Raw genomic sequence first — 70833 nt, 5'->3', positions numbered from 1 at the left:
GTATGATAAAACAGTGATTATTCTAAAAATATTATTAGACCAGGAAAATACAAAATATACCAAAGGCTGTATTTGGTATATCAATAGTAGTAAAGCCATAGCCGATTGCTTAACTGCGAGATATCTTCAATTAATATTCCACAAAATATACTAAAATATACCGAAATATTGCCCTTAACATTTTGAATAAATGCAAAACAGTGCGGTATTATTCTTAAAATATACCAAATTAATATACTGCAATAATATTAAAATAAATCAAAGGCTATATTTGGTATATTAATATACTAATACATGCGAAATATGCCATTTAGTACAAAATATAACATAACATAAGAAGTTAAGAGCCATAGTAAATATGCGCCCATACAAAAATATTTCCTAAATAACTTCTGCAATTTTTATCGGATCGCACCATAAAGACTACAAATATTGTCTGAAAAAAACATTAAATACTAGATTAAGGCTACAATATTTTCGTATCTATCGAAGTTCGCCTAAGGTTTTCACCTAGCTTTCATAGCTCAGTTTGTGGAGCTGTCGCGAAGCATTCTTCATAATAGTCTGTGAGTTGTGGTCTTGGGTTCAGATCTTATTCTTAAAATCAAAATCCGCTTTCCAATGTCAAGTTGTTCATCTTCTTGACACACTCTTTAGAATATCATTTTTAGTACTTAATACTAATCTTGCCCTTAGAACATTTTGCTTGCAGTATACTAGACCTGAGAGCAGGAGGAATGTTACACAAACTATAATTCCATTATTATGTGCGATTCCATTGCGCAGTTAAGTGTATATGCTAGTAAATCTTTCGATTGCACACTGAGGCGAATGCGAAGTATGCTCTGACTGTACTCGAATTTAATTAGCTGTGCTTATCTGAAGCTTCATTTCGGCACTTTGGTGCACTTGTGTGTGCGTGTGTGTGTGTGGGCAAGACCCGAACTAACTGCTCTTTTCACAAGTGTTTAAGTTTAATACGAGACTACGAGAGTTAACAAGTGGAGTAGAGAGCGAAGAGAAGCGTTTCAGCAAATGAAGTCAAATGAAAATGTTCCGCAAGATGCAAACTTTAGCATTGGCAAACATTAAGCAGCCTTTTGCCAATCAGTGGCAAGTTTTGGTTTCACCATGTGTGCATAAGTACCAAGAGTGTGTGTGTGTGGGTGTGGGTGTGTGTGTGGTGCACTATTTTATGTTCAAATACGAGAGGAAGAGGGAGAGAGAGAGAGAGAGAGAGAGTAATGTAAGCCTACATGTGCTCATATTAAGTACACAGACACGTAATTTTAATTATGCGTTGCGAATTGGAACAAAGACAAATACCAATACGACGAAGAGAGAGGGAGAAGGGATGAGAAAGAGAGAGGAGAAGAGCGAGAGCGAGTGTGAGGTCATGCCAAGTGGGCTTTAGTCGATTTTGCAATCGATGCACTTTGTAAAGTCCTTCCACACACACACATTTCAGCCACGCAGCGTCCTCTTCTTCTTTGTGCAAGTGGACAAAAGTGGGGTAGTGTGTGTTTGTGGGGGGTGTGTTGGGGGCGTGTGTGTGTGTTTGTGTAAGTGAGTGTAATCATGTGTGCAACCATTCATATGTATATTGACAGATTGAAGGATTATCAAATGCCTTTCAGAGCATCATCCATCCATCCAGCTCGCTCTGTTGTGAACTTTAAGCTCATCTGTTATTTGGCTGCCCTGAAAGTCAGCCGCACACACTCACACACACCGTACACCACACTCTAAGCACACTAACACACACACACACGATTGTAGACAATGGGGCATTGTGAAAAGGCGCGTTAGCGAATTAGAAATGATGAGTGCAGCTTGAATTGGCCAATGCCTCCTCTGTGCAAATATATTTGCAGTTTATTTTGTGGATTTCCGGTTGCAGACAAATCAAAATTTCTGCTCAAATACACAAAATGCCAGCCAGCAAATGAATGGAAATGGAAATGAGAATAACAACAGCAGCATCAACAACAGCAGCAGCAGCAGCAGCAAGCAACAATAAATGACATGCATTGCGGTCGTAACCTCTCCGCCCTGCAGCTTATTCAGAATTCGTATAAACCCCCTGTCGAAGCCCCTCGGACTATGTGACAATGTGACAAAACCGAAGCCACAAAGGACAACACAGCATGTTAAATTAGTTCTGCGAGTGCCTCTGATGATAATCCACACACACAAGCACACACACACACACGCATGTGGGTACAATGAAATTCTATTTGGAAAAGCATTGTCCACTGAGCTTAAATATCCTTTATTCAACGTCAATCCAAAATCGATACATCAACTTAAGCTTGAGTCATTTTGCAAACGATTAAGAGACAAAGTCATCGAAATTATCGAAAAATAATCCTTTAGTATTTTAATTTCATAATTTGGCTATTTTCACAGTGTAGCTAGGCTTTCAGCATTAAAAGCGAAATACTAAATATGTATGGTATATACTTTTTAATTCTATCTCTAGCATGTCTGACACAGTTTGCACATTAAAACTCCAACTCCACTCGAACATGGCGAGCATAAAATGCTATTCGGTAATGAAAGAAGAAGGAAAATAAAAATAAGCAACAAAGCTATCGTTGAGTGTGTTATCGGGTATGAGATACCCGCATTTTCGATAAATACATATTATAAAAATATACTGAAAAATACTAAAATATACTGAAGGTTATATTTGGTATATCGATATCGTACTACATTCAAATTATACCAAGAGTGCCCGCATTTTCAATAATACCAATTCTAAAAATATACCGGATTAATATACCGAAAAATACTAAATATATTGATGGTTAAACTAAATATACCAATTTATCAGCCAAAACAATACTGAAATATACCAAAGCTTATGTTTAGTATATTGATATTGTTCTAGATTCAAAATGCACAATGGAGTACAAAATATGCCAGATTGTCAGCCAAAAAATACTAAAACTTACCACAGGTAATATTTAGAATATCGATATAGGATTCAAAACATACCATACAGTACAAAATATACTAAATTGTCAGTCAACTGCACATGAAGAATAAATATACTATATAAAATCGGAGATACCTTGCTTCTACCTTTCGAGAAGCGGGTATAAAAGCAGACCATTGACAGCTCAACTAAACGTGGCCTTAATATCAGTTGCTGGCACTCTCGTACCTCTGCTTGGCATGTAACAATTTGAAATATTAATGCTTCGAGTTGGCCAAAAACAAACTTTTCTCTTTTTTTTTTGGCAATTTGTGCATTAAAGCGAACAAACAACTGAGAAACTGTAAAACTCTACAACTTATAAACTGGTAAATTGATACACAGAACTGAACCGAATAGAGCAGAGCTGGCAATATTTGCTACATATTTGGGCACTTTAAGCCAACTCAGTTCCTCCCTCTCTCGCTCTACCTCCTTCCCTTCAGCCAAGTTGACTGCTGGCAAGTTTATTAGCTACGCTCGATACAACATTGATGATTGGCTGCTTTGCTGCTTTGGTGCTTTGATAAGCACAGGGGCATTAAGCTGACAAAAACTGTAGCTAACGAAAATGAGCAAAATGCTAAGCAAAACGAAGAAACGAAACGAGGAGAAGAAAAAAACCAGCAGAAGTGAGATAGCAGAGAGAATGCGCAAATCCTTTAACACGAAATTAAGACACATAATCCTTGACAAGCAGTAATGGCAATCAAATATGCTAACGCTTGCATTTTCGCTAACTAAGACCGAATGTTCGATATGAGCGTGGGCGAGGGAGTGGGCGTGGCACCTCCTGACTTCTAGATGGGAGACTTCTTCATATTGCTAAGCCTTTGGGTATTTGTTTTATCTCAGAAGCTCGAAAGCTGGCAAAGCATGCTTGAAAAATGGCCTTCAAACTGGCATTAAACAAATGAAATCGCATCAAAATCCCATCGCTTAGGTAAATCTATCACTTTAATTAGAAATGGGGGGAGCGCAAACACACAATGGGACCCAATGGCTGTCTGCAGCCGTTAAATAATTACGAGAGCATAACCTGGCCATTGTGCATGGCCGCAAAAGGTTGGATTCGAATGGAAAATGAAATGGCAATGGCAGCATCAGCCACAGCAGCAGCAACAGCAGCAATGGAAATGGAAATGGAAAATTGTAATTACATTTTCAGCACATTGCAGATTGCTGTTTTCTATAAATTAAATTTCATTTCCCGTTAGCTGCTGTTAGACTCTCGCTCTTTCTGTGTATATATGTATGATTGTGTGACTGAGAGCTGGCGGCTTTTGCATGCGCAGTAGCGCCATTAAACAGCAGTTTCCGGTTTACGCGCTTTGAGTTTCCGCTTCAAACACCAACAGCAGCAGCAAAAGCAGCAACAAAGCAACGCGTCTGATTGTTACTGGTCGAGTGGTGCTTGCCGTTGCAGCAGCTGTTGCCGTGGTTATTGTGTGTGTGTTTTTTTGTGTGTGTGTGTGTGTGCCCCTTTGTTAGAATTCCCGTTATTATTTTGGCACACAACAATGCCGCCATTGCGGTCGCCATCGTTTCGTCTTGCAACATCTTTAATATAAGATTCAATTCCACATCTAGCCTCGAAAATGTTTGCCTTTGTATGTGCGGCACAGTGACGCAAAGACTTGGAAATCAGCGCAGCGCAACAAAGCACAATCTAGGCCAACAACAAGACCAAGAAGAAGGACGACAACAAGAACAGCAATTACACCAAAAGAACCAAAGAGAGAGAAAGCAGAACGCAAAAGCAATAACCAAGTAACATTTCTATTGCATGCCAGAGCATCGCCAGAGCCACGAAACTCACACATTTATATATATTTTTAATTAAACGCAAATCCCTTTGGCACAACCAACACGCAACACACCACACAACACACCACACACCACACACACACACATTCGCACAACATTCGCAACTGGGGCAAATCGCGACGACAGCTTCAAGGTTAAGGCGTCCTCTTCTTCTTCTTGGCATGCTGCTGAGGACTTCTTCTTCTCGCTGCTCTCAGTAGAGCAGCCTCAAAATACTTATGAAAGTCGCACAATTGTTGCATTACGTCATGCAAGTTTAGGATTTGCCTTCGAGTTTTCAATTAAATGCAAATAAACTTGAACTGCGCGACAAAGACAACCACTTGCATGTGTTCAAATGTGTTTCCCCAAGTCAAGACAACACACAAATCGTTGCGCATATAGTTGACATCCAGTTGATAAAATATATATTTTATACTCGTTACCAATAGGGTAGAAGGGTGTCATAACTTTGTGCCGACAAGAAATGTATGTAACAAGCTGAAGAAAGCATCCCTTTTAATGTCGTACTAAATCGATATACTAAATATTGCATTTAGTATATTGATTTGGTATATTTTTTAAATTAATACCGCACTGTTGTAACATCGAACAACAAACGTTTTATAGATAGAGTCGTAATCTGATAATCTGGTATATATTTAATATACTACTATAACAATATACCAAATGTTGACTATATTTTTAGTATTTTTGTGGTGTATTTTAAATTAAATACCGCACTGCTTTGAAATCGAATAACAATTCGGTATATTTTTAATACAGTTCTATATCAATATACCAAATATATAGTATATTTTTAGTATTTTTGTGATATATTTTAAAATTAATACCTCACTGCTTTGAAATCAAATAGCAATCCGGTAAATTTTGAATACAGTACCATGTCAATATACTAAATACATAGTAAATTTTTTGTATTTTTGTGGTATATTTTAAATTGTGTTCAGGTTTAAAGTGGATAGTGGGTATCTCACAGTCGAGCACACTGGACTGTAGCTTTCTTACATCTTATATGTATATTTATAGCATTCCCCTTTCGAAAAAAAACACAATTCGAAGAAAATATGCAAAGCCTTTCAAAATGAAATTGAGTACTCACAAATCCACTCAATTTTTCATATCCGAATTGTTGTTCCGTACTAACTCCATTCATCAAATATGTAACTCAAAATTGGACAATCTTTCAAATCTTTGCTCGGAAGTGGTTAAAGCACAATTCCAAGCAAAAGACAATCGAATTTTTCTTCACCATAGCTGCTGTCAAATGCATTCGCAATAGCAATGGAAGTCTGATTATCTGCGATGGCTCGTGTTATGGCCGTAAGAGAGCGTGTCATTTAATGATGCCCGATGCTAGTTGTTGGGAGAACACGCTTCCGTTTACATTGGGCAGATTATAAGGCACGTCTGGCAGTGCACATAGCGGGCGCTATGAAAGGCCAATTAATATTTCATAAAGGAGCACGTATCCGTCGCCCATACATACGTTCAGTATATATAGTATGGTATACGTATTCGCATAGAGCGCACAAAAATCCCTCAATCACTGCCAATTAATGTCAGACACAGGCACTCATATCTGCCAGCCAGCCAGCCAGCAAGGCAGTCAGGCAGCCAGCTAGCCAACCATTCAGCCAGTGAGGCAGCTAGCGAAGGAAGCTCGGAAACGTCATACATAAAAACAATAAATGATTTATATATGAAAACAAAAAGCGTACGAGTAAAAGCCACAAAAATAAAAATCACACATACTGTCGTATGTAAGCAGACAGCTGGAAAGAGACAGACACTGCGGGAGTGAAAGAGAGAGGGAGACAGACCACAGCAGGATATGGCGAAACGTGAATTTTGTGAATTTTACTGACATATTTCTAGTACAATTGTATATTTTATTATTCGCCCGAAATCAAAGCAAAAGAAATGAAAAAAGAATCAGAGCATAGAGCAGACAAAAATGTCTGTCTGTCCGTCCGTCTGTTTGGCTGTCGAAATGTCTAGCTGTCTGGTTGTCTCGCTTTCTGACTGTCTGCACAATAAAAAGCGGCATAAAAGCAAAATATATGCGGACGAGTTTATTGGAGAAATCAGGCAATCGAGCGTATACAAGAGACTCCGGATCTAAGCCATTGATAGAGCAATCGCAATCGCAGAGGAGACAAATGAAGTCTTTTTTCCTCTCATGTGTTATGCATTTGCTCTCTCTCTCTCTCTCTGTCTCTCTCTCACTCTGCCTGTGGCCTATATTTTGGGGCAACTAATTGGCAGTTTAAATTACGTTCGTTGTGTGACTCGAGGCCATATTGTATTTAAAGACAGGCTCGTATATTTAAATGTGTATTCAAACTAATTGCTGGTTTTATCTATGCTAACGTGTTTTTTTTCTGTTATTGTGTTTTATCGTCAGCCAACAACAAATTAATTTGCATTTCTATTATTTTCATAAATAACAGAGGCAGCGTAAAAGTCGCTGTTTGAGTTTCTCTCTCTCTCTCTCTCTCTCTCTCTCTGGCCACCTAAAATCAGTGCAACTGTAAAAACAATGACGTTTTTGGTCAGCTCCAAAAAATAAACAATTTAAGTCAATTTAAATTTCTGATGATTTGCAACTGTCAGTTGGCCAAAAGGGAGGAGGACTGGCAACCACGAGGCACGAAAAAAGAATCAACTAACTCACCACACTATCAGTCACACTTACTGCACGTTGCACAGTTTCCATTTTGATGAGCACAGCTTGTTGCCAGTTGGAAATAACTAAAGCAAAGTCCAAAAAAAAAGCTGAGAGAAAGAGCTGCAAAAAAATTGTGGCTGGCGCCAAAAGAAAATTCGACAGCGAACAAAAAATTAAACATATACATACGTATATATATTATTTGTATATTGTACGTATTGTATGTGTGATGGAGGAAGGGGAGTAGGAGGCAGGGGAGAGTTTGTGCCCGAAAAAATTGCCAGAGCAGAGAGAGAGGGAAAAAAACAAATGCTTCGAGTGCAAACATTTGCACGCACGCACAAATCAAAACATCAACAGAAACAAAACGAGAACCAAAAGCAAAAAAAAAAGCGACACGAAAATTGTTTGGCAAAAAACCAACGGCACGTAGATTCCCCCACTCCCACACCCCCACTCCTCCCACTCAACGACAACATGGAAAAAGTCTCGGCAACATTGTATTACGTATTTGACATTTTAAACGGGGCCAGTCGCCACTTGTCAATCTTTGTTCAAGTTCGCATTTCACATATTTCCTCTTTTCTCTAGCCTTTGTTTTGATTTGTAACTGTGTGCGAGTGTGTGTGTGTGGAATGTATGTGTATGTGTGTGGTATAAAACTCTTGTTTTTTACATTTTTGCTTCATTCACTTATGTCTCTTTTTTTTCGGCGTCATTTTCATGGCATTTTTGCTGGCAAATGGCTTTCCAAACGCGAATGGACGAAAGTCAGCCTAAAAGTATGCAAATAAAATACGCGCTCTTATCTGTTTGGCATTGGCTTTTGTTGGACTGCGACTCTGGACACAGCTGCCCAGCACTCTGGCTCCGGCTCTGGCTATGGCTCTGTGGCTTCGACGCGAACAAAAAAAGCGTCGCCAAAACAATGTTTTAAAATGCATTTGGGCATACTTTGCACTCTGGCATATGCTATAAGCCGGATCGTAGCCATCGTTGTAACCATTTACACGCCCATTCTCCGCAGATATTCGCAGCATCAGTATCAGCCACAACTTCAAGCCCCCATCTCTCTCTCTCTCCTCGCAGTTGCAATCAACAAAATTGAAATCGTTTGTTGTTGTCGCTGTTTGCTGCAGTTTGCTGCTCATCCCTGACATTCTGTGACTCATGTGTGCTTCTGCCCAAGTTAAGCAAAAAGCAAACAGCAGCAGACGGACAGACAGACAGACAGAATGTCTGCCGTTTAGCCATAATTCAACATAGAGAGTCCTTCGACTAAAGTCCATTCTGTCCAAAAACGAGGCTAAAGAGCTTCCTTGAAACATTTTCATATTAGAAGTAATTTGAAAGGAAAATCATGTGCATTTTTCAGGCTCAGCCTTTAAACTGAACTTATGCTTATGTACATTTTAGTTAAGGGTATTACTCGAGTCGAGTTACACAACATTTTGTGCATTTCTGTATTTGAAACTTTGTTGTCTTTGTTCTGTTTCTGTGTTGCTGCTGTCATGTGCACTTATTTCTAAATAATTGAAAAGTTATAGCAAAACAAAAGGAACCGCACACACAGCACAATCTCAGCTCCATCAAGTACAAGAATAAGAAGAAGCTTAAGAAGAAGCTGAAGCAGAAACAGAAGAAGAATACAGTCGAAAAATCTGACAAAATTTATATAGATTTTTACGCAACTGCTGCTGCAAGTAGAACTCTCGCTCATATGTTAGCTTTATGATGCCATTTTGTTAATTTATTTCACTTGCTTGACAGTTTGTTTTCGCATTTTTTGTCATATTTTTTGTTAGTTTATTTTTTAGTTTTTTGTTTTCCGGATTGTTGCTGGTTCAGGGTTTGGCCATTGTCTTCTTCTATGCCGAATGGAGAATGGCGAGTGGCAAATGGCGAATTGCGAGTGGCAAGTTCACGCGCTAAAGGAAAAAATAGATGTGTGTGTGTGTGTGTGTGTATTTTGCAGCACTCGCTCTCTTCACTGAGTGCAGCGTCTGTGTGCGTTATTGCCTCTGTGGTTTTGACATAAAGTGCGCTTATAAAAAACCACCAAGTTAGAAGCGCGCTGCAAAAATTTTTTGATGAATGTAACGTTAGCAACGAGCCATCCAACCAACCAGCCAACCAACCAACGAACCATCCAAGCAGCGAGGCAAAAAAAATACTCGTAGCGTAAAAATAGCTGATAAATTTGTGCGCCAAAAACAAATGGTTAAAGTTTGAAATTGAAATTGGGCCAAAAGGCAACGCCACTCGAAAAGTATAGCGTCATCAGCGTCGTCGTCGTTGCGAGGATGCTAACAACAACAGCGACGAGAGAAAAACAAACATCAAAAAGAAAAAACTAAAAATATACATAATAAATACATATCTCAATCAAAAACGACAATGGTGAGAAAAACCAGGAGTGAGAGAGATAGGGAGTGAGAGGGAAATAAGTTAGAGTGCTACAGTCGAGTGTGCTAAATTGTGAGATACCCGGTACACATTTTGAAGAAAGGCAAAACAGCATTAACTTTAAAATATTCCCAATTAATATTCTACGAAAATACTAAAATGATACCAAAAGCTATATTTGGTAAATTGGTATAACACAACTACCAAATATACTATATTGTGAAAAATATACCAAACTAATTATTTTAAGCTACAGTCAAATGGTCTCAAATGTGAGAATAAACGCATTTAATTTTAATATATACTAAATTGATATACTTCAAAAATACTGAAAATATAAAAATAGGCATATATATATATAAAATATATATATAGTGCCACACTCAAAACATACCATAGACTACACAATACTAAAATATACCGAAAGTATACCGATATACTTATGCATTCAAAATATACCATAGACAACAAAATATACCATATTGCAGTATATACCGTCTCAGCTATTGACACTGACCAAGAATATTATATACCTTATAAGATCGGAGATGCCTCTTCTGCCTATCACAATGTTGTAATACCCTTCTTCCCTTTGCGTAACGGGTATAAAAAGCGTAAAAAGCAAAGACACCAAGCTGCAGGCAAATATGACAGCGACAAATAGACAAATAAGAAACCCAAATGAATATGAAGCGTTGTTTTCTATTTTCCATTTCCCCATTTGTTATTGTTCTACGTTGTTCGTTGTTCCGTCATTGATAAAACAAAGAAACAAAGAAAGGCAAGCAAAAAAAAACACGTTGCTCAGATTAAAAATCTAAACCAAAAACTGAACAAATATAAATATATAAATGGCAACATTTGAGTATTTGTTGAGAGTACGCTTTTGCTTAGGTACAACGCAGTGCGAGTGAGTAAATATAAGCTGCTTTTCATTTTGTAGAGCATCAAAGATTTTCTAGATGTTGAGATAAAGCAAGCAACTAAATAAAAAACCCAACACACACATAGAGAATAGAGAATGGAGAATGGTTGTGGCACACGTACAAGTGCAGCTCCATTTATCTTCTGTCACTGTACGAGTGTTTCCGTTTTTGTAATGAATGTCCAGCTGTGTGAACCGCCTCAGTCTCAGCCCCCGCGGGGATCGAGCAAGAAGCGTGAGAACGAGAGGAACCGGCCATAGCCCGAAATAAACTAAACCAAACCAAACCAGACGAAAGCAATCCCAAAACCCACTTGGTACAATTGTCGTTGGACAGTCGCTGAAAGGCGTCTTTTATGTCACTTGATAAGATAAGCCATGCTTAAAATATACGTCTCTCTCACTCTATATACATATATACATATATAGTATACTTTATATAGACATAGGATACAGTGCACATAAAGTGCCAAGCAAGCAAAAGACAAAGACAAGAGAGTGCAACTTGTATGCGCCGCATTCTTAATCCAGAGTTTTGTCATTACGCTTTCTCTTTGCCATAGATTTTCTCTATTTAAACGTCTCCTTCGTCGTTTATTCTCTATCCGCTTAAATTAGGCAGATTCCGTTGTATGCATCTGCCAAGTGCAATTCAAAGAGAATTCTAAGGACTCGACAGCGCAACAATAAGCTGCTTGCTACAACAAAACCCTCCGGAGAGGAATGCACATGCTTGCTCAAGTGTTTAGCACTTAATGCTCAAACAATCGAGCTGCATTTGCCCACTTGAACTTATTAACGAGACAATAAACGCATTAAGATATGACTAAGTAATGCCACTACAGTTGGATGTCTAATAAATTGGACTAACTCGCTTTAAAGTGACTGTTAAAGTTCAAACTTCAATTCGTTACATCAACACACTCTGAAAGTTTTAGGGGTTCAGTGAAGCGCATGAAACGCATTCCATCAACATGAATTCACAACAGTATTAAATTCGAAAAATGTATTCCATTTATTTAGCCCACTTTGTGATACTCAAAACATTTGAAAACGCGCAAAAGCACAACACAACACAAAATAATGTTTAGTTGCGTTAAAGCGTAAAACATATTTACGCACTTTCATATTTTCGAGAATGTGAGTGCGAACTCTCGGATATTCCTACAGGGCCACATTAATTTCATTACATCGCCCCACACTCTCTGTGTAGCTGTCTCTTTCTGGCACAGATTCATCCATTAGAGGAGCAGAAAACAATTCCCTGAACTACGCAAATTGATCAATTTCAATTCAGTGCAAATATCATGGGCGTGATTGTGTTGGCTCGCAATCGTCGTAATGTTGGTAATATAAACTTTTTATTTTATCTGCTTTATCTGCTTACACGTACAACTTCTTTTTTTCTTCTTCTACGTTTTTTTTTCTTTCTGTTGTTGTGCTGAACGACACCTCGACAAGTCACATTGTGTGCACACAACAAAAATTTGTCAAAGTTGCCAACTGAATTCGAATATAAAAAGCCAAGTTGGCAGTTAAGACTCGAGCTACAACTTTTACTCGTACTTTATTTTCTCTTTATAGTAATCTCATACAATACGAGTCCTTAGTACTGACTGAGTTCTGAGTCCTGAGTCGGAGACACGTTGTTGATGACATGAACTTTGAATTCCTGTGCAGTCTGTGACACCTTTCTCCCCTCCTTCTTTTGAATGTTCTTCGTATTTGCATGTGCAGGTGATTCAATTGATTCTTCTTGATCTTCTCTGTTGTGCTGGAATTTGTCTAGCCTTCAGTTATCACATTTTTCTATTCTTTATGCTTATTTCTTATTTTGCACACCTGGAAGTGCTTTTGCAGCTACAAATTATCTAGTGAGCAGTGCAATAAAGGCAGCCGAACCGCAACCTCATGAAATTTAATGCTCTTTTGGCGCACTTTTGGTTTTTTCGGATTGTGGCCAGTTGCAGATATCGCATTGCATTGCATTGCAGCGCGTTTTTGCTTTTAGCGTGCGCAATTACACTTGAAGAAATCCTGGGGATTTCAGGCGAAAATCCATTTGTCACAATGCTGAGTACGTGAGCAGCGCTGACTGCTGCAGTCACCCGGCCAACAGTGCGTATGAATGTGTCCCTTGGGTCCTTTGCTGCTGCTGCATTGCTGCACAACTGCATTGCCGCGGCTCTATCACAATGACACTTCATTTCTGTTAGCCTCAACGGCGAAGGACACGACGCTATGCCAAAATATACACACACACCTATACTGAGTACTTATATAGTATAACTGGTATGTATAAGTATGTTATCTATGCTCATTGTCAGGGTCTGTTTATATGGGAAAAGACAGCGGCTTATTTGAGTCAACCAAATCCGTTTATATAATGCCACAATAATTTCAAACTACACACATTTAAGCAATTCACTCTGATAACTACTAAATTCTACTTTCAGAAATATACTCAGATTACTTCGTCAACTATAACTGCTAATATTATATAATACTTATTTCAATATACTAAATTGGTATCAAAATATAATAATTTAAATAATCATCTTTATTATAAATGTAAAATTTATTTAATTAATCATTTTTATTATCAATATATTCAAACAGAAATAAATGTGCTGAATTGCACGCATAAACCCACTCAGGGTTAAAACACACACAAATTCACTCACATGTGGGTTAAAGCTGAGCTAATAAAGCAACGAAGAATGTGTGACGTCACAAAAGACTAAATTGTGACCAGCCAAGCTAATAATCAAAGCATAGCAAATGCGTACACAAAAAAATACCAAACAAATTATACGCAAAAAGAGACATTCATCATTATCTTCATGCTGTGTACGCAACGCAACGCAAATTAGCAATGCGGCTAATGATCATTAACGCGCACACAGCAGCACAACGAAGCAAAGAACACAGAAAACTATTCCACAAAATATTTCTATGCACAGTGCACCTAATAGTAGGCAACGAATTAAAGCAACTACAATGGGAAACGAATTTAATATTGTGTGCACTTACCCACTGTCCTTTCAGCGACATTAGCGCCTGCATTGTGTATACAGCATTAGCAATTTATTTAGCACTAACGCATTTTATTTGCGTTTATTTTCACTGTCACTCACAATCAAAAAAATACAAAAAAAAATACTAGCACAAACACTATGACGCGCTGGCCACTTTTATCTCCATTTTTCTGTAGCTGCAAAAGCGAAGGAGAAGACAGAGAAAATGAAGAACGCAAGCACTCGCAACACCGACGCGCACTTTTTTCACCTTAACCTCACTTTATGCATTTTTTCACAGCGAAAATTTACTAAACTTTAACTTTGCACTATTAAATTGCATAATAATATGCGCTTATATGCAAGAAACAATAAAAAACACAATTAGAAGCAGATAAATAACTTTTTTAATGCATAAATTAGCATTGCATTTTGGACCAACATGTGAGACACCTGTGGCCAAATTTGTTGCACTTATAACAAAAAAACAAAAAATAAGAAACGAACACATTTACGTGTTATCCCGATCGTCGCGCTACACTTTCCGCGTTAAAACTCAAACAGTTTTAATTAATAGAGCTAATTTCTCGATTTTAAGCGCAGGTTCAATGCCCCGACGACCGCACTGTTCAATTGTCCTGCGCAAACTACTTAGTTTAAGATTGGACAACTGCATTCAAGCAGTGTCACCATCTTATTTGCATAGACAGGTTCAGTCATTTTTTCACAGCGAAAATTTGCTAATCTTTAACTTTGCACAATTAAATTTCATAATGATATGCACTTATTTACAAGAAACACTAAAAACATAATAAGAAGCAGCCAAATAACTTGTATAAGTCATAATTTGACTTCGCATCTTGGACCAATATGTGAGACACCTGTGGCCAAAATTGCTGCACTTGACACTGCACTCATAAAAAAACAAAAAATAAGAAACGAACACATTTACGTGATTTGCCGATCGCCGCGCTATACTTTCCGCTTTATTATTGCAACAATTTTAATTAATTAAGCTAATTTCGCGATTAAAAGCACAGATTCAACGCCCGACGTCCGCTCTGTGCAATTATCCTGCGCAAACTGCTAAGCCTAAGATTTGACTACTGCACTCAAGCAGTGCTATCTTAATTACATACATAGATCTAAAGTGCCAGACGAATAAAGCAGTGCAAGCAGTGTACACGTCGAACTTATGTGCGCAGATCAAAAGTGGGAACAGTTCCGCTGTCAAAAGAATCAAGCAGTGCAAGTATCTCACTCATTTGCATAGATCTAAGGTGAGAACAGTGTTGCTGCGAGTGTTTCCTCTGCAGAGATATCAAGTAGTATAAGCAGTGTTCCCATCTCACTCATGCTTGGATTAAAAGTGGAAACAGTTACAAGAGCCCCCGCTCAGAAGAGTCAAGTGCAAAATATTGTTTGCTATTTTGTACATTTTTTCCTCTTACATATTTGCACAACTATTTAATCGGAGTTACATAATAGAATTACATGCATATTGAGCGCATTAACTTTAATTGAAAACTATTTTTAATTAATAAAATGTCAACACTTGACCCCACATAATTACAAGTAGGCATTAAATTGTTTTAATTTTTTTTTTTTATAGGCTTACATCAACAGCAAACGATGGCCGTGGGCACGGCTGGAACAATTACATTATAAAATGCAGAACAAACAAATAAAGCGCAAGTCGACAACGCACACACACACACAAACAGTCGGCGCAACAAGAGCCAAGGGAATTTAAAAATACATGTTCATACAATGAAATATCAAACCGCAAAAAAGGGTTAATTGACCAACAAATAACTTAATTAAATCAAATGAAAATTAAATAATTCAATTTTTAATGAGCTTCCAACAGCAATGTTGACCTTGTTTAAATTATGAGCAATGAGATTGTCACTCGAACATGGGACAAAGTTGGTGACAGTTTAAACGGTATCGATATCGATAACTATTACAAGCAAGCAGTGGAATAGCACTTGGAATGGGACGAAGTAGTACAAACGATAACTTCAACACACAAGCAGTGCCACAGCAAGCAGTTGGTTTGCCTGCAGTCGTTAAAAAAAAAATGCGATGCAAACTTAAATTATGTTTATTTAATATGCTTAACAAATTTAACTGAAAATATATAACTTTTACACGCAAGCAGTTCACCTGAACTTGACATGGTGTTTACATGGTGATCGATAAGCAGTTGATATCAATAGAACTTTTACAAACAAGCAGTGCCATACCAAGCAGTTGAATTGCCCGCAGTTAGTTGAACAAAAAAGTGATGCAAATTTAAGTTATGTTTATTTAATATGCTGAATAAAACACAGAAAAAATTGGAATGCGTTGAATTAAATATTTAATATATGAATTCCTGGTATCATTTGCATTATTATAAACAAAAATCAACCGCTGTTCAATATGGATAAAAGCTTGAAAAGTATGCACTCGAAAATAATAGAAACAATAAGCGACAGCAACAACTAACTGCCAAGTGCAATTGAAAATTGTGAAAATGGTGAAGTGGAAAAGTAGAAAAGTGGAAAAGTGGAAAATGTAATGCCATCGCAAACTGTAGCTACCTGTCGAATTGTTCTGGCTATTGTATTAATTGATTAAAAAACAAATCAAAAAATCAATGCAAGAAGAGTATGGAAAATAATAATACATAATACAACAAAAACAAAAAAAATCAGACGCAGAGAAGAATAAATAAATAATTGAAACAACTACTTAAAACAACAACAAGCAAATGGAAACCATTAACAGCTTAAAAATATTTAATTACCCGCCTCTGGCCGCGCCCCCTTCAAACAAAAAAATCCCGATTGCTTCGTTGGAATGGCACAAAGTGGGTCGGACATGAGGGTCAGTGGACAGCAGGGGAAGGAGGAGTGTGGAGAGGGGGTTGGGGGGAAGAGGGTCGCGGACCTGCCACCAAATTGCAATTAATCTTCTTTTAACAGCAAACTTTTGATCCGCTTTATTTGCATTTCACTGTGGCGCAAACACAAACAGAAAAATGGAAACGGCAAAACAACAACAACAACAAAAAAGAAAAGAACAGCAACAACAAAGGGGAAAATAACGAAAATGCTTGTCATAAAAATTTATCAAGGGTTAAAAATTATGTTACGCGTTTCATTTTGGTGGCTGTGAAATGATTTATGCAAAATCTGTGCCCTAACCAACAACCAAAAAAAAAGAGAAAAAAATGAATATAAATTGTGCAATTTCATGTTTTTGCGTTTTTTTTTGCGTTTTCTTCAACTTTTTATGTCCGGCAAATTAATTTAAAACTGTCTTATAATAACAACAACACATTATTTATAATCTCACATTGAACTTGGGAACTGAAGCTGAAGAACTTTTTTCAGCCAATGATAATTTGCTTATAAGGATAATATCCTGCGCCGTAGTAAGGTGAACCGTAGTAGCCACCATATGAAGGATAACCCCAGCCATAGCCAGCACCATATCCTCCATAGCCATAGCCATAGCCAGGTGCAAGTCCCAGTCCAAGTCCTGGTCCAATTCCCACTCCCAATCCCAGCAAGAAACGAGCTCGTCGAGCGCCTTGTGTCGCCGCTGGATTGCCGCCAATTTCCTGCTCCAATGACAGCAGATCCGTTTTAACAACGCCACCAGCTGGTGCCACATCCTTGTCAACAGCTGCTGCAGCGACGTCGACGTCGTTGACAGCCGCCGCTTCAGTCGCTTCAGTCAAGTGCGTGCCCAGCATCGAGAGCAACAACAACAACAACATCGTTGCCAGCGGCATGTTCAAGCACATTCCACGCATATTTAAATAATACTCAGAGATATGTTTTTTCAATTCTTTTACAGCAATTGTAACAAACCACGACGATGATAACTCAGCCAACTCGCTGCTTAACGCACGCTCGACTGTCAGCCCAAAGGCCGCAAATATTTCATATTTATATGGAGCGAAAACTCAACTCAACTCGGCTCGGATTCTCTTTTGATGATGCTCTGCTAATTTGAATCAGCGCAAATTGCTTTAATCAGAAATAAAAACAACACCGAGGCAACAACAATTGTCTGTGCTAACTGATATTAACAGCCACACCAAAAAGAACCTTTAACACAACCGAGTTGTGAACTCATTAAAGCGAAAACCAGATGCTCTAACTAGAAAAGGTGATAAAATAAATTATTGAAAGCGAAACTGTGATGTTCCCTTTGATAAAGTGCAGAGTAAATTAGACAAAGAAAATCCAGAGAAAACGTAAAGTAAATTATAGAAAGAAAATCAAGAAAAAACGTAAAGTTAAGTATAGAAAGCAAAACCAGAAACAATATAAAGTAAAGTTGACAAAGCAAAACAACAAAAAACTAAAAGTAAATTATAGAAAGCAAAACCAGAAAAATTAACTTATATAGTTAGGTATAAAAAGCGAAACGGGAAAATTTGTAAAGCGAACTATGAAAAGCAGACCATGATAAGCTATTAAAGAAATAAAAATGCAAAAATTATTGCTACAATTTTATTATAATTCGACAAGAAATCAGTTAACTTTATAAACTATCTAATTTTGCGTGTAAAACTTCCACAAATTTATAAATAAATAAAACCAATAGAACATGACTAAATCACTAAAACGAAATAAATAAATGCATTTGAATATAATAATTTTAGAAATTCTATAAGCAAGTTCTGTGAATGAAATTCTAGTGAAATTCTACTCCTATAAGATATAATAAAATTAAGTTTACCAAAATATAATATGAAATAAATAAAATGACTCTGAAATAAGCAAGTTAAGTGAAAAAGCTACAACCGATTTTGGGAGACTGTGAGATACCCACTTCTTAAATATACCAAACAATATACCACAAATATACTAAAATATACCAAGGACCATATTTGGTATATCGATGAAGTACTATATCTGGTATATTTTGCACTGCATGGTATATTTTGAATTCATATCAATATACTAAAGGTATTCGGTATATTTTTAGTATTTTTCTGGTAAATTAATTCGGTATATTTTAAAATGTTTACCGTACTGTTTTGTATATACATATTTATAATGGGTACCGGGTATCTCACAGTCGAGCACACTCAACTTTAGCTTTCCTACTTGTTATAAATAAAATAACATTTATTTAAAAACATTATTAACGCCTTAATTTTGTGAAATGTAAAACTATATTTTATGTAATTATACAAAAAGTAAACAATATTCCCTGCAAAAATAAACTAAATTCAAAGTTTTTGTAGTGCATCATAAATCAATCAATAAGATTTGCACATTAAAAGAGCTCAAATAAAATTTATAAACTACGCAATTGAATAACCAATAAACTCATTGGATTATGTTTACTTTTTCAAAAATAATTTCTTAACTATAATATCGCTTAAATGGTTTGCAGATTATATCAACAACAATCTAAAAAAAAATTCAATGTTTTTTTTCTAACAATTTTTTGTGGCATTCAATTTTGTATTTTTTTGTTTTTTTTGGGAACAGTTAAAGCTCGTTTGCTTAATGTAAATATAGATAATGTAGAAAAAGTGTGTTGCGGGTGGAAAAAAATTACTAAGCCATGGCCAAACATGTATCTGCTGTGCACACACGAATGAACAGAATGAAACATTTTACACATTACACATTACGCATACGCAGCGTTGAACGACTCGATGTCGTTGTCGTTGTCGCTGTCGTTTGCTCGTCGGTTGCCAATTGACACATTTGATGTTCAAATATGCGTAAATAACAATTATTGTAATTTTTTCTCTCTGTTCTCATTTGTTGTTGCTGATGAGCAAGAGACAAAGCGCCGACTTGGCAATTGCCAATTGACAAAAAAAGGGAAAGGGAAAATGGCAAAGGCCAAAAGGGGAGAAGGGACGGGTGTGAACCTTGAACTTGAATGACAGTGTCAAGTGGCAGCTGCGACACATGAGGACACGAGACGACGATGTGTCAACGGCTTTGATTGCGTTGCATGATTTGCAAGAAAAGTGAAGACAATAGTTGGGCTGCTTTTTTTTCGTTTCCCTTTCTTTTTATACCCGATTCACAAAAAGGGTAGAAGGGTATTATAAGTTTGCATGTTAATGAATGTAAAAGGTAGAAGGTAGAAGAAGTATATATATTGTTCATCAGCGTCAATAGTCGAGACGATTGCTTCTAACTTTGGCTTACAAAATAGTATATATAATATTTTATTCGATGGTATATTTGGAATGTAGAAGTGGATGGATATACCAAATGTAACACTCGGTAAGTTTTAGTGTTTTGTACACTATGGTATATTTTGAACGGATAAGTACATCGATATACCATATATACCATTCGGTATATTTTAGTATTTTTATGGTATACTTTAAATGTTTAAATATATCGATATACATAAGAAAACCATTTTAAACTAATTTGTATATCGATATACCAAATACAGCACTCGGTATATTTCACACTATGGTATATAATATTTGGAAAGTAGAAGTATATTAATATACCAAGTAAACCCTTCGGTATATTTTAAATATTTTGTATTTTAGTATATTTTTAACGCAAAAATATCGATATACCAAACACAACCTTCGGTATATTTTAGTATTTTGCACACTATGAAATATATATGAATGTATAATTCTATTGATATACAAATATAACCTTCGGTCCAGTTTAATATTTTTTCGTGTATTACTTTGCTATATTTTCAGAATATGCTCTCATTGAAAATGGGTAGCGGGTATCTCACAGTCGAGCACTTCGACTTTATTACTTGTTTTTTTTTACACTTGCCACTCGACGCGCTGTCAATGTTGCAAGCAACAGTGGCAGGCAGCAGGGTCAACAACAACAAGAACAACAAGAACAATTTGCGCTGTCAGCGCGTCACGCGATTTACTGGTTTGAACAAGCATGAAATGAATATATTTGTCATACAAAGTTATGACGACGACTCTTTTGTGCCTTTTCCCCATTAGCAAGTCGCTGCTGTTGAGGGAAAGAAAAAATCCCCCAACCTTCATTTGCGTTTTAATTCTATTTGCGAATTCGAATGCGACTTTGACTTCGTTTCTCTTTCTTTTTTTTTGCCAGCCGATAACAACAATCAACTGCGTCGCATTCTGGTAAAACTTTCGCGACTTCAAGACTCTGTGTGTTTGTGTGTGTGTCAACAAATGGCTCGAATGAAATTTATAAGCAAAGTTAAGCAAAAGTGCAGTGGCGCAAGTTGATAAGGGTTGCGAGTGGGCAACTCTCTCTCTCTCTCTTTCTCTCTCTGATGGCCAAACAAAGATATAACGAACCCATCTTGCCATAGTTGTGGTCTCGCCACTTGCCAAAAAACCAAAGGAACGAAGGAAAAAAAGAAGCTTGGTAAAGGGAAAGGCCAATAAGCCAAAGTAAACAAGACAAATGTATTCATTTCGGCCAAGTTTGAGAGTTAACTTCGGAGTCGGAGTCGAAGACTCGCCTCGACTTGAGTTCAGTTAATTAAATGTTGCCAACTCAAACATAAACTATACGCTCTCAACTTGTGGCTGGACACACAGATCAGGTTATCACAATACATAACAAAAATGACCGAAATTTGCTTAACAGATTGTTTATCAAATGTCGAAAATACTTTCATAATAGTTGCCATAGTTTATTGAGTGGTTAAATCTCTGGCATTTCATCAAACAATTGTCGCATACTTTTTTATGATTGTGCAATTATTTCATAATTTGAATGAATGCTTATTTACCTATTAAGCGTATCGCATAATCACACAATGTCGCGCTTTATTAAAAACGCATTTATTTTGCCGATGACAGCAAATAAAAATATTAATAAAATAAGTAACAAAGCTTCAGTCGAGTGTGCTCGACTGTAAGATACCCGCAAGCCATTTTCATTAAAATCGTATACGGAAAAAATACTAAATTTACTAAATGGTATATATGGTACTGTTGAATACCCGCTACTCGTTGTCAATAAAAGCATTTTATAAAAATATACCGAAGTAATGTACCCAAAAATACTAAACTCTGCCGAAGGTAACATACCTAATATACTTCTATATTCAAAATATACCATAAAGTACAAAATACTGAAATATACCATATGTTATATTTGTTAGAGTGCAAAATACATGACATATACCGAAGGCTATATTTGGTATATCAACATACTTCTACATTCCAAATATATCATAGAGTCAAAATATACCATATTGTCAGACAATATTCAATAAAAGTATATTCTTAAAATATACCAAAGTAATATTGTGAAGACTAAGATATACCAAAGGTTATATTTGGTACATCGATATATTTCTAAATTCAAGATATACCAAATTCAACAAATTCCAACATATACCATATACCAAAATACTAAAATATACCCAAGGTTATATTTTTATGTCAATATATATTTACATTCAAAATATACCATAGATTACAAATTACAAATTATATCAGATTGTCTGCCAACGCAAGTCTCATTGACGCTGATCAAGAATATATACACTTCAAGGTGTCGTAGATGCTTCCACCGGACACAAAGTTATAATACCCTTCTAGCCTATGGGTAGCGGGTATAATAATACCAGGCAAAACAAATGACGACCAAAGTTTTCAACTTGTATTTTTATTGGATGCCGCATAATTGTTATTTATGCAGAAGTTGACAAAGTCGCCACGTCTCTTTCTCTCTCTCTCTCTCTCTCTCTCTCTCCCTCTCTATATCTCTTTCTCACTCTTACTCTAGCCCGCTCTTTCTCACTCTCTCTTTAGCTCTTACTCTCTCTCCCCCTGCCCTCTTCCCACCGTCCATGCAGCGTGACAGCAAATTTTTATTTAATTAACGTTAATTTGTGTTCGCAGCGCAGCTAAGTGCGAAGGCATTTTATATGTATATGAATATGAATGTATGATATTTGTGATTGTGTATATACGAAATTATTATCTACAATCTATAACGCTTTATGGCAAGTCATCGTTAGCGTGTAAACAATCCCCAAAAACAACAACAGTCAATGCTGGAGAAAAAGTTACTTTTTCAATTTGATATCGCTTAATTATTATTACAGTTGTTGTTGTCGTTTTTGTTGTTGTTATGACAGGGCACTTTACGTTGTCATTGTCACTGTCTCACAGTCTCTCAGTCTCTCAGTCTCTCACTGTCATGGCCAAGGACTTTGGCGGCTAATGCGTCAACAGTCACAAGTTTGTGGAGTGGTCGGGACTTCCCCAATAATGATACGTTTTTATGATTTCTTTATGGCAATAAAGCAAACAATTTCTTAGCCTCTCGCCAAGCATTGATTTTTGCTCAGGTCTTAGCCTCCATGTGACGTGACACCGAAAACAAATGCCAAAGTAATCAGCTTGCTGCAAAAAGTCACAAGAAAAAAAACAAAAACAAAAAAGACAGCGCCAACATCGTGTGTGTGCTACAAAGCTTTAAATTTCTACCGAATGTGAGTACCACATACTTCTATGTAGGTACACTCAGAGAAAAGCTGTGTAATTTGTTCTACAAAAGAAACAAAAAAAACTACAACTCTGCTCTCTTCTTATATTCCTAAAAGTAAATTATCAGTTATCAACTTTATCATGAGAGCAAACTTCTTCAATAAAGAATTATCTATTTATAAAGAATTATCTATTAAAACTTTTTTTTAGATTAATTATGATAAACTTAATAACAATGGATTCTTAGATTAAGTGAAATTACTTTACAACCAAAAGAAATAACAAAGATAAAATGATTTTCTACAAATTTGTTAATCTAGACAGAGCGAATGCTCTAGAAATTCTCTTTCTATAAATGTTAGATGAAAAATCTGAAATATCTTTGTAAGTATTATTAAAAACAAGTGGGGAACGTTGCGGTTGATTATGCCCGTTAACAATTTTCAATAAAAGCATAACAGTGCTGTGTTATTTCGAAAATGTAACGAATTAATATACCAAATTTGGTATATTCGTATACTATTACGTTCAAAATAAACCATAGCGTTCAAAGTATACCAGGTTGTCCAATTATTACACCGATAATAAATAATTAATAGAATGATAAAAATATTAATATATACAGAAGACTATATGCGGTATATCCATAAGAAAATACCAGACAATACAGAATATATACATACAAAATATACGAGATAGTATCTTTTCCACATAAAATAGAATTTTAAGAACTTTTAAGCGTAGAATTTTGTACTTGAATCAATAAGTTTTAATCTTTCAATACATATAAACCTCAATCTCTATTGTGTGTACACCCTGAGAGAAAAGTAAGTAATTTTCATTTTAAATCAGGAATTATGACTCTTGCAAGTACTCTCGATCTTCAATGAAGCATTTTCAATGTTTCCATTCTTGATTCAAGGACTAAAGTATTGGGATTTTCTCTCAGTGCATAGATGGAGCATAGAGAACGAGGTTGCTGTGCAGCACAGAGAAAACCCGCACACTTGGCGCAACTTAACTCTTGAACACATGCCGCCAGCAGGCACATGGCGTCGAAACTTTTGTGACGACTACAATGAAGACGACGACAGAAACTTGCACTACACACACACACACACATAGAACACACACACACACACATACTTAGAGAACTGGCAGCAAAGTCCAGACAAATTTAAAACAATGGGTGCCAAAACGAAAGCCATTAGCTTGAAAGAGCTATAACGATCTGAGAATTAGGCTAACAAAATGCGACATAAATTCAAATTTCATATTCACATATATAACACTTTGTTTCTCTCTCACTCTCTGAGAGAGTCCATCTTCATTTCCATTTCCAATGCACAGAAATAATGCATAAATGCATTCGGTATTTATTTGCCATATATTTTAACGTGTTAGTTGACAAATAAATCGTTTAAATTTCGCAAACATTTGGCTAGCTTAAATAGGCATAAATTTGTTTATGAAGTCAGTCCATAAAATGTGCAACCATTCAAATATTTTGTGAGTAGTTTTAAGCTGCTTTTGTCCCACTGTGCCCCACACTGTTGACCGCTCACGATGCTGTGTAATTAGCCGTATTGAATGTTTTTTGGCCAATGCCAAGAAAGAAAATGCCAAACAAGTTTGTTTGCTGCGCTTAACTCGGGCTGTCAGAGAATTTCCCAAGTTGTCAAATTTCACATTGCAACACATCTTCCCCATTCCCCCCGCTTCCCCTCCCCTATGCTTACACCACAAGCTGCCACAGTTTGTTGGGGTTTTGTTTTGGGGTCAAACAGGCAACTGGTCAACAGTTTAATGCCACATTTGCAGCCCCACTCGATACATTTGTGCTACGTGACTGGTCACACTGTTTTCTGAAATGAAGTAGGTGGAGAGACGGGACGGTTGGGGGGATGTTATTCCTCTAGGGTTATGCGTGATGTGGCACAATAACAAAACTAAATCGAAATCCCATCAAAATGTGCCCCAAAAATTGATTTCGCTTAATTTGTGCAAATTTTAAACAGTTTTCGAGGGTGTGTGAGGGTGTGTGGGAGTGTGTTGAAGTGTGTGTATGGGTGTGTATGGATGTGTGTGGGTGTGTGTGTTAACACACAAATAGTTTTGGCGGCTGGCTGAGCATCCCTGGGGCGCATTTATCGTATAGCCCTAAAATGGCATTTAAAATATTTACACAGCACACTCAAAAAGTATGCGCACACGGCCCCCCTTCGAATATTGCTCATTATGAATGTTAAATACACCGAGAAGAGGAGGGAAGGGGAGGGGACTGTGTAAATATATGCATACTCGTAAGTTTACTGAACGTATTAATGATGCCTCGCAAATGCGCAAAAACTAATAGAAAACTTCTTTAATATGGCAACATCAAAACTACTTAAAAAGTTTGACATGCTGAGGTAAGAACGCTCTAAGCAAATAGTAGCTAAATGAGAATTGGCAAGGGAAAGGGAAGAGAAACTAAAGCAAATAACCAACGACAACAACAACAACAACAAGTAAATCCCTTGATGAGTTATTAAATCATTTTAAGCCACTTACAACTAAAAACAAATTGAAATATCACGCAATACCTTTGAGAGAGCAACCACAGCAGCAGCAACAGCAGCAACAGCAACGTTTGCTCCACGCGATGTCGATGTTTCGCTGTTTCGCTGTTGCTTTCGACTTTGCTTTTCAGTTTCAGCTATTGGTAGTTGGTTCTGCTCTTGTAACAGGCCAAAAACGTAACAACTTAATAACGTACTAAGCCTCAGCACACAAATATGAATAGCAGAAGGCAACTCCGGTCCGGGAATTCCTCGTCTCACCTCAGCGACCAACACAGACAGAGAGTGGGAGAGAGAGAGTTGGGAGACAGAGAGGGGAAATACCACGCTAATAACTTTTAAGCTGCGCCCAAAAACTTTTTTTGCCTGCCTCTCCCCCCTTTTTGCTGCATGCCACATCTCTTTCTCTCTACCTTTCTCTACCTCTGCGGCTCCTTCGTGCCTGACGACGCAACTTCCGCTTTGGCCCATTTGCCATTCATTATACCCTCTGCAACGGGGTATTATAGTTTTGTCACGAAATGTGTTATGCCATTACCATTGCAGGGGGCGTGCCACACTCCCTCCCGCTCACAAGGTCAACAGCTGAGTCCTTTCAGACGTCTTCCACTGTCTGTCCACCTGCTTCTTTTCTTCGAAATTCTTTAGCAATTGAAATTTAACAGAGCTGCTTCTGCTTTTTATAGCACAGCTCTGAGTGAAATCAGATTGCTTTAAAAGTTGCCGAATGCGTGGGAAATTCTTAAGTTTCTTGCTTGAAAATACAACTTATAAAGCAACACATTCCACTCAAGTTTTTTTATTCACGAATAAAGTTCATATTAAATGTATAATTTTGAAATGAAACACTTGAAAAGACCTAGAAATAATTCTATGAAAATTCACTTAAAAACAGCTTTAAAAATAACACAATTTTGTCACTTTTTATTGTTTAAGTAAAACTTTTTATATAGTGTATTTTCTTATCAACATCATATCTAAAAACAAAAGTATATAAAACCGACAGATTTCAATTTCACAACAAACTTGGAAACATTATTTCAGATTTCACAACTTTGTCTTTTCATGAACATCAAATTTGTATTTAAATTAATAAAAAATGTATTAAAAAGTATTATTTAACAATTATTGTATCTCAGGTGCTTATTATAACACACTAAGTTGGATTGGAAACTCGACATTATATAATTAAAATTTAGCATTAAACATTACTTGTCTTAATTCGTAAATTAATCTCTAAATAACAATGTTCTTTTTGGTGTAACGTTGTATATATTTAACATTAAACTTTAGTCAATTTTAGCATGTTAAATATTCTTCAAAGTTAACAAACTTGCTGAAGTCTATTGTTTGAAAATACGAGTATTCCTTGTGGTAACTCAGCAAAACTTTAGTTGTACAAAACTTGTTATTTACATATTTTACAACTAACTAAATGCTGATATGAGCAACTTAGTATTACAAAAAAAAAAAAATTCAGCATACATACATAACTGCTCACCTTAGTTTGAAATTTTTGAGTTTCGCTAAGACTACAATTTAAATTTTGAATTCAAATAAAATATATTTGTTATACAAAATAGTTGAAGAATGTATTTACTCATTAGTCGACTTTAGCAAAGAGTTTGAGTGTAAAATCATTCTTCAAAGTTATTGAAGCTCTATATAAGCAAAACTCTTATAAAACATGTTCTACAATTTTCATTATCTATTCGTTAGCTTAAGCAAATAATCAGTATTTAAAAAAAATACTCTTTAAAATTATATATACTAAACTAAGTGCAATTTAGTTCAATTATATAATAGTTGCGTTTTTTAGTTTTAATAAAATATTTTCTTTAACTAAATTAAATTTTTGTAAGTTAAATAGTCAGTATGTAAAAATCATTCTTTAAAGTTAGAAAAGTTTTTTACTATTCCAAGCTGAGTAAAAATTGTAAGTTACAGTTTAAGCTTTATGGCATATAAAAAATGTTACCATGTTTTTATTATTCATATAATATGTAAACTATGTAAATAGTTAGTATGGAAAAAAGTTCGTTGAAGTTGGAAAAGTTTGCTACTGTAAGCTGAGTAAAAATTGCAAGTTACAACTCTATATAAAACAATTTTCATTATCAATTAGTTGAATGTAGCAAATACATATTAGTTAGTATTTAAATAAAATGTTCCTCAAATTTATGAATACTAAACTAAGTACAAATTTAGTATATTAAATAAAGTACAAGACTACTAAGTACAATTCAGTATATTATAGAATAGTTAGTATAAATAAAGGGCAAAAGTAAAAGTACAAATTTAGTTTATTATGTAATAGTCAGTATATTAAAAAAGTACAAGAATACTAAGTAAAAAATTAGTATATTATATAATTTTTAGTCAACTGAAGTACAAGAATACCAAATACAAATTTAGTATATTATATAATAGTTAGTATATTAAATATAGTACAAGAATACTAAGTAAAAAATTAGTATATTATATAACAATTAGTATATTAAATAAAGTACAAGAATACCAAATACAAAATTTAGTATATTATATAATATTATAGTTAGTAAAATAAAATACAAGAGTACCAAATACAAATTTAGTATATTATGTAATTGTCAGTATATTACAAGAGTACAATTGTACTAAGTACAAATTTAGTATATTACTTGATAGTTAGCATATTACATATTCGTCTATCTACGAGCGAAAGACGTGCTTCTTGTCTTAGCTTAATTTCGCTGCGCTGCGGGAGTTTTGGGCAACCAAAGAAACCTCTTGAAAACATGCTCAATAGTTGGCTCACACACATTCATATTCAGCTATTGCCTAGCCCACGCACTGTCGTCTACCGTTGTGTGTATTAGTGTGTGTGTGTGTGTTAGTGTGTGTTTGTAACTCGACTCAAAGCCTAAAAGTCAGTCAGCAAAATCAGCGACGCATAGCAAAAGCGGCAGACGACAGGAAGCAACGTGTTTGCAGCGCAAGCAAAACTTTTCATTTAACTTCTATTTGGGTGGCTGCCGAGTCTAGGGCCAGGCCAAAGCCTGAGGCAAGGCTACAATCATACTATATAGAGGAGGGAGTGGGGGTGTGTGAAGAGTGAGCAAACTACCAGCATTAATATTGTTTTGTGTGCGAAAAAGCAGCCAAAATTACGACACTTGAGTGTGTTAAAAGTTGAACGCGTTCGTTCGCTCATTGCGTCGCTCCGCGTCTCCCCCCTTCTCCCCTTCTCTTCACTCCTCTGCTGCTGATCGAAAAGTGAAAGAAAAGCAAAGAAAATGCGAAAAGCGAAGAGCGAAAAGTGCCCCAGAAAACTTGTAGAGGGAGCACGCAAAACAGCAAAAGACAGCAGAAAAACTTGGCAACGACGCGACGGTGTCGAAAGATGCTCTGCAGCAAGCTGTGGCAAGAGGCAAGAGAGGAGCAGCAGCATCGTCTCTCATATGCCACCAAAAGCTGATGCTGCCCCAGTTTGTTGCTTTTGCTACTTTTGCCAGTTTACACGCACCGCTGGGATTGCACAGTGGAAAAAGGCGAAAAAGTTACCATGATCCATTAACGTTAATTGTTTGGCGGCATCAGCCTGCCACAGCGGGGAGGGAGGCGGGGGAGGCGTGGCAACAACTTGCCTGGGATTTGCACGACACGCTGCCTGCAGCGACAAGGAAACAATGAACCGCCGTTGAAGGCAAGTCTGTCTCTCTATCTCTGTCTGGATAAGGTGTGTATTACAATGACAGCGTGAAAGTTTCCTGGCCAAAGACACAGTCGACAATCGAGTGCAGACAGCAGGGAAACACACACAAAAGCCGAATGGGAGATAGAGATATATATAAAGTATATATAGTTTACTAAATTCAATTAGAGCTGCTCAAATTGGCATGCGCACACCTGTCATTCGGCTTGATAATGATGCATGTGGTGTTCGGGCCACGCCACCAAAAAAAACACAAAAAATGAATTAAAGAAGAAAACTTTGTTGTCAGCCCAACTTTGTCCATGCAGCATTGTGGGGCCCCAAAAACTTGCGCTAATTTTTAAGTCAAACTCCTCGACACTTTGGCAAGCCATTTTTAAGTAATTGAATACACGCACACCACACATACACACACACACTAGCACACACACACTCAGTAAATCAATTAAAGTTATTCGAGCAAAAGCGAAACTTCCGCCTGGCAAAAACTTGCAACAAGAAGACACAGGAAAACGCGAATAATAAAATTAAATGAAAAAAAATCAAGAGTGGAGCGCGGCTTTTCACACTTGTTAATCACATTTTCGCGTCTTAAGTAAACACGCCTACGCAGGCCCCTCTAACCCACAACAGCAGCAACAACAACAGGGTCGCCCCTTAGGCCCAACTCATTGTAATTAAGCGGCTTAGACGGCCTCGCAAGTAACAACAAACAAAAGCATTGCCTGCTTTTAGGCGCAGCCTCAGCAGGTCGCCCTCATTGTTGTCCTTTGCGTCTTTAAAGGGCAGTTTATCGAATTATAAAGAAAAGAGAAAAAACAATGAGGGGAAGCAGAAGTAAGCATACTACAGTCGAGAGTGCTCGACTTTGAGATACCTGCTACCCGCTATCAAGCAAAGCAAAACAGTGCGGTAATATAGCTTACATATATTAAAATTATATACCGAAAAAATACTGAAATATGGTCTTCTGTCCTATGGCTGTCGCGTATTAAAATGTATCAAACTTGAATACTATTATTTTTAAAATATACCAATATATATACTGAAATATACCGAAATATTTATCTGGTGATAATACCCTTCTTCCCTAAGGATAGATCTTCTTAAATTATTAAAAATGTAAAATATACGAAAATAATACACAAATAATACTAAAATATACTAAAATGTGTTCCTGGTGATAAATACCCTTCTTCCTATAGGTAGAATTTAAAAAACTATTGAAATTGAAAACTAATGTCATTGATATCTTTCAAATCAATATACCAAAAAATACTAAATTATACCGTAATGTTTATCTGGTAATAATTCCCTTTTATCGTATAGGTAGACCTTATCAAACTATTAAAATATACCATAAAAGTATACCGAAAAAAATACTGAAATATGCCAAAATGTATATCAGGCTATAATACCCTTCTACCATGTGGGTTGCGGGTATTAAAACTGAACATTGCCCAAAACTCACTCACACTTCATGTGCGCCACAATAAAACTGAAGTGGCTCGAGGGGTTCTTGCCCCCAGGACATTTATTCACACACACACACACATACTTATATATATATATTTGTGGATCTACTTACATCTATATGTATGTATTTATATAGAAGTCGTTTTGCCAGAGAATGGTGGCTGGCAAAAGTTGGCATAATTATTTCATTAACACTTAACAAGTGGCCCAAGGAAGCAGCCAAGTCCAAGTCCAACTGCGAAGTCCGGCGAACGCAAAAACTTTCACATTACGCATTTGTGTGCAATTTTCAAATTAACAATTGTTAATTTTTTGTTCTTTTTTTCGCTCTTCTTGTTGTCGTTTTCTTTTCGTTTTTTTTTTCTGCGTCTATGCGAGCAACGCAGAAATACAAAAAAAAAAGAATAAACCTGACGACTGACCGTTTGGCTTTTAAAAATACATTTTTTCGCTTTTCATCCGTTTGCTCGTTTTCGCTTTTTTTGTATTTTTTTGTTAATTTTTTACTTAGCAACTTTTTTATTGCGTGTTTAGCATAATTTTTTAATAATTACATTTTTGTGTGTTTGACCAAAAAGTGAAAATAATAAGCAACAAAGGCAAACAGCGAGAGGAGCAAAGCGAAGGCAAGGCGAAAATTCTTCTTTATTGTGCTGGAGTCGGAGCCAGAGCCGGAGCCAAAGCGACAAGTTGTCGGCGGTACGGCAAAAGTTTAACAAAGTTTATTTGCATTACTGACAAACTGTTTAATTAGGGATTTTTTTTGCCCCAAGATTTTTCAATGGCAAACTTTTTTGTATGAGCTACGTGCGTCTCTTTTCTTCTCTGTCTCTGCCTCCCTTTCATTGCTTGCGTTGTGCCGCAAATATAATTAAATATTACAACACACTCAACAAATTAACAATAGAATTGTTTCTGATGGTGAGCGAGAGATAAAGCCATTTAGAAAAATATTAAATTTTTATGAAAATTACAAAATTACACAAAAAATGGAGAAGATGAATTTGGGTATGCGACTAAGGGATGATCTTTAGATGGTAACTCAGGTGTTTATAGAGCAATCAAGCTGAAATTTTGGGGAATTATATAAATAATAATAAGAAGAATAAGTTGAAGAAGAATAGAAAATACTGTGACAATAATAATTCTAATTAATCTTTTATTTTTGTAATAATTTCCACATTTTCAATGAAATTTGTAATCGAATTTAAGCCTGGCTAATACTTTAAGTCCTCACACGGCAAATGTGTAAAAATACCTTGGCCAATCGATGAAATATTTGGTAAAATAAGGGCAGCTTGCATCGATGGCCCCATTATGGGCGTAATAGTTACAGCAAATTGAAAATTGTTGGTAAAGCAAAGCACAAATTGAGTATTTATTCGGGCATAAAAAAGGGAAATAAATTGACGAGCCTATTCGCACATTGCACAACCAACAACCACAGCCGCAGACAGACAGACAGACAAACGGACAGGCAGACAGATAGGGAAACAAGAGGTTTCATTTTGATAGCAGCTGACGGTCAATCAAGTTCTGCGTTGGGCATTCAAGCATGCTGAAACTCTGACCAAGCAGTTAAGCTTTGCCATCGCATCATTGTAATTGTTAATTACTTACTAACAAATTTGTATGCCACATTCTTTTCCTTTTTTCGGGACTGTGGCAACACGCACGCTTGCCGATCGCAGATGTGTGTGTGGCAACAGCTGCTGTTGCCATCTTTGGGATGCCCCCATCATCATTGGGATGCCGCCATCTGCCATCTTTCGACTGCCAGCTGCCATCTGCCTTGTGCATATTTATGCTGTTAGCGAAAAATCTTGTGCGTTTTGTTCCTGTTGCTGTTGCTGTTGCTGATTTGTTCCTCATAGCGAACAGAAGCATTGCCGTCATCGCCAAACGACGTTGTCATGCCGTTTGGCATCGGGTGAGCTTCTCTTCTACGTCTCCTTCCCATCTCTCTCTCTCTGCTGCTCCTGGAGGGCGATGGCAGCTCAACCAGAATGAGCCACGTCAAGTGAGTTCACAATTTTGCGTGCTACCATTTTTCTTTTTCCATTCTGTCCTCCCCCATCCCACCCATCCTTTGCTGCTGATAATCCTTGGCATGCAACGCCTTTATCCTGTTATACTTGTGTTCTTCTCTCTTCTCTTGGTTTCCAGTTCATGCCACTCGTAACTTTTTCATACTGTTTAATCATTAAAGTGCCACAGCAAGGTATGCTGCAAAGAGTTTGAAAGAGAAGTGCAACAGGCAGCTCAGAATTAGAATTGCATTTTTTGCTGCCTTCTGCATTTTTCATTTTAATCAAAGATACTCTAAAGCAATTGTATCTTCAAGTTCATTTCACTTACAGGGTATTTGGCACTTCAAAATATCCACTCAGTCAGTCTTGAAGCTGTTGTTTGTTTGCTTCTTTTTTTTTTTTGTTTTGTTTCGCCCGCTGATTTCGCTACTTAATTTTTTCGCCTTTTTTGTGCCTGTGCCATCTGTGTGCTGTATCTGTATCTGTATCTGCTTCTGTATCTGTATCTTCAGCTCACTGTGTGTGTGCTTCCGTTCTTGCTGCGCTGATTGGGCGTATTTTGTTATTTTCATGTTGGTGCAACGTCGCCGCCGCCTTCTGCCTGCTTCATTCTGCTCGGCTGTCAGTCAAGCCAACTCCAGCAGACGTCCTGCCAGCCCGGCAGCTACTCGTCTATTCTCACTCTCTCTCTCTCTCTCGTTTTTTGCACCACGTAATTAAAACTTGAAACGCATATGAATTAGAAAAAATACGGCAACGCGACCCGGAACACAGCAGACTCCCCTTTTTATAGGGAACACAGTCGGAGTCAGGCAACCATTCTAACATTCTGCCATTCCGTCTCACATCGTTAACATCGCTGATTAAGTTTCTTGTCCTGTGTCACTCAACGTGATTTGAAATAAAAATTTACAGCGCCCGCAGCTCAGCTTGAATCCCTAAACTCGCATCCCGAATCCTGAGTCCTCAGTCCTGAATCCCTAACCCTTAAACCTCTAACCCTAAAACATTAACCCGCTTGTGCATCAGTTACTTTTACTCATGTTTTACTTTATGCCGCTTGTTGTCTTTATCTTTGCTTCAACTTTTGACTCTTCTCTAACCATTGATACCAAGGCCTTGCAAAGATGCCCAATTCAAGTCGGCCTCTTCCTCGATGTTGTGAGAATTGTTATTTCCCCACAGCTTCGAACTCTCGGTGCTTTTCTTGAGTGTCCTTAAATGTGATTTTCAAATTCCATTTAAAAGTCTAGGATTTCCACTTTTGGATCATTTATGATTTTTTAATTCCAAATAAAAGTCTACGATTTTCATCTTCGGTGCTTTTTTCACTGTCCTTAAATATGATTTTTAAATTCCAATTATACATATGTCTAGAAATTTTACCTTCAGAGCATTGCTTAAATGCCTTTAAATATGATTTTTTTATTCCAATAATAAGTCTAAGCTTTTCACCTTCGAAGCATTTGTTCATAGGATATCCACCTTTGGACTATTTTAAATATAAGTGTCAAATTCCAAATACAAATCAATTAAAATATAAAGCTTAAGCTTGTCCCTGATTTACTTGCACGCATTTCTTCAAGAATTTCTATTTCACTTTTTGTTTTTATTTGTATAAATATATCTTACATTTTTTTTGGCCTTTAGCTACATCATAATATTCACTCTTTTCACAATTGAAAAAGCACTTGAGTTAACCTCTGCGATTCCTCCTGTTGGCTGCCGCTCTTTTCCTGGCAGCAGCCCTTTTCTTGGCAGCTATCCTCTTCCTTCTGGCTGCCTTAAGACGTTGCAGTTTCTTCAGTTTAGCAAGCCTGCTCTTCAACTTTGCCACAGCAGCAGCCAAAGCGCTTGAGCTGGAGCTGGAGCTAGAGCTAGAACTGGAGGCGGTTGTGGTGCTTGTGCTGGTTGCGGTGCTGGTTGATGAATCTGAATCTGAATCTGCAGACGATTCTGTGGAAGTGGAAGTGCTAGATTCAGTAGTTGTCGTCGTCGATGACGTTGTCGTCGTTGATACTGAAGATGACGTCGTAGAGACATTATCCAAGCAACTGGCCAGGATAACACAGCCCACAATTATCGTTAGGATTCTCATGTTCAAGTTGAGTTGATGTCCAAGTGTGATTAGCTGAAATTTGAGCTGTTCTTTTTATAGATAGTCAGCTAATAACTAAATTTAGATATATGATCATGCGTCACACTTCTATTGTGAGCGTCACTCGAGTGTGAGCGAATGCCCTTCAATGGAACGTTTCAATATTTACTCAACTGCTGACCGTGAAAGAACTTTGGGACAATGCACAACACAAAAAGGAAACAAGGAGCTTCTATTTTTACTCAATTTTCATTGCAAAATGTGACTAACAACAAGGCTAAGTTTTTTTTTTTTAAATTAGATAGCATGAAAGGCCTTTGTCTCTCTTTATATTTCGCAGACACAATCACGACTTTGAACGTGAATTAAGCGAAACCAGATGTGTCTGCTCAGACACATTATAAAAGTAGGTAAAATGCTAAATGTCAGGTTAAAATTCTAACAAATTTAGAGGGCATGCAACAGAACAGAAAAGAACTCCATTTTGTTTAATTTGTGAGAAATTAATTTTTATTTATACACTAAAATAATTATACCAGCTACCTATAGGGTATAATAACTTTGTGCCAGCACGAAGAAGGAGTCATCTCCGACCCTATAGAGTATATATTCTGAACTCGTCTCAGCCAGTATAGCCACGCCCCTCTGTCCCTCTGTTCGTCTGTCTGTCTGTCCGCCCATATGAGCACTTAGGTCTCAGAGACTGTAGTAGATTGAGATACCATTTTCTCTGGCAGTCATTATTTTAATATTTTTGCAAAATCGATAAAAATCGAATAATAAACGTAATTTTTAAGCTTTTTTTGTGTACATACAGTATTAACTATAGTCTTTATGATTCCTGAAAATTTGATTGCGATCAGATTAAAATTATAGGAGTTCTTAGAGTTATTACTTCCTACGGGTCTTAGTTGCTTTGGCTGACAATCTGGTATATTTTGCACTCAATGTAATACTGCAGTTCTGTAACAATATACTTAAAACAGCCGTTAGTATATTTTAAGATTTTTGTGGTATATGAATTTGGTATATTTTAAAATTAATACAGCGCTATGTTGCTTTTATTCAAAATGAGTAGCGGGTATCCAACAGTCAATCACACTCGCCTGCAGCTTACATAGAAATAATTAGTATTGCTTTATGGTATTCAACAATGGTATATTGTTAGACCAAATGTAATTTCTATATATTTCTTTATTAGTGGGTATATTTTAATTATTATTATTAGTGGTGCTTTCAGGTAGTAAAATTAGGCATGATAATGTATTTAATGTTCTATTTTTGAGTACTTTATGGTATACGTTTAACCTCTACGATTCCTTCTTTCTGTTGCAATGGATCTAAGTTGAGGATCCCCTCGAAACACCTGAATCTGCTGGAAGTAGCTGATCTCGTGGAAGCAGCTTCTCTCCTGGCTGCTAGCAGCCTTACGCTTGGCAGCAATTCATTTCCTTCTAGCTGCCCTCAGACGCGCCAATCGCTTCAGTCGAGCTAGCTTTCTTTTCAGACGAGCCAAATCTGCTTCAGAGCTCGTAGTGGTGCTGGTGGTATCAGATAAATCCGTGGTTGTGGAAGTTGTGTCTTCAGTCGTTGTTGTAGTTGTCGTTGTAGTTGTTGTTGAAGTCGTAGAGGTACCTTCGGCATGCTTAACCAGACAAATGGCCAGGATAACACAGCTCAAAATTGTCGTTAGGACTCTCATACTCAAGCTGAATCGATGACCAGATGTGATTTTTTGCATTTGAACCAATTCATTATATAGGCAGAAATTTAAATTTCTGCAGCTGTCAAAATAATATACTTAATGTAACAATTATATTATTATATATTAGGTCTAGTCATAAAATATTATTTTGTTAATAGCCGCTACAAGCGACTTTCAAGGTTAAGGCAAAATGTGATTGACAACAAGGCTAAGCTTTTCAAAATTTGCTAACATGAAAAGCCTTTGTAATCACGACTTTGAACGTCAATTAAACTAAACCATATGTGTCGGATCATATGCATAATAAGAGTAGGTAAATAATTTTAGATGTGTTCCTACTGTCGAAGCAAATGAAGAAACCAATAAAGAAAAGTGTAACTTTGCGATCGCATGAAATACTTAGAAAACTTCAATTTTATATAAATAAAACACCTTGGTATATTTTGTACACTATGGTATATTTTGTACTCTATGGTATATTTTGTACACTATGGTATATTTTGTACTTCATGCTGTTTTGTTAAGTCCAATATAATTTTGTATTTAAAGAAAAGATTTTAACGATGAAGCTGCTTTCAAATAGCAAAATTTGAGAATTTGAAAAGGCAATTAATGTTAATTGGTTTAAATGTTAACATACTTAAGAATGAATTCATTTTAGTTAACCTCTGCGATTCCTTCTCCTTCTTGCACCTGATCTTCTAGAAGAAGACGATCTCCTGGAAGCTCCCGATCGGGTGGAAACATTTGCTCTTCTCCTGGCTGCCCTTCTCCTGGCGGCCTTTTTCTTGGCAGCAGCTTTACGCTTGGCAGCAGCCTTACGCTTGGCAGTTGCTTTCTTTTTGGCGGCCCTCAAACTAATCAATAGCTTCAGTTTAAGTAGCTGTTGTCTGAGCCGGGCCTGAGCTGCAGCAGAGCTCGTAGTGGTGCTGGTTGTATCTGATGAGTCCGTGGTTGTGGAGGTTGTGGCTTCAGTCGTTGTTGTTGTCGTCGTCGTAGATGTTGACGTGCTGGCGCCTCCGGCGTGCTGCACCACATAAACTGCCAGGATAACACAGCCCAGAATTAGCGTTAGGACTCTCATACTCAAGCTGAATCGATGACCACCTTCTCCTGGCGGCCTTTTCTTGGCAGCAGCTTTACGCTTGGCAGCAGCCTTACGCTTGGCAGTTGCTTTCTTTTTGGCGGCCCTCAAACTAATCAATAGCTTCAGTTTAAGTAGCTGTTGTCTGAGCCGGGCCTGAGCTGCAGCAGAGCTCGTAGTGGTGCTGGTTGTATCTGATGAGTCCGTGGTTGTGGAGGTTGTGGCTTCTGTCGTTGTTGTTGTTGTCGTCGTCGTAGATGTTGACGTGCTGGCGCCTCCTGCGTGCTGCACCACACAAACTGCCAGGATAACACAGCCCAGAATTAGCGTTAGGACTCTCATACTCAAGCTGAATCGATGACCAGATGTGATTTGCTAAAATTGAACCTCATCTTTATATAGCTAGTGAAAAATCAAAATTTCTGCAGCTGTTACAATAATATACAATTAACAAACATATTATTATAAAATAATTGTAGTGGTAAAATATTCTTCGCTTTACATAGTTCAAGCAACTTTCGAGGTCGAGTGAATGCTCTTTTATATTTACTCAACTGTTGGACGTCAAAGAACTTTCAAATAATGCGCATCGCAAAATAATAGAATAAGAGCTGCTATTTTCACATACAATATTTAATGTGCAATTGGACTAAAAATAGAACCATTTGTTTTGAAATATGCTAAACATATACAGGCACAAAGTACTAAAGTAAACAATATTTTGAACGTCAATAAAACAATGACGTACGTGTTCTGGATAGTCTTCTGACGTAATGAACTTCGTCATTTAAAAGGAAGTTACTTTTGGCATTTGGTATTAGTTTTAAAAATTTTACAATGGCATAACGTAAAAAACTAGAAGCTGTGAGACAAGCTTTAGAAAAACCAAGTTGACTTAGAAAGCAAGAGATACCATAATTATATGAAAAATATACGAAATATAATCTTTGGTATATTGATATCACATTTACATTAAAATGTAAATTTAGAATATGGTATATTTTTCAATCAATATACCAAATAATTCTTTCAGTACATTTTTGGTATATTTTTTGGTGCGTGTGTGACAAAATAATATACCAAAAATAAATATATATAATATAACATATATATAGTATCAAGATAATATACCAAAATACATTGAAATATACCAAATGGTATAATTGCTATAGGAATATACCAAAGACATTACACCCCTGCGCCAGAAAACTGTTTTACCATATTTGTACACAAAATTATTTTGTAAATAACTGCCAAGTTATTAATTAATAACTAATAGTTATTCCTCTCAGTAGCACACCATTAAAAACTGACAAATTATTGCTGCACTTAATGTTTATTGGTTCATATTCAAAAGTTCGATATCTTTAATTCCTTCTCCTAGTACCTTCTCTCCTGGTACCAGTTGATCTCCTAGCGAGCCTTCTCCTTTCGGCAGCCAAAAGCCTGCGGATTCTCCTTTTCTCACGGGCGGCCCTGAGACGTTCCAAACGTCTGAGACGCTTCAGCCTCCTTCTCAACCGTTTAAGTGCTGCGGAAGAGGAGCTAGAAGAGCTGGAGCTAGAGCTAGAGCTGGAGCTTGAAGTGGTGGTGGTTGTGTCACTAGAAGATTCAGTAGTGGTTGTAGTGTCGGAGGAGGATTCCGTGGTTGTTGTTGTTGTTGTCGTTGTTGTCGTAGATACTGCCGTGCTGGCGCCTCCTGCGTGCTGCACCAGACAAACAGCCAGGATAACACAACTCAGAACTAACGTTAAAGCCCTCATATTCCCGCTTAGTGGATGACCAAGTATGATTAGCTGCAAGTTGACCTGTTCTTTATATAGCCAGCTCACTTGCGAAATTTTAAATTTCAAATTTCTGCAGCTGTCATAATAATGTAGCCTTCAATAGAGCCATTTAATATTTACTCAACTGTTGTCCGTAAAAGAACTTTTGGACTACCGGTTAGTGCCAATTTTCCATTCCGTATTTTGCATATTTTGATGTTTCTGGGTTTTCCTAAATTATTTAGAATGAAAATCTTTTGTTCCCTCATATTAGGCTCGTTAAAATTTGCCACAAGTCGAGTATGCAAACATTATTTGTTTTTATACCTATTTTTAAACTAAAACATATGTGTTCGCCAAACCAGCGGTAGACTGTGACGTCACAGAACGAACTGTGTTATTTAGGCTTATTCTTTTAAATTATATTTCTTTGATGGAGTTTGCAATGGCATGACTTAAATAAGAGGCCGCCAAAAAACAACTTAATAATAATGGTACATATAACAAAGTGTCACACGAGGTTGTCGTTTGAAAAGAATTAGTTAATAAAAGCACACTTTATATATATGTAAATATTTATCACAAAAGAATAATAACATATTCAAAATTAAAATAACAAATACGAATACCAAAAACGAAGAGGCTCGCTTGCCTTTGATATACCCGCTACGCCATTTCAAAGAAGCGAAACAGTGTTTAACTAGATATACAAAACTTAGTATACCAAAAAAAATCCTGAAATATACCATAATCTATATTTCCAATATACTACTCCATGTAAAATATACCATGGAATATAAAATATACAAGATACCATGGATTCAAGAATATACTAAATTTTCAACCAAAAGTATTAAGCCTCTGCAGTTCAGTATATCATGAATAACTCTCTTAAGTGCTTATCTAAAAGCAACCAAATTTTCAGGTATCAAGATTGTTCTTATAATTGCGTTAAAAACCGCAACGGAAGTCTTATTTGCGTGGACGGAAGAAAGAGAAGAAATTATTTTTTTAATTAGCTTCTTTATTTAAGTATCGAACCAGTACAGCAAGAACAAAATAGTACTATAACAACACAGGTAAAAGAAATGTTTATGTTTGGGCCAAACCTCATATTAGTTTAAGGTGTTTCTGAGAAGTTTACTATTGGGTGAACGTTTTGGCGAGCCCTTGACGCTTCAATCGCCTCAACGGTCTAGCTGGTAGTAGTCTCCTAGCGAGTCTGTTTTTATGAGTTAGCAACCTATCGCTATATCGGCTTGTGGGTCTGCCAATCTGCTCCTCTACAGAATGTATTTCCAAATCGCGGTGTAGGGTGTATCCTCTCACGTACCAAGGGCAGCTTGTAATTCGCCGTAACATCCTATTCTGCAGTACTTGGATGCGCTTGTAGTTTGATTTGGCAGCAATCCCCCAAATCTGCATTCCATATATCCAGATTGGCACTATGCAATGCACGTATACTGCTCTTTTTGCTCGAAGAGACATTTTGATTCTTTTGTTGAGCAGCCAGCGCAATTTCTGTAGCCTTTGGCCACAGTTCTTGGTGACAGCTTTTAAATGTGGCGCAAAAGTGAGTCTCTTGTCTAGAACGATACCAAGATATTTTGCAGAGGTAGGTTGTTCCAGTGTCACGCCTTCGAAGTGAAAAGCTGGAGTGGATGAGATTAATCTTTTCAGCGTAAAACACGGGTTAACTGTTTTTGTGGAATTAACCTTCAGATTCCACCTTCTGCACCAAGCTGCCAAGCTATCCAGGTATCCTTGGAGTCCGTTTGCAGCTTCTACGCTGCTTGGAGAGTTGTATAATACCGCAATGTCGTCCACATAAGTTGCAATGAGAGCCTTGGAGGGATCTTCCATAAACCCATTGGGATGGGTAGGTCATAGGTGTATAGGGAGTACAGCAGAGGTCCTAAAACACTACCCTGCGGGACTCCAGGTCCATTTGGCATGTTGAAGAATATGAGTCTCTAACTCTGACCTTGAACTCGCGTCTATCCATATACGATTTTAAGACTCCGTAGAATGGAGCAGGTAGCAGCATTTTTATTTTACACAGAAGGCCATCGTAGAGAAGAAAATTAATCTAAAAACAAACTCTATTTGCGTGCAATAATACCAAGAGTTGTCAAAAAAATGTATCTCTATCTTTAACAGTTCATTAAATCTAGGTGTTCCTACATTAACTGATTGGACAGAAGTATAATACCCTTCTACGGGTAGCTGGCTTAATCATATCAAGATGATAATTTTATGCTGCATTCAATGTTTATTGCTTCATATTTAAATGTTCGACATCCTTAAGTTCACAATACAATCCTTCTCCTGGTAGTACCGCTTCTCCTGGAGGTACCGCTTCTCCTAGAGGTACCGCTCCTCCTGGAAGAACCGCTCCTGGTACCACTTGTTCTCCTAGCTAGCCTTCTCCTTTCGGCAGCCAAAAGCCTGTTGTACCTCCTCTTCTCTCTGGCCAACCTCAGACGACTCAAACGTCTGAGACGCTTCAGCCTCCTTCTCAACCGTTTAATTGCTGCGGAAGAGCTAGAAGAGCTGGAGCTAGAACTGGAGCTGGAGCTTGAAGTGGTGCTGGTGGTGTCACTAGACGATTCAGTAGTTGTGGTGTCGGATGAAGAGGAAGATTCCGTGGTAGTTGTTGTTGTTGTTGTCGTTGTCGTCGTAGATACTGCCGTGCTGGCGCCTCCTGCGTGCTGCACCAGACAAACTGCCAGGATAACACAACTCAGAACTAATGTTAGGGCCTTCATGTTCACACTGAATCAATGACCAGGTATGATTTGTTGCAATCTGTCCTGAGCTTTATATAGGCAGACCGCATACGGAATTGAAAATCGCTGCACCTGTCATAATAATCTCTAAGAACTCCTCAATAGAGTCATTTAATATTTGCCCAACTGTTGGCCGTGAAAGAACTTTTTGGCAATGCAAAACGGGTTGTTGCCATTTTCACATAATATTTTTGCAAAGTTTCGTTTGCAATAACGCTGGTTTTTCCAAAATAAGTTAGTATGAAAGCTTTTGTTATGGCACTTAAGGCTCATTATAATTTGCAACAAAGCGCTTTGAGCGTCATTTAAATGAAAGCACGTGTCTCTTTCACAAAGGTAAAAGAAGGCTGGGAAGTCATATAATTTTGTCATTTTAATAGCTTGTTATTTTTCTTGAAATTTTAGTTGTTTGAAGGATTTAGTGTTGGCATAACAGCAAAACTCGAAGCAGTTTAAGAATATCAAGTATACAAAAATAATGGTATTAATACCAAAGTGCAACGCAGGCGAAATTATAGTTTGGTAATTATGGTCACTTGATTCCTAATTGAAATGTAATATATGTTTACATAGAAAGAAAACTTTAATTACAAAAACTAGTATGAAATAGTTTGGATTTTAAATAAATCTTAAATAAATAATGAATAAATCTAAATAAGTTAGAAAATACAGGAAGCTTTCAATTTGATTTTCTGATAAAATAATAAGAAATGTATAAGGCTATATTATATATATAAATATAATACTACATTCAAAAACTAGCATGAGGTACAAACTATACCAGAATATCTCTTAAAGATCAAAATAATTTCATTGTTTCGTATTTGACAGAAATAACGAAATTACAGAGTTTTTAACTTGTTTTTGTACTCTCGATGCAATATTATATTCAAAATATACATATCATAGAGAAAAATATATACCAGATTGTCAGCCCAAGCAACTAAAATCCGAATGCCGAGCTGCATTTTGAAATACACCATTGCTTTTTTTAAATAACATGTACAACTTTTATCTCATTGCAACCAAATTTTCAGTATCATAAATATTGTGGTTATAATTGCATGTATAGATTCGATTCCTTATAATTTTCGGGGTTAGAAGTGGTATTAGCAAAAATTTGAAACAACCTTGATATCCTAGCAACAATAACAAGTGCTGTCGAAAAATCTTTATACCCGCTACCCATAGGGTATTATAACTTTGTGCCGACAGGAAATGTATGTAACAGATAGAAGGAGGCATCTCCGACCCTATAAAGTATATATATTCTTGATCAGCGTTAACAGCCGAGACGATCTAGCCATGTCCGTCTGTCCATCTGTGTGTCTGTGTCTCTGTCCGTCTGTCCGTCCGTCCGTATGAAACACTGGATCTCAGAGACTATAAGAGAAAAAAATCGAATAACAAGAGTAATTTTAAAGCTATAGTTGCGATATATACTATAATTACTAGAGTACTTATGATTCCTGAAAATTTGGTTGCGATCAGATAAAAATTGTCGAAGCTATTAAAAAAATAGAGGTCTTAGTTGCTTTGGCTGACAATCTGGTATATTGTGCCGCCTATGGTATATTTTGAATACTATATCGATATATCAAATATATCAGTTGATATATTTTAGTATTTTTGTAGTATATTCGGTGTATTTTGAGAAAAATACCGCAAAATATATTTATTTTATTCAAAATGGGTAGCGGGTATCTCACAAACGAGTTAACTCGACTGTAGCTTTCTTACTTGTTTGTTTCATTAATATTATTAGTGTTTCATACGAAGAGACGGACGGACAGACAGACAGATATACTAAAGGACAGACAGACGGAGCGATGGGTAGAGGCTAATAATAACCTGATATCGGCTCTAAACATTTCAAGTTAACAAATTAATGCTGAAATCATTGTTTATTGGTACAAGAACAAGTGATTTTGTTTAGCTCTCAACACAATCCTTTTCCTGGTAGTATCGTCTAGCCTCTGTTTGCGCGCCTTCTCTTCACGAGAGCCCTCAGTCTGCGGATTCTCCTCTTCTCTCTGGCTGCCCTCAGACGTTGCAAACGCCTCAGACGTCTCAGCTGCCTTCTCAGCCGCCGAAGAGCTTTGGCAGCAGCGCTAGAACTAGAGCTAGAGCTGGAACTGGAGCTTGAAGCGGTGGTGGTGGTGTCACTAGAAGATTCAGTAGTAGTTGTGGTATCCGAAGAAGATTCTGTCGTCGTTGTTGTTGTTGTTGTCGTCGTCGTACTTGTTGACGAGCTGGTACCTTGTGCCTGCTGCACCAGACAAACAGCCAGGATAACACAGCTCAGAATTAATGTTAGGGCCTTCATGTTCACACTGAATCGATGACCAAGTATGATTAGCTATTAATTTATCTGATCTTTATATACCCAGCTCACATACTAAATTGTAAGTCTCGACAGCTGTCTCAATATGTAATAGAATCATTTAATATTTACTCAACTGTCGACCGTGAAAGATCTTTTTGGTAATGTACAATGGGAGGTCAGTTTCTCATAACTAATTTTACATATTTTCGTCAGCAAATAGATTGGATTTTCCAAATCAAATCAGTACGTGAAATTTGTGATCCGACGTAGACGTAAACATCGCTTTCAAAGTCAACTAACAGAAAGTAAGACAGCTACACTCGAGCACACTCGACTGTGAGATACTACTACACAATACCAAATGTTGGGGTATTATTCCAAAATATACTGAATTAATATACCGAAAAGGTACTGAAATATAGCAAAGGCTAGCAGTATCAGTATATTATGACTTCCAAAGCATACCAAAATGTACAAAATATATCACATCGTCAACAAAACCAAAGAGCAGACTGCAGTAAAATTTTTTACATTTTTATGAAACTTCTAAATTTGTATCTAAATCGTAAAGATTGCAGTTCTGATTCTACGCACCAGACAGACATATAGACTACAAAACGACATCGCCATGTTGATGGTGATCAAGAACATACATATGTGTTTACTTTATAGGGTCAAAGATGGCTTCTTATTCAGGTTAGGCACATTTTCTGGAGGTATAATAATAGGGTATAATACCCTTCTACTCTATGGGGGAAGGTTAGAAAGTAAAACAATGCAGTATTATCTTTAAAATGAATGCACCGTAAAAATACTTAAATATATCATAACAAAATATACCATGTAATTCAAAATATACGAGATTAACATGAATTTAAGCTGCAGTCAGTTTATCTCATATAAAAGTATTTCTTGAGTGACTTGATATGCATTCAACATTAACAAACCTTGTAAAAAAAAAGTAAAAATACCTTTCTACTCTACTAGTAGTGGGTATAAACATTTCAAGTTATCAAATTAATGCTGCATTCAATGTTTATTGTTATAAGAAGAAAGGATTTTGTTTAACTCTCAACGCAATCCTTTTCCAGGTTGTACCATCTAGTCTCTGTCTTCTCGCTTTTTCTTTATGAGAGCCCTGCGGAGACTGCGGAGTTTCCTCTTCTCTCTGGCGGCCCTCAGACGTTGCAAACGCCTCAGACGTCTCAGCTGCCTTCTCAACCGCCGAAGAGCCTTGGCAGCAGCGCTAGAACTAGAGCTAGAGCTGGAACTGGAGCGTGAAGTGGTGCTGGTAGTGTCACTAGACGATTCAGTAGTTGTGGTGTCGGAGGAAGATTCCGTGGTTGTTGTTGTTGTCGTTGTCGACGTACTTGTTGACGTGCTACTAGTACCTCCTGCGTGCTGCACCAGACAAACTGCCAGGATAACACAGCTCAGAATTATTGTTAGGGCCTTCATGTTCACACTGAATCGATGACCAGGTATGATTTGTTGCAATCTGTCCTGCGCTTTATATAGGCAGACCGCATACGAAATTGAAAATCGCTGCAGCTGTCATAATAATCTCTAAGAACCTGTCATTAGAGTCATTTAATATTTGCTCAACTGCAAAACGGGTTGTTGCCATTTTCACATAATATATTTTTGCAAAGTTTCGTTTGCAATAAGGCTTTTGTTATGCTAATTAAGGCCCATTATGATTTGCAACAAAGCGCTTTGAGCATCATTTAAATTAAAGCATGTGTCTTTTTTAAAAAGGTAAAAGAAGGCTAAGAAGTCATATAATTTTGTCATTTGAATAGAATGTTTGTTTTCTTGAATTTTAGTTGCTTGAAGGATTTAGCGTTGGCATAACAGCAAAGCTAGAGAGAGTTAAAAATATTAAGTATATAAAAATAAAGATATTAATACCAAAGTGCAACGCAAGTGAAAATATAGTTTGGAAATTATTGCAACTTAACTCCTAACTAAAATTTAATATATGTTTACATAGAAAGAAAACGTTCATTACAGTGAAACGAGATTTTGTTCTAAAAAAGTTATAAGATACCAAAATGATTTTCTGAGAAAAAATTAAATATGTCTAAGGATATATAATATTAGGTATCTTGATATACTTTTATATTACTACATTCAAAATGTTGCATAGAGTACTAAGTAATTGTATTCCAAAGGAATTAAGACCCGACAGCAGCAGACGTTGTGTACTGCAGTTGTATGTATCGATTCGATTGGATTCCTTAAGATTCGCCGGGTCAGAAGCAATGTTTATTGCAATCAACAATTTATTTGCTTTTTCACTTAAAGAAATCTAGTGTTTCATACGAACAGACGGACAGGCAGACAGATATATTGCAGGACAGACAGAAAGACGGACAGATGGGTAGAGACTAATAATAACCTTATACTCTAGTGGTATCGGTTATAAACATTTCAAGATAACAAATTATTGCTGAAATCATTGTTTATTGGTACAGGAACAAATGATTTTGTTTAGCTCTCAACACAATCCTTCTCCTGGTAGTACCGTCTAGCCTCTGTTTGCGCGCCTTCTCTTCAGAAGAGCCTTCAGCTTGCGGATTCTCCTTTTCTCTCTGGCGGCCCTCAGACGTTGCAAACGCCTCAGACGTCTCAGCTGCCTTCTCAGCCGCCGAAGAGCCTTGGCAGCAGAGCTAGAACTAGAGCTAGAGCTGGAACTGGAGCTTGAAGCGGTGGTGGTGGTGTCACTAGAAGATTCAGTAGTAGTTGTGGTATCCGAAGAAGATTCTGTCGTCGTTGTTGTTGTTGTCGTCGTCGTCGTACTTGTTGACGAGCTGGTACCTTGTGCCTGCTGCACCAGACAAACAGCCAGGATAACACAGCTCAGAATTAATGTTAGGGCCTTCATGTTCACACTGAATCGATGACCAAGTATGATTAGCTGTAATCTGACTTGATCTTTATATACCCAGCCCACATACTAAATTGTAAGTCTCGACAGCTGTCTCAATATGTAATAGAATCATTTAATATTTACTCAACTGTTGGCCGTGAAATTTCTTTTGGGTAATTTACAACGAGAAGCTATAATTTTCTCACAATCTATTTTCATAGAGTACACAGAACCAACTTTGGCAGACATTTTTTACCATAATTATTATCTAAATCATAAAAACTGTAGTTATGATTGTAACTACTAATCGCGATTCAAACTTTTAAATGAATGCAGAAGGGTATTATAGCTTTGTGCCGGCAGGAAATGTATGCAACAGGTAGAAGGACGCATCTCCGACCCTATAAAGTATATATATTCTTGATCAGCGTCAACAGCCGAGACGATCTAGCCATGTCCGTCTGTGTGTCTGTCCGTATGAAAAACTGGATCTCAGAGACTATAAGAGATAGAGCTATGTATATTTGTTTTTCGACAGCACTTGTTATGTTTGAACGCAGATCAAGTTTGTTTCAAATTTGTACCACGCCCACTTCCGCCCCCGCAAATCAAAAATTCCAATAACAAGCGTAATTTTTAAGTTAGAATTTTGGTATATACAATAATTAGTATAGTATTTATGAGTCCTGAAAATTTGATTGCGATCAGATAAAATACTTTTGTATGAGCAAAAACGTCTACTTACTAGAGGTCTTAGTTGCTTTGGCTGACAATCTGATACATTGTGCCGTCTATGGTATAGTATTTTGAATGGTGTGCTGTATCGATATACCAAACATACCATTAGGTATATTTTTAGTATTTTCGGTATATTTTGAAAATAATACCGCAATATTTTGCCCTTATTAAAAATGGGTAGCGGGTATCTCACAGTCAAGCATACTAGACAGTAACTTTCTTACTTGTTTATATTTTCGTTTATCTACGAGCAACATTAACAAATGCTTATAGTTGATGAGATCCAGTGTATCATACGACAAATGACAAATGACGCCATGTCGATTCGGCTGTTGACGCTGATCAAGAATATATATATTTTATGGGGTCAAAGATAACTCCTTCTGCCGGTTACATACATTTTCTTGAGGTGCAGAGTTTTAATACCCATATACCCTATGGGTCACGGGTATAAAATGAAAATCAGTGGAAGTCTATCGTTAAAATTAGTATGCCGTAAAAATACTGAAATATACCATGAATACTGCCACATGAAAAATATTCCATGTTATACCAAATATACGAAATTGTCATGCATTTAAGATAACGCTAGTTTTTCTCGTATAAAATTATTTCCTGAATCATCTGATCAGCAACACTAAGAAAACTTGTAGAGGAAAAAATAAAAATATATTCCTCTCTTCCTTGCGGGTATTAATATTTCAAGTTCACAAATTAATGCTGCAATCATTGTTTATTGGTACAAGAACAAGTGATTTTGTTTAGTTCTCCACACAATCCTTCTCCTGGTAGTACCGTCTAGCCTCTGTTTGCGCGCCTTCTCTTCACGAGAGCCCTCAGTCTGCGGATTCTCCTTTTCTCTCTGGCGGCCCTCAGACGTTGCAAACGCCTCAGACGTCTCAGCTGCCTTCTCAACCGCCGAAGAGCCTTGGCAGCAGCGCTAGAACTAGAGCTAGAGCTGGAACTGGAGCTTGAAGCGGTGGTGGTGGTGTCACTAGAAGATTCAGTAGTAGTTGTGGTATCCGAAGAAGATTCTGTCGTCGTTGTTGTTGTTGTTGTCGTCGTCGTACTTGTTGATGAGCTGGTACCTTGTGCCTGCTGCACCAGACAAACAGCCAGGATAACACAGCTCAGAATTAATGTTAGGGCCTTCATGTTCACACTGAATCGATGACCAAGTATGATTAGCTGTAATCTGACTTCATCTTTATATACCCAGCTCACATACTAAATTGTAAGTCTCGACAGCTGTCTCAATATGTAATAGAATCATTTAATATTTACTCAACTGTCGACCGTGAAAGATCTTTTTGGTAATGTACAATGAGAAGTCAGTTTCTCATAACTAATTTTACATATCTTCGTCAGCAAATAGATGGGGTTTTCCAAATCGAGTCAGTACGTAAGATTTGTGTTCCGGTCTAAACTCCGCCTTGAAAGTCGTTCTTACTTGTTGTTAAGTAAAATTACTATAGTCGAGCACAGTCGCCAATGAGATGCCATCATACCATACCAAATATTGAAGTATTATTCTAAAAATATACCGAATGAATTTACTAAAAAATACTGAAATATACCCAATGCTTTAATTGGTATATCTATATACTACTACATTCAAAGTAATACATAGAGTACAAAATATACTAGATTGTCAACGAAGCCAAGGAACAAATGGATTTACCGAAAAAATACCAAAATATACCGAAGGCAATAGTTAGTATATATACATACTACCACATTCAAGGTGTTCCATAGAATAGACCCCACTGCAACAGTCGTTTTTTTATTTTGCAATAATAATATTATTTTTATTTGAATCATAAGAATTGTAGTTATGATTGTAAGTATCATAAATTGCGATTCTAACTTTTAAATTCCGCTTGCTCTTTCATATTTTTTTATCTGCATGCAACAATAAGAAATGCCTATTTTTTCTGAGATCCAGTTTTGTATATGGAAAGACAGACAGGTGAAAAATGACACCGGTATATCCTTTCGGCTGTTGACGCTGATCAATAATATATGTATTTACTTTATAGGGTTAAACTATCAAAATAGTGCAGTATTATCATTACAATCCATGCACCGTAAAAATACCAAATTATACATTAAATACTGCCACATACAAAATACATATTATCCACAAAATATACGAGATTGCCATGAATTTAAGCTGCAGTCATTTTTTCCTCATATAAAATTAACACCCCCCAGTTGATATAAAAATTTGAAGTTAACAAATTAATGCTGCAATCATTGTTTATTGGTACAAGAAAAAGTGACTTTGTTTAGCTCTCAACACAATCCTTCTCCTGGTAGTACCGTCTAGCCTCTGTTTGCGCGCCTTCTCTTCACGAGAGCCTTCAGCCTGCGGATTCTCCTCTTCTCTCTGGCTGCCCTCAGACGTTGCAAACGCCTCAGACGTCTCAGCTGCCTTCTCAACCGCCGAAGAGCTTTGGCAGCAGCGCTAGAGCTAGAGCTAGAGCTGGAACTGGAGCTTGAAGCGGTGGTGGTGGTGTCACTAGAAGATTCAGTAGTAGTTGTGGTATCCGAAGAAGATTCTGTCGTCGTTGTTGTTGTTGTTGTCGTCGTCGTAGATGTTGACGAGCTGGTACCTTGTGCCTGCTGCACCAGACAAACAGCCAGGATAACACAGCTCAGAATTAATGTTAGGGCCTTCATGTTCACACTGAATCGATGACCAAGTATGATTAGCTGTAACCCGACTTGATCTTTATATACTCAGCTCACATACTAAATTGTAAGTCTCGACAGCTGTCTCAATATGTAATAGAATCATTTAATATTTACTCAACTGTCGGCCGTCAAAGAATTTTTCGTTAATGCACAATGGGAAGCAGTCTTTCTCACAACTTATTTTACATACTTATTTTTGTTTTCAATAAAATTGGATTTTCCAAAATTAGTTAGTACGTAATGTTTTGTTCTGGTTTATTAGGATCACAATAATTTGCTACAACGCGTAGACGCAAAATATCTTTGGACGTCAATTAAAAATAAATAAGAAAGCTATAGTCGAGTGTGCTCGACTGTGAAATACCAGTTACCCATTTTCCATAAGAAATAATTATTGCGGAATTGGAGTAAAAATATACCAAATTAATATACTGAGAAAATACTTAACAATATAGAAGGTTATAATTAATATATCTATACACTGCATTAATCAAAATATACCATAAATTGCTAAATCTATCAAATTGTCAAAACAACTGAAACCCGACAGCAGAAACTGTTTTTATACCAGCTACCCATAGGTTAGAAGGGTATTACATATAACTTTATGCCGGCAGGAAATGTATGTAACAGGTAGAAGGAGGCATCATCTACACATATTCTTGATCATCGTCAACAGCCGAGACGATCTAGCCATGTCCGTCTGTCTGGCTGTCCGTCTGTTCGCATGGAACACTGGATCTCAGAGACTATAAGAGATAGAGATCTAATTTTTTTCGATAGCATTTGTTATGTTTGCACGCAGATCAAGTTTGTTTAAAATTTTTGCCACGCCAACTTCCGCCCCCGCAAATCAACAAAAATCGAATAACTAGCGTAATTTTAAAGCTAGAGAATTTTGGTATATACAATAATAGCTATAGTAATTGTGATTCTTGAAAATTTAGTTAGTTTTTAAGTATATTTGTGGCATATTATTTTGGTATATTTTGAGAATATTACCGCAGTATTTTGGTTTTATTCAAAATGGTTAGCGGGTAACTCACAGTCGAGCACTCTTGACTGTAGCTTCTTACTTGTTTTTCTCATGAATTCTATAATTTGTATCAGGATCATTAAGATTCTAGTTTTAATTGAAGTTTTAAAATTACACTTTCTATTTGATTTTATTTTTCGTTTTGCGGGGCGAAAATCTCAATGCTGTCAAAAAACATTAAATAGCTCTATATCTTACACTTTGTGAAATCCTCTATTTCTTACGATCAGACAGCCAAAGAAAAAAACGACTTGGCTGTATTGTCTGGAATGCTGACGCTGATCTGAAATACATATATGTAAATGCTTTATGGAGTCGGTGATGACTTCTTCTGCCTGTTAGCTACATTGTATGGAGGTTCAAAGTTTTAATACCCTCTATAAAAATCAAAATAGTGCTGTATTCTCGTTAAAATATACCGTAATACTGTCACATGCAAAATATACCATGTAATTCAAAATATTCCAGAATGTCATGACTTTAAACTGCAATCAGTTTTTTTTTTCAAGTATGAGCATTTCATGAACGACATGATCTGCTTACAACTCCAAAAAATAGTAGAATAAAATACCTTTCTACTCAACTAGTAGTGGCTACAAAAATTATAAACTTAACAAATTAATGCTGCAATCATTGTTTATTGGTACAAGAACAAGTGACTTTGTTTAGCTCTCAACACAATCCTTCTCCTGGTAGTACCGTCTAGCCTCTGTTTGCGCGCCTTCTCTTCACGAGAGCCCTCAGTCTGCGGATTCTCCTCTTCTCTCTGGCGGCCCTCAGACGTTGCAAACGCCTCAGACGTCTCAGCTGCCTTCTCAACCGCCGAAGAGCTTTGGCAGCAGCGCTAGAGCTAGAGCTAGAGCTGGAACTGGAGCTTGAAGCGGTGGTGGTGGTGTCACTAGAAGATTCAGTAGTAGTTGTGGTATCCGAAGAAGATTCTGTCGTCGTTGTTGTTGTTGTTGTCGTCGTCGTAGATGTTGACGAGCTGGTACCTTGTGCCTGCTGCACCAGACAAACAGCCAGGATAACACAGCTCAGAATTAATGTTAGGGCCTTCATGTTCACACTGAATCGATGACCAAGTATGATTAGCTGTAACCCGACTTGATCTTTATATACTCAGCTCACATACTAAATTGTAAGTCTCGACAGCTGTCTCAATATGTAATAGAATCATTTAATATTTACTCAACTGTTGGCCGTGAAAGAACTTTTCGGCAATGCACAACGGGTTGCTGACATTTTCTTACAGCATATATTACATATTTTTGTTTGGAGCAAAATTGGGTTTTCCAAAATAAGTTAGTACTTAAAGCTTTTGTTCCGGTTTATTACGCTCACAATAAGTATAGACGCAAATATCGCTTTGTGCGTCAGTTGAAAAAAGCATATGTTCTTCACAAAAGCCGTTTCTCAAAAGTTTGGCATTTTAATAGCTTGTTATTTTTAATGAAATGTTAGTTGTCCGAAGGATTTGGCGATGGCATAACGAACAGATATAGGAGCAGCTAGTGTATACAAATTAAGGTATTTATATAAAAGTGCAACCCCGCCTAAGTTTTAAAATATGTCTATAAGTTATGCTTAAGTAGACAAAATAACATCATATAAATTTTAATAACATTATAAGTGAGAACACTGTGGTCCTAAAAATATTTCTGAAATAAGGACTCATTCTAAAAAAATACTTCAAAAAAAGAATTTTATCAATCGCACTGGCTAGGGAACATTCACAACGTTCCTTGCAAAATTCGACCTAAAGTCTGATGTTGTCACAATCAGCAAAGTAGATAAAAACTATACGATTTATTCAGCATATTATCAGATATGAAATGCATATTAAAGTAAGTTTTATATATACTTTCCCATTACTTTATTTTTATCTAGTAATCTTCTTTTAACGAATCTGAAATGCATTGATAACCCATTCATAGCTGAAGGTCTACCGACAGTCTTAAGCTCCATAATTTATTGATCAGAAATAATAAAATGAGAAGATAGGAAAATATATTCTTATTATTTTAATAAGTGTATGACTTTCTGACATCTCAAACTATATATAGCAGTCAGAAAGGAGTACATCCGAATACATGAAGTATGTATTCCTAATAATTAAAAATCATCAAATGCTGTGATAATAGGGCCATTGCAGTCTGTCTGTATATAAACAGCTCAAAGACTATAAGATATATGATATCACTTGTTATTATTGTGTTTTAGTTTTTTGCTCACCTCCGCAAAACGAATGATAATAATGATAATTTTAAAGTTATGTTCAGATATCCACAATAATACCTGAAATCTTTATGATTCATCAACATTTGGTTGCAATGAGATGGAAAATGTAAAGGCCAAACTTCGTAGCACTCTTTTGTGTGCTGATCTAAAATAATAAATATAAATATTTGGTATATTTTTCAATATTTTTGTAGAATGACATAATTCAGTGAACAAAAATATACCAAATAATTATATTTGGTATTTGAGATCAGCACATATACGAATATCACAAAGTTTGTTTCTAAAAAAAATTAAAATATACCATAATGTGTATTTTTACAATGTACTAAAAAATACCAAATAATACCGTATAGGCTCTTTGAAATATAACATAATTTTAGGGATAACTTAAAAGTTTGCAATCGCATTGAAACCAAATGGTATTTTTTAACACTAGGCATCCGTAATTTTGTGGGTAGCACAATATGTTTGTCATTTGTTTTGCTTGGGCGGGCCAAATTTTAAATAAACTTCATCTTGATCATTTCAATTGATCCTCTATCTTTTATAGTATATGAGATCTAAACATTCATACGAACAAATAGACTGATGTCCCTTTTCTCTTGATCAAGAATATAAAGAGAGAGATGCCTCCTTCTAGAACCTCCGGTTAACAAAGATTTTTAATACCCTTCCACCCTCCAGTATAAACAACTCTAGATGAATAACTGCTGCTATATTCTATGTTTATTGATTTACAATTTCCCTAACCACTCCTCCTCCTGTTCCTGTTTCTCCTGGAAGCAGCTGCTCTCCTGGCTGCCCTCCTCCTTTGCAGCAGCCGCACGCTTACGACGGAGTTCCCTTTGTCTGGCGGCCCTCAGACGCTGCAGGCGCCTCAGACGAGCTATCCTCCTCCTCAACCTAGCAATAGTTGCGGCATCCGAGCTAGAGCTAGAGCTAGAACCGGAGCTGGTGGAGCTAGAGCTAGCAGTTGTGGTGGTGGTGGCGCTAGAAGATTCGGTAGTGGATGTGGATGTGGGATCGGAGCCTGAGGCGCTGGATTCAGTTGTTGTTGTCGTGGTTGTGGTCGTCGTGGTTGTGCAGTCAGCAGCCGAGGCATTTGCCGTCAAGGAGCAATCTGTGCAACCAGTCGGAGTGTCGGGATCCGTCGAGGTGCACGCCACACCGTCGGCCCTCTTCACCAGGCAGATGGTCAGGATGGCACAGCCCAGAATCAAAGTTAGAACTCTCATGTTTAAGCTGAGTCGGAAGACAAGCTATGATTAGTTGCAGATGAACCTACTCTTTATATAGGCTAATATATCTCAGTTAGATCTCTGCTAGTGAGTGGAAAGTTCCTCTGCAGCTGTCACAATAACATCGATGATATTTTTGTTTAGAAGCTTACATAGAACCTGCGTCACAGAACGCGTCGTTAGAGTTCGAGCAATTGCCCTTCAATAGAGAGTCATTTAATATTTACACAACTGCTGACTTTTGGGCAAAGCGCTCTGCCAATTTTACACAACATCTGTGCCAAAAATAGTTAGTCTGAATAGCCTCTATATTCGCATTAGACTCAAAAAAAGAACAAAAGCGCACGCGCTACCATTGTTTTAATTTTAAATCAAACGAAACACTTGTTTCCGGTGGCGTCCTACACACGATTCACAATAACAACTGAAGTCTGCGAAGACACACTTTATTATTGTTTGTCTTTTAGTTGTCTTCAAGATTTGAAGATGGCATAGTAATAAAAATAGCACAATTGGCTAAAAATAGATTCTTCAACATAAAAGTATGTATTAAAGTAGAATAATAACATGAAAGTGTTCTTCAGTTAATAAATTTTGTTTATTCATTATACCCGCTACCCATAGGGTAGACTTTGTGCCTACAGGAAATGTATGTAACAGGTAGAAGGAGGCATCTCCGACCCTATAAAGTATATATATTCTTGATCAGCGTCAAAAGCCGAGACGATCTAGTCATGTTCGTCTGTCCGTCCGTCCGTATGAAGACCTAGATCTCAGAGACTATAAGAGATAGAACTATAATTTTTTTTCGACAGCATTTGTTATGTTTACACGCAGATCAAGTTTGTTTCAAATTTTTGCCACGCCTCCTTCCGCCGCTGAAAATCAAAAAAAATCGAATAGCAAGCGTAATTTTAAAGCTAGAGCTGCGAATTTTGATGTATACAACAATAACGACAATCTGTTATATACTGCCGTCTATGGTATATTTTGAATGTTGTACTATATCGATATAACAAATATACCGATTGGTATATTTTCAGTATTTTTGTAGTATTCGGTAAATTTTGAAAATAATACCGGAATATTTTGCTTTTATTCACAGTCGAGCACACTGAACTGTAGCTTTCTTACTTGTTTTATTTATGATAACTTTCACTACTTCTAAAACCAAATATCAAGTAATATCGAAATTAATGATAATTTAATATCATTATGTATTAAAGCATATTCGCAATATGTCGAATTCCGTATCCCTAATCTTAAAACCTCTAATCCCAAAACCTTAACCCGTCTTTCCTTTGCTCCTTTTTTACTTTTTACAGCAAGTCTGGTTTTGTGACTATTAAGATAGCAAAGTAGATAAAAACGATACGATTTATTCAGCATGTGATCAGATATAATATGCATATTGTAGTAAGATTTATATATATTTTCCCATTTTATTATTTTGATCTAGTAATCTTTTTTTATTATGGAATTCTAAAGGAATATCCTCTTAATGTCTCAATTGCATTAATAACCCGTTCATTTCTGAAAGCCTGTTGACAGTCCTAAGCTCCATCATTTATTGATCAGAAATAAAAAAATAAGAATATAAGGAAATATATTCTCATTATTTTAATAGGTTTAGCTTTTTTGCTTGCTAATAATTAGATCTTGATTCGAAAAATTTTCTTGGAAGTTGTATAATATTTTTAAAATTCCAAATATCATATGTATAGCTCAGGCTTTCTTTATGTCAAATTCTGGGATTTGTTTATCTTCTCCCAATTACTTGCAGAACTTCTACTCTACGTTTAATAATCGAACACATTAAGTATGTATGTACACATATTCTTAATAATTAAAAAGGATCATATGGTGAGATAATATGGCCATTACGGTCTGTCTTTATGTCTATCCATATAAACAACTCAGAGACTATAAAAGATAAGACATCATATATGATAACACTTGTTATTGTCGCGTTTTACATTTTTCAAAGCCCACGCAAAAGGAATGGCAAGTGTAATTTGAAAGCAATGTTCTGATACCCACAATAATCTCTGAAATTCTAATGATTTACAAAATTTGATTGCAAATGTGATGAAAAATGTAGAACCAAACTTCGTAGTACTCTTTTGTGTGCTGATCTAGAATACTAAATATAAATATTTGGTATATTTTTATACCCGCTACCCAAAGGGTAGAAAGGTATTATAACTTTGTGCCGGCAGGAAATGTACATATGTAACAGGTAGAAGAAGGCATCTCCGACCCTATAAAGAGTATATATTCTTAATCAGCGTCAACAGCGGAGACGATCTAGCCATGCCCGTCTGTCTGTCTGTCCGTCCGTGCGTAGTAACACCTAGATCTCAGAGACTATAAAAGATAGAGCTATAATTTTGTTTCGACAGCATTTGTTATGTTTGCACGCAGATCAAGTTTGTTTTAAATTTTTGCCACGCTCACTTCCGCCCCCGCAAATCAATAAAATCGAATAACAAGCGTAATTTTCAAACTGCAGCTGCGAATTTTGCTGTATATATTAATAACTATAACATACTATTTATGATTTCTTATTTGAATGCGATCAGATAAAAATTGTGGAAGTTATTAAAGAAATACTTTTGTATGGGCAAAACCTCCTACGTATTAGAGGACTTAGTTGCTTTGGTCGACAATCTGGTATTTTGAATGAGGTACTATATCGATATAACAAATATTCCGTTATACCGTATATTTTTATCATATGTGTATTTTTGGTATATTTTGAAAAAAAATACCGCAATATTTTGCTTTTATTCAAAATGGGTAGCGGGTATCTCACAGTCGAGCACACTCGACTGTAACTTTCTTACTTTGTGTATATAATTGTAGAATGGCATAAGTCAGTAATGAATTGGCTGTTGAATTGCTAAGTTACGCCAATATGCAAAAAATACTCAGGTATGCCAATATACAAAAATATACCAAATAATTATATTTAGTATTTTAGATCAGCACATATACAAATATCACAAAGTTTGTTTCTAAAAAGACTAAAATATACCATAATGTATATTTTAACAATATACTAAACAATACAAAAAAAAAACTGTAAGTAAACATCGGCAGCTATAATTGATCCTCTATCTTTTATAGTATATGAGATCTAGACGTGAGATCTCTCCGTATAAAGATGTCCCTTTTCTTCTAATCAAAAATATAAAGAGAGTTGCCTCCTTCTGGAACCTCCGGTTAACAGAGATTTTTAATACCCTTCCACCCTCCAGTATAAAGAACTCCAGATGAATAACTGCTGCTATATTCTATGTTTATTGTTATACAATTTCCCTAACCACTCCTCCTCCTGTTTCTGTTTCTCCTGGAAGCAGCTGCTCTCCTGGCTGCCCTCCTCCTTGCAGCAGCCGCACGCTTGCGACGGAGTTCCCTTTGTCTGGCGGCCCTCAGACGCTGCAGGCGCCTCAGACGAGCTATCCTCCTCCTCAACCTAGCAATAGTTGCGGCATCCGAGCTAGAGCTAGAGCTAGAACCGGAGCTGGTGGAGCTAGAGCTAGCAGTTGTGCTGGTGGTGGCGCTAGAAGATTCGGTAGTGGATGTGGATGTGGGATCGGAGCCTGAGGCGCTGGATTCAGTTGTTGTTGTCGTGGTTGTGGTCGTCGTGGTTGTGCAGTCAGCAGCCGAGGCATTTGCCGTCAAGGAGCAATCCGTGCAACCAGTCGGAGTGTCGGGATCCGTCGAGGTACATGCCACACCGTCGGCCCTCTTCACCAAGCAAATAGTCAGGATGGCACAGCCAAGAATCAAAGTTAGAACCCTCATGTTTAAGCTGAGTCGGAAGACAAGCTATGATTAGTTGCAGATGAACCTACTCTTTATATAGGCTAATATATCTCAGTTAGATCTCTGCTAGTGAGTGGAAAGTTCCTCTGCAGCTGTCACAATAACATCGATGATATTTTTGTTTAGAAGCTTACATAGAACCTGCGTCACAGAACGCGTCGTTAGAGTTCGAGCAATTGCCCTTCAATAGAGAGTCATTTAATATTTACACAACTGCTGACTTTTGGGCAAAGCGCTCTGCCAATTTTACACAACATCTGTGCCAAAAATAGTTAGTCTGAATAGCCTCTATATTCGCATTAGACTCAAAAAAAAAAAGAACAAAAGCGCACGCGCTACCATTGTTTTGAATTTAAATCAAACGAAACACTTGTTTCCGGTGGCGTCCTACACACGATTCACAATAACAACTGAAGACTGCGAAGACACACTTTATTATGGTTTGCCTTTTAACATAGTTGTCTTCAAGATTTGAAGATGACATAATTTAAAAATAGAACAAACGGCTAAAAATAGATTCTTCAACATAAAAGTATGTATTAAAGTAGAATAATAACATGAAAGCGTTCTTCAGTTAATAAATTTTGTTTCTATATTTAATTTATGATAACTTTTACTACTTCTAAAACCAAATATCAAGTAATATTGAAATTAATAATATTTTAATATCTTTATGTATTAAAGCACATTCGCAATATGTCGAATTCCACGATCCTAATCCTAAAACCTCTAATCCCAAAACCTTAACCCGTTTTTCCTTTGCTAATCTTTCCCTTTTTACAGCATAGTATCTTTGTTTTTGCTTTAAGTTTTGACGTGGCAACTGTCTAACCAAGACCCAGTCCAAGGCCCAGTCCAAGTACACCGCCACCACCGACGCCTCCTCCGAAGCCGCCGCCACCTCCACCGAAGCCGCCTCCGCCACTGCCAGGACGTCCAGGTCGTCCAGGTCGTCCACCTCCCCCTCCTCGGCCACCTCCACCACGTCCGCCACCTCCACGACCGCCGCCACCTCCACGTCCGCCTCCCCGACAGCGTGGTCCACGGCCACCACGACATCCTCTACGGCCACCTCCACGACCTCCACCAGAAGATCCTCCTCCAGATGAACTTCCTCCAGAGGAACTTCCTCCAGAAGAGGTGCCTCCACCTGAAGAGCCGCTCCCTCCAGAGGATCCATTACCTGAGGAGCCACCACCTGAGGAGCCACCACCTGAGGAGCTTCCACCTGAGGAGCCACCACCTGAGGAACCACCTCCGGAAGAACCTCCACCGGAAGAACCACCGCCGCCAGGACCTCCGCATTTACGGAAAGGACATCCACCAATAGCATTTACATTGGTATTCTGAATTGAAATCTGACGTGCTGTGCGATCAACTGCAGCATCTGCGGGACGCTCCGCTGGACGATCCACTGAACTATCTACATCAACGGGTTCCTGAGCTCCGACGTCCACGGAAACAAAGCCCAGCAACAGCGAGCTGAGCAGCAGTAGAGCTTGGCACTGCCAAGCTAAAGTGTTCATCTTTCCGATTCTAACTAAACTCGATGCAGTTCGCTGGCATTTATATAGCGACTCTCGAACTAATTGCAAAAGCTAATTGAAAGAGCAGATTGTTGTGTTTTATTTTTTGTTGTTCGCTTCTTGATTTGATTTTATCATTCGGATTAAATTGATGGCATTTAGCGGAGAAATCCCAGAGGTTGTGGAAGGAAACCAGGGTTGGCGAATCGACGTCTGCCAAGAAATCGCCGACCGCCAAAGCCTCCACCACCAAAGCCCGGACCGGGACCGTATCCTCCTCCGCCGCCTTCAAATCCTCCTCCAGGATTTGCGTGGGCGGAAGGGGGCGTGGCAAAAATTTGAAACAAACTTGATCTACGTGCAAACATAACAATTGCTGTCGAAAAAAATTATAGCTCTATCTCTTATAGTCTCTAAGATCCACTGATTCATACGGACAGACAGAGAGACGGATAGACGGATAGACGGACATGGCTACATCGTCACGGCTAATGATGCTGATCAAGAATATATATACTTTATAGGGTCGGAGATGCCTCGTTCTACCTGTTACATACATTTCCTGCAGGCTCAAAGTTATAATACCCTTCTACCCTATGGGTAGCGGGTATAAAAATAGCACAAATGGCTAAATATAGCTTCTTAAATATACAAGTATGTATTAAAGTAGAATAATAACATGAAAGCGTTCTTCAGTTAATAAATTTTGTTTCTATATTTAATTTATGATAACTTTTACTACTTCTAAAACCAAATATCAAGTAATATTGAAATTAATAATATTTTAATATCGTTATGTATTAAAGCACATTCGCAATATGTCGAATTCCGTATCCCTTATCCTAAAACCTCTAATCCCAAAACCTTAACCCGTCTTTCCTTTGCTAATGTTTCACTTTTTACGGCATAGTATCTTTGTTTTTGCTTTAAGTTTTGACGTGGCAACTGTCTAACCAAGACCCAGTCCAAGGCCCAGTCCGAGTATACCGCCACTACCGACGCCTCCTCCGAAGCCGCCGCCACCTCCACCGACGCCGCCTCCGCCACCTGAAGAGCCTCTTCCTCCAGAGGATCCACCACCTGAGGAGCCTCCACCTGAAGATCCACCACCTGAGGAGCCACCACCTGAAGATCCACCTCCTGAGGAACCACCTCCTGAAGAACCACCTCCTGAAGAGCCACCTCCGGAAGAACCACCGCCGCCAGAACCACCGCAGTTACTAAAAGGACATCCACCGATTGCATTTACATTAGTATTCTGAACTGTAGTCTGACGTGCTGTACGATGAAGTGCAGCATCTGCGGGACGATCCACTGGACGATCCACATCAACGGGTTCCTGAGCTCCGACGTCCACCGAAACAAAGCCCAGCAACAGCGAGCTGAGCAGGAGCAGAGCTTGGCACTGCCAAGCTAAAGTGTTCATCTTTCCGTTTCTAACTAAACTCGAATTGCATAATTCGTTGGCATTTATATCATATAGCGACTCTCGAACTAATTGCAAAAGCTAATTGAAAGAGCAGATTGTTGTGTTTTATTTTTTGTTCACTTGATTTGATTTTATCATTCACATTAAATTGATGGCATTTAGCCGAAAAATCCCAGAGGTTGTGGAAAGAAACCAGGGTTGGTAAAGCGACGTCTGCCATGAAATCGCCGACCGCCAAAGCCTCCACCACCAAAGCCCGGACCGGGACCGAATCCTCCTCCGCCGCCACCGCCTCCAAATCCTCCGCCAGGACCAAATCTGCCAAAGCGTCGACCGAAACCCAACTGTCTGGCCAAGCGTACAGCCGCTAGCTCCTGCTGCTCCGTTGCCTGATTTACATCCGCCAGAGTCAGTTGCTTCATTTCCGCTGTGGGGTCGCCCAGTTGGGTGCTGCTCGAGAGCAGAGCACAAGCACTTAGCACTATTAGATACACGTACAGAAGAATACTGTGCATTGCCCTTGACTATGAGTGAAACGTTTCTGGTCATAACGAAGTCCAAAACAGTCTTTATATAAGAGTCCAGCTAGAACTGAGAGAGCGGAGAGCGAGAGAATGCCAGTTAATTCTTAACGAGCTACTGACCCTTTCGAGCAATTAAATTTCCTGAGCATAATCAAATGGCCAAGAAAAATCCCCTCCAGCTTATTGTCGTTGTTGCAGTTCTCATTGTTGTTGCTTCTCTGCGGTGCTTCTGGGGGAATCAACAATAACAATGTTGCCGCATGACAAAACTAACCTGTTCTGGGAGCTGAGTCGCTGCTAATTATGTCAAGATGGAGCAAGAGCACGAGCACGAGCAAGTGGAAGTGGAAGCGGCAAAGTACATAGACCGCTAATCCTATTATATACTCGCGTACGTATACGTAATTTCATTGTCAGCTTTACGGCAATTCTAATGCTCATTAAGAGATTGCGTTAGCTCAGGCCACATGTGAGTTGCTCTTGTTGTTTCACAATTCGCAAGCAACAACAACAACAACGAGAAGAAGTCGCACTTGTATTCGTATTTATAAGCCATAAATAACGTGTAAACAAAAAGGCAGGCACAACAAGCATACGCCCCGTAGGCGAAGCCACTCTTGGATGATGGGGAACAGGAGCAGAAGCAGGAGAGTAGCTACAAGAGCATCGCGGCCAAATTATAAGCCTATAAAAGGCAATAAAAAACTTTGCGATATCAAATTACAACGCCCTCATAAAGTTATAAAAGTTTCAAGCGTATCCAGCAGCACGTTTCTGCCCCTCGCCCTCCGCCCGCCCCTCGCATTTGTCTGAGCTCTTAGCAGGCCTAATATTTTCAATAACAAATCAATCAGCTGCTGCTGCTGCTGCTGCTGTCGTTGCTCCTTGGCACAGCAGTTTGGTCAAACAAGGATAATCCGTTAGAGCATCCCCAACAGCTGGCTGGCTGGCTGGCTGCCTTCTTAGGGGGCGTTGCCATGACACACGTTGGGTGCTGCTATAGATTTATTGGGACACGCATTCGATAAGAAATAACAAGACTAAATAAAGTAGCGTCATGGCATGAACGCAAAGGCAAAACCAAAGTGAAGGCCACGCTCCAACACCCTTTGCCTTCTACATACTTCTACTTCTTCGTTCTTCTCTCTTTTGGCTATTTACGGCTTTGTTATCAACTTTTTAATGTCGCTCAAGAATTTTGCTGAACTGTATTTCAGGCATTTATTTTTTGCTCAGGCCAAAAAAGTTTCTTGCGCCAATGTTACTTGCATTGCTCAAAGCCTGTGAAAGAAGAAAGATGCCTTTGCTTTCGTTCTTTTCCTGCTTTTATTTTCTCCCCTTTAAAGCAAAAGCTGCAAAACTTTAGGCCAAGTGGAAAGAGTACGATAATGGGTCAAGGGATAACAAAAGGCGTAAATTTAAAGCCGAGTTAATTTTTTAACAATGCAATCGGCTTGTCAAAAGCGAACAATTTTATAGCTGGCGTTTAATCTTTATCGACATACGGCCACTTGATGCGATTAACCTTTTTTGTTACAAAGCGCAACATTTATTAAATTGTTTCCTTGAATGTGTCCGAAAGAGAAATTGTCTCAAATCCATTTGAGGTAAGTACAATATATTCAAAGGTAAATGGTAATCGATAGCCAGCAAGTGAAATGATTTAGCATCCAAACTGAAAACTGCAAGCGTATTGTGTATCAATGAAAATCACGAGCAACGCCTCTTCTGGCAACAACTACTATAGAAATCTTCACCTTGCCACTTGCCACTTTGGCAATCGATAGCAGCAGCTTCGACCAAGTTCTAATGGCCACAAAGTTTGAGTTGCTGTTGCTATTTGGGCAGCCAATTTATATGAATTCGCCAGCAAGCCATAAAACTAGAAGTGCTTTGGTTAGGGCCGGACTAAACTTTCGGCTTTCAGCCTTCAGCTTTCGGCTTTCGACTCCCAAATGAAATGGATACTTTCTGTGTGTGAGAGGGGGCGGGATAGAGCGAGAGAGTTTTGTATTAACTGTCTAACTAAGCGTAAACAACAACAACAATAGCCTGGTCTATAATAATAACGCAAACTTATTGGCCAACAAGACAAACTCCTCTTCTGTCTCCTCCTCTTACTGCAAGGCTGTCCCAGGACAACAGCAAGGGAAACTGAAAGCCAACTGGCAGCTGGTCAAGTGGCTGTCCGTAAAATGCCAAACTGGGGCACATCATTCTAAGCGCAACGGGCAATACAATTAAATTAATTAAAAAAATGTGCATTTTAAAATACAATTGATAAATGTTTTGTGTTGCTTTTTTCAGGAATTTTAACGCTAAACACTACCGAGAAACCGGTTTAAGGTTCGACAACCCCAAACCAAGTGCAGACAAAGCATTTGTCAGTTTAGTTTGAGTTGTGTCGTGTCTTAAAATTACCTTTGTCTCGTACAACACGAATGTCATTCAACAGACTGCGGCGCGTATGCGTAATGTCTTTACCAACAAATTGTTTAAATTTAGAGCTTAAATGCTACTTATTACTTATTTAACTTGTATTTTGGCATTTTTATACCCGCTATGGCTATAGAATGGAAGAGTATTTTTAATTTGTGCCTCCAGGAAATGTATAAAACAGGTAGAGAGAGGCATTGCCGACGCTATAAAGCATATTCTTGATCTGGGTCAACAGACGAGACGATATAGCCATGTCCGTCTGTCTGTCCGTCCGTGTGAACTTCTAGATCTCAGAGACCATAAGATAGAGATATACTTTTTCTTCTATGATATATTTTGCATGTATAGTAGGGTATTCATTTGAAAATATACCAAAATCATGTACCGCAAATATACTAAAAATATACCGAATGTTTCATTTTGTATGTTAATATAGTTATATACCAAATCTATCATTTGGTATACCGTGGTATTAATTTCAAAATATACCAAATTAATATACCGTGAAAATACTAACAATATACTAAATATTTCATTTGATATATATCAAACAACCAAACATTGCGGTATTAATTTTAAAATATACCAAATTAATATACCACAAAAATATATATATTATATTAATTTGGTATATTTTAAAATAAATACCGCAATGTTTGGCTTTCGTCATTAATGGATAACGGGTATCTCTAAGTCGAGTATACTCCTACCTGCTTAACTTGTATTTTGCTCTTTCGTTATGTTTGCCAAATAATAATTATTTGTCTATTAGCTTATTCGATTTTGTTTCTTTCATTAATGATGTCAAAAAGCGACGAATGAGTAATGTTAAATTTAATCAGCTTTCATTTAGTTGTATAATATGCTTATGCTTGCTTATTCTATCGACATTTAATTTAATTTGTAATATTTCATATTGCAGGTAATTTCATTTGAGCAACAAACGATAATTAAAAATACGTTTAATGAAGTTATTTTATATTTTATTTATGCTAGTTTCCATTAATTACGAATAATTGCAATAACTATTTCCCTTAGGCTGTGAAAATATGGCCACAGTTGTTGAAAATTTATGCAGCACATTTTTCCGTGTGTTGTTCTTTTCATTCATTCGTTTTGTGTATTTGTGCAGGCGTTAATTTATTCAGTGTCGCGTAGAGCGGAGAGCAGAGAGTCTGGACTGATGTGCAGACTGATTTGATGTTGACGGCATTAATTGACCCACTTTCGGGAACTGGCTTAAGTGCTTCAAAATTTGACTAAGCGAAAGATCGTTTTGCATAAATGAATAAATATCGCTGCGGTTTGGCTTTGACTTGGGTTTTAGAATTCTTTTTTTCTTTGTTTTTTTTTTGGTTCTTGCCACATGCGACATGCGGCATGCAGCATAGAGCCATCATCGAGTATTGTTAATGGTCAGGCCGCGCATAAAACAAACAGCTAAACAGCCAAACAAAGACAAACAAACAAACAAACAAAACTGGTAAATAGCCAAACAACAACAACAACAAGAGCAGAAGCAGAAGCAGCAGCAACATCGTGGAGAACAACAACAATCAACAAACAGCAATTCACACTTACGCACCCAAACTTGATGCTTATGACGTGTGCGTGTGCGTTGCGGTGTGTGCTGCGGTGCGGTGTAGTGTCACACCGGTGAGGTGAGCGGTGTGCTGTGGTCGCCTGGCGCTTGGCCTTAGGGGTCTTGGCCTGGTCAATAGCATAACTAACCTTCAAATGAAATTAGCACATTTGCACAGCTTACCTGACCGCAGACAGAGCGACAGAGAGAGAGTGAGAAGAGTACACAGAGAGAAAAAATCTAGATTGAAAAGAAGTTTTGCAAATTTTGATTGAAGATTTTTTCGATCTTCAACAAACAAACTTGATATACGATTTTTAGGTTAGAAAATCTTTGAATTTTATTGAAACATTTTATTTTAAGATTATTTTAAGATTAAAATCTGACTTCTTACTAAATCTTGAAATAAGATTTGTAGGTTGAAAGAATCTTTAATCAAGATTTTTATTTAAAGATTAAAAACATCTTATTTCAAGTCTAAAATCTTGCTTAAAGAATGTTTTATTCTAGATTCAAAAGAAGATTGCCAATGTTGATATAAGAACACTTCGAGCTTAAATAAAATATGTTTGAAACAAGATTTTTAGGTTGAAAAAATCTTTAGATAAGGTTTCGATGTGTTGTTCCTGTAAGTGTTAAAAACACGCAATCGGTTTTTTAACTTTTTTTATCTTGATTTAATATTTTATCGTATTTTTTCAACCTAGAGATTTTTCCATTCAAAATTATAATCTTAAATTTTAAGATCTGAAAATCTAAAATTTTGTTTAGAGTTTTGATCTTGGTTTAAGAAGGTCTATTCCTGGTTGAATTTTTACATCATATAATTTAGATTTTTTATAGAATTTCTATCTTGATTTGAGAATAAAGCTTCTTGATTCTATTTTGACATCGTATAATCTTGATTGAAGATTTCATTCTTGATTTTAGTACATTTCTTTTCTTTCAGTGTAAAGTAACCTGTGCGCAAAGTGAAATGTTTTAGCTCTTTAAACAAACTTCCTCCGCTCTCTCCCTTTGGTTACAGTGCCCATTCGATTTCATGAACGCCACTTAGCGTGCGGCCTAATGGCATTGGCTGTAAACTGGCCAACGACGAAAAGTTGCCCATTTCGTGGCAGCGATATGAATTGGCCTTTTTGTTCCATTTCGAGTCGAGTTGCGTTGCGTTGCGTTGCGTCGCATATTTAAATAGTTTGTTTTATGACGTTTACATTAGCGTCTCATTTCGCTAACAAGCAAACGGAGGCAGCAAAAAGAAACAAAAGTTTCTATTTAATGCGCAAAGTTCTAAGGCTATAAATGGCCATAACATTTGCTGGCCAGGTCACAGTTGGCTGCACGACACCGCGAGTCACAACCACACAAAACTACAACGATAACACAGCCAACACAACCGCAATTCCAACTGCGACTTCGACTGCCAGGTAGCAAAAGGTAAACTAGGTAAACAACTTAAGGAGTCGCAACACGATGCGGAACTGCGCCTTATTTGGATTATATGCGCTGCTAATCGTCGCCGCCTGCTGCTGCCAAGCAACAGTTGGCAAGCCGCTGCAGGATGATGATGACGATGCCACCGTGGAGCAGCTGCAGACACAAAGAGCGAGAGTCTCAAGACAACTGGCTGGCTTTGGTGGCTATCCTGGACTGGGTTACGGCAGCGGATTGGGAGGCTATGGCACAGGCCTAGGCATCGGAGGAATTGGAGGCATCGGAGGCATAGGAGGAATTGGAGGAATTGGAGGAGTTGGAGGACTTGGCGGTCTAGGAGGCTTGGGATATAGTGGCTATGGCGGCTACGGAGGCTATGGAGGATACGGTGGCTATGGAGGCTATGGAGGCTATGGCAACTATGCAGGATACGGACTGCGTTATCCTTACTCCTATGGTAGCGGACTGTATGGACGTGCTTATGGATACGGCGGCTATCCGCTCATTTAAATGTCGAATCGAAATAAATGTTACACACATAAAGCTAAAGGTGTTTCACTTGGCAAACGCATATTTAAACAGTGTGTGTGTCCAGTGTGTGCTTTCTTTATAGCTATGCGAGTTCGTGCTCATGGAGAGAATCTTGTTTCCTTTGACACGCTTAATTGCAGTGCAATTCACAACGATTATCGCTTTCGTTCATTAAAAGCTTCAGTCTGTATTTCTGTGTCTCTGTGTGTGTGGCGCACCTCATTATTTGCTTACCTCAACGTTAACAAGTGCACTCGGTTGTGCACACACACACACACACAGAGATGTGGCACACACATCGAGCGATAACTACAGCTTAAGCAAATAGCACTGAGCATGCCACGAGGCAAGTACAAAGTAGTTGAAAGACAGACTGAAAGACAAACAGACTGAACTGGATTCTTTTTAGATTTTAATTACCGATACTGCGGCAAAGCGGCAGCCAGTCAAGTCCAAGTTTTAGTGCCATTTAATTAGTATGACTGTAGACAAGCTGCATTACTCATACGCACCGTTGCACCACTTCGCACTTCTCTCACTTCCTCACATCCTGTGTGTTGGCAAACAGTCAGAGTCGGTCAAAGCGACAGACCGTTTGATAAACAACTCGGACTCAGAGAAAGACACAGATAGAAAGAGAGCGAGAGAGAGTGATTGGAGTATTAGTAATACTTTGATGCCTCTACTGAATGGCCAAATGGGAACTGCACAGAGAAATGGTGAGAAACCAAGAAACAGAGAGTGAAAACAGAGATATTAACATAGATATAGACATGTGATACAACTAGAGATGAAGATAGTTGTAGCCAGAAATACGCATCATAAAATGCGAAAGCAGGTCAGAGTTGTTCTTAGAATTAAAGATTGCCAAATTTAAATTATCAAACCAAATATGCAGAATTTCAAAATAAAAATAAAATTCAAAATTAAAGAACAGATGCGAAAATACGAAATAGGCCTAGAAATTTAAGAATCTAAAGTTAAAGTTTGTTCAAAAATGTATCGAAGTCAAAGAAATGCAAAAATTTCAAATCAAAACAAATTTTAAATAAAAATCAGTAAACCAGAAGCGACAAAAAGGAAAAAAGTGCTAAGATTAAGTATAAAATCTTGATTCAATATGACAAAATTGAAACAAGAACGAAGGAAAGAAAAGGAAAGGAAATGAGGTCAGCGCTTACATAAATGAAAGATACAAAAATAAATATGCAAAATATCAGAAAGAAAATAAAATGCAAAATTAAAAACAGATGTGAAAATAAGAAATAGGCCTAAAATTTTAAGAAATCAAAGTTAATTTTATTTAAACATTTATTAAAATCAAAGAAATAGCTAAAATTTAAATAAATATACAAAAATTAAGAATCAAAACAAATGTTAAATAAAGATGAGCAAACAAGAAATGTGACTATAAATTTAAAAGCCAATAGAGTCATAAATTAAATGAAGCCAGAAACGAAAGTTAAAGTCAGATAGTTAAATGAGATCGATAAATATAAATTCAGTCGAAGAACTTTATTCGAAGTGACCATTTGAAACGTAATAAATTTTACTGTGCCACTTTAATCATCCTAATAAAACCAATGGAAGCTGCTTTAGTACCTTAACGACCAAAGTAAAACCTCAAAAAAGGCAAAAAAGAGAAAAATTTAATACGAACAGAACGATCATTCAATCAAAATGATCGCTGCATTGAAAACAGACCAGCAAAAGCGCCTTCAATTCCTTTTTTTATTCTCTGTTTTCTGTTTTTCCGTTTTCTGTTTGCCACATCAATTGCATTTTTTTTTAATGTACTTTCTGAGAAGTTTTGCACTGCCCGTATCCCCTATCCCCCTCTCCATGAACCATCAGCTCATTGCTTTAGCTGACCAGAAGCCATGAATAGCCCCATTCATGTGTTTAAACT

At 37.4% G+C, this 70833-nt stretch overlaps 13 protein-coding genes across 13 annotated transcripts; 1 reads left to right on the top strand and 12 right to left on the bottom strand.

The window, feature by feature from the left end:
• Nucleotides 1-17092: 17092 nt before the first annotated feature.
• LOC133838854 (chorion class B protein L11) lies at nt 17093-17749 on the bottom strand. The gene has a single exon (XM_062270086.1). It carries the CDS (start codon nt 17632-17634, stop codon nt 17206-17208), a length of 429 nt encoding a protein of 142 aa, XP_062126070.1. The 5' UTR covers nt 17635-17749; the 3' UTR covers nt 17093-17205.
• Nucleotides 17750-37502: 19753 nt separating this feature from the next.
• Nucleotides 37503-39688, bottom strand: LOC133836846 (uncharacterized). Its single transcript, XM_062267433.1, has 2 exons — nt 39394-39688; nt 37503-38224 (listed from the first exon to the last, which is right to left on the bottom strand). Exons 1-2 carry the CDS (start codon nt 39686-39688, stop codon nt 37503-37505), a joined length of 1017 nt encoding a protein of 338 aa, XP_062123417.1.
• Nucleotides 39689-44449: 4761 nt separating this feature from the next.
• Nucleotides 44450-44806, bottom strand: LOC133836845 (protein new-glue 1-like). The gene has a single exon (XM_062267432.1). The coding sequence runs from the start codon at nt 44804-44806 to the stop codon at nt 44450-44452; it is 357 nt and encodes a 118-aa protein (XP_062123416.1).
• Nucleotides 44807-45907: 1101 nt separating this feature from the next.
• On the bottom strand, nt 45908-46264 carry LOC133836843 (putative uncharacterized protein DDB_G0271974). The gene has a single exon (XM_062267431.1). The coding sequence runs from the start codon at nt 46262-46264 to the stop codon at nt 45908-45910; it is 357 nt and encodes a 118-aa protein (XP_062123415.1).
• A 1072-nt stretch (nt 46265-47336) lies between these two features.
• On the bottom strand, nt 47337-47693 carry LOC133836842 (protein new-glue 1-like). The gene has a single exon (XM_062267430.1). It carries the CDS (start codon nt 47691-47693, stop codon nt 47337-47339), a length of 357 nt encoding a protein of 118 aa, XP_062123414.1.
• A 1521-nt stretch (nt 47694-49214) lies between these two features.
• On the bottom strand, nt 49215-49571 carry LOC133836841 (protein new-glue 1-like). The gene has a single exon (XM_062267429.1). It carries the CDS (start codon nt 49569-49571, stop codon nt 49215-49217), a length of 357 nt encoding a protein of 118 aa, XP_062123413.1.
• Nucleotides 49572-50741: 1170 nt separating this feature from the next.
• On the bottom strand, nt 50742-51098 carry LOC133836840 (protein new-glue 1-like). The gene has a single exon (XM_062267428.1). It carries the CDS (start codon nt 51096-51098, stop codon nt 50742-50744), a length of 357 nt encoding a protein of 118 aa, XP_062123412.1.
• A 1753-nt stretch (nt 51099-52851) lies between these two features.
• LOC133836839 (protein new-glue 1-like) lies at nt 52852-53208 on the bottom strand. Its single transcript, XM_062267427.1, has one exon. The coding sequence runs from the start codon at nt 53206-53208 to the stop codon at nt 52852-52854; it is 357 nt and encodes a 118-aa protein (XP_062123411.1).
• Nucleotides 53209-55080: 1872 nt separating this feature from the next.
• On the bottom strand, nt 55081-55661 carry LOC133838367 (protein new-glue 2-like). The gene has a single exon (XM_062269441.1). The coding sequence runs from the start codon at nt 55623-55625 to the stop codon at nt 55125-55127; it is 501 nt and encodes a 166-aa protein (XP_062125425.1). The 5' UTR covers nt 55626-55661; the 3' UTR covers nt 55081-55124.
• A 3288-nt stretch (nt 55662-58949) lies between these two features.
• On the bottom strand, nt 58950-59438 carry LOC133836838 (osteocalcin 2-like). The gene has a single exon (XM_062267426.1). It carries the CDS (start codon nt 59436-59438, stop codon nt 58950-58952), a length of 489 nt encoding a protein of 162 aa, XP_062123410.1.
• A 589-nt stretch (nt 59439-60027) lies between these two features.
• Nucleotides 60028-60885, bottom strand: LOC133837364 (uncharacterized). Its single transcript, XM_062268100.1, has 2 exons — nt 60703-60885; nt 60028-60672 (listed from the first exon to the last, which is right to left on the bottom strand). The coding sequence occupies exons 1-2, from the start codon at nt 60790-60792 to the stop codon at nt 60082-60084; spliced, it is 681 nt and encodes a 226-aa protein (XP_062124084.1). The 5' UTR covers nt 60793-60885; the 3' UTR covers nt 60028-60081.
• Nucleotides 60886-62499: 1614 nt separating this feature from the next.
• Nucleotides 62500-62972, bottom strand: LOC133837391 (keratin, type II cytoskeletal 2 epidermal). Its single transcript, XM_062268135.1, has one exon. The coding sequence runs from the start codon at nt 62927-62929 to the stop codon at nt 62573-62575; it is 357 nt and encodes a 118-aa protein (XP_062124119.1). The 5' UTR covers nt 62930-62972; the 3' UTR covers nt 62500-62572.
• A 5307-nt stretch (nt 62973-68279) lies between these two features.
• On the top strand, nt 68280-68976 carry LOC133837999 (uncharacterized). Its single transcript, XM_062268921.1, has one exon. It carries the CDS (start codon nt 68433-68435, stop codon nt 68901-68903), a length of 471 nt encoding a protein of 156 aa, XP_062124905.1. The 5' UTR covers nt 68280-68432; the 3' UTR covers nt 68904-68976.
• The last annotated feature ends 1857 nt before the right edge of the window (nt 68977-70833 follow it).

The sequence above is a fragment of the Drosophila sulfurigaster genome, chromosome 2R (assembly GCF_023558435.1).
Source record: "Drosophila sulfurigaster albostrigata strain 15112-1811.04 chromosome 2R, ASM2355843v2, whole genome shotgun sequence".
Taxonomy (NCBI): domain Eukaryota; kingdom Metazoa; phylum Arthropoda; class Insecta; order Diptera; family Drosophilidae; genus Drosophila; species Drosophila sulfurigaster.
Note: the sequence above shows the minus strand (reverse complement) of the source record. Positions and strands in the feature narration are given on the sequence as shown.

Excerpts from the sequence above, each read along its gene's own strand:
- LOC133838854 (XM_062270086.1), bottom strand. The coding sequence starts at position 17,634 with ATGCGTGGAATGTGCTTGAACATGCCGCTGGCAACGATGTTGTTGTTG.
- LOC133836846 (XM_062267433.1), bottom strand. The coding sequence starts at position 39,688 with ATGAGGGCTTTAACGTTAGTTCTGAGTTGTGTTATCCTGGCTGTTTGT. Across the intron at positions 38,225-39,393 it reads GGAACGTCTCAGGGCCGCCC|TTTGTGTGGTGCAGCACGCA; the intron begins GTGAGAAAAGGA and ends TTATCCTGGCAG.
- LOC133836845 (XM_062267432.1), bottom strand. The coding sequence starts at position 44,806 with ATGAAGGCCCTAACATTAATTCTGAGCTGTGTTATCCTGGCTGTTTGT.
- LOC133836843 (XM_062267431.1), bottom strand. The coding sequence starts at position 46,264 with ATGAAGGCCCTAACAATAATTCTGAGCTGTGTTATCCTGGCAGTTTGT.
- LOC133836842 (XM_062267430.1), bottom strand. The coding sequence starts at position 47,693 with ATGAAGGCCCTAACATTAATTCTGAGCTGTGTTATCCTGGCTGTTTGT.
- LOC133836841 (XM_062267429.1), bottom strand. The coding sequence starts at position 49,571 with ATGAAGGCCCTAACATTAATTCTGAGCTGTGTTATCCTGGCTGTTTGT.
- LOC133836840 (XM_062267428.1), bottom strand. The coding sequence starts at position 51,098 with ATGAAGGCCCTAACATTAATTCTGAGCTGTGTTATCCTGGCTGTTTGT.
- LOC133836839 (XM_062267427.1), bottom strand. The coding sequence starts at position 53,208 with ATGAAGGCCCTAACATTAATTCTGAGCTGTGTTATCCTGGCTGTTTGT.
- LOC133838367 (XM_062269441.1), bottom strand. The coding sequence starts at position 55,625 with ATGAGAGTTCTAACTTTGATTCTGGGCTGTGCCATCCTGACCATCTGC.
- LOC133836838 (XM_062267426.1), bottom strand. The coding sequence starts at position 59,438 with ATGAGGGTTCTAACTTTGATTCTTGGCTGTGCCATCCTGACTATTTGC.
- LOC133837364 (XM_062268100.1), bottom strand. The coding sequence starts at position 60,792 with ATGCTATTGGTGGATGTCCTTTCCGTAAATGCGGAGGTCCTGGCGGCG. Across the intron at positions 60,673-60,702 it reads TTCCGGAGGTGGTTCCTCAG|GTGGTGGCTCCTCAGGTGGT; the intron begins GTGGTGGCTCCT and ends GAAGCTCCTCAG.
- LOC133837391 (XM_062268135.1), bottom strand. The coding sequence starts at position 62,929 with ATGCACAGTATTCTTCTGTACGTGTATCTAATAGTGCTAAGTGCTTGT.
- LOC133837999 (XM_062268921.1), top strand. The coding sequence starts at position 68,433 with ATGCGGAACTGCGCCTTATTTGGATTATATGCGCTGCTAATCGTCGCC.